This window comes from Lissotriton vulgaris, assembly GCF_964263255.1.
Source record: "Lissotriton vulgaris chromosome 8 unlocalized genomic scaffold, aLisVul1.2 SUPER_8_unloc_1, whole genome shotgun sequence".
NCBI classification, from domain to species: domain Eukaryota; kingdom Metazoa; phylum Chordata; class Amphibia; order Caudata; family Salamandridae; genus Lissotriton; species Lissotriton vulgaris.
In genome coordinates, this window is record NW_028240615.1 from 7,054,619 (window position 1) to 7,126,707 (window position 72,089).

At 42.4% G+C, this 72,089-nt stretch overlaps 1 protein-coding gene across 1 annotated transcript; it reads left to right on the forward strand.

Moving 5' to 3' along the window:
* Nucleotides 1-13,413: 13,413 nt before the first annotated feature.
* SLC10A2 (solute carrier family 10 member 2) lies at nt 13,414-43,487 on the forward strand. The gene is made up of 6 exons (XM_086947883.1): nt 13,414-13,932; nt 19,165-19,283; nt 30,340-30,428; nt 31,564-31,739; nt 37,846-38,003; nt 41,568-43,487. The coding sequence occupies exons 1-6, from the start codon at nt 13,559-13,561 to the stop codon at nt 41,741-41,743; spliced, it is 1,092 nt and encodes a 363-aa protein (XP_086804009.1). The 5' UTR covers nt 13,414-13,558; the 3' UTR covers nt 41,744-43,487.
* The last annotated feature ends 28,602 nt before the right edge of the window (nt 43,488-72,089 follow it).

Consider the following 72,089-nt stretch of genomic DNA (forward strand, 5'->3'; position numbering starts at 1 on the left):
TCATTTTTGATTAAATCAAAGTAACAAGGTGGAGTTCTAATAACATACATATTACAGAACTGTAACTGTCAATAAAATAACATTCTCTGGAAAAGTAATTAATCACACTTCTTTTCAAACTTACTTATAGTAGATTTGGTGCATTTCTTGTAATCAGCTAGAGAGGTCAATTGATCATTAAATAATCCCATGGAGAAAATACGGGCCATTCAGAGTTCGTCCTTGAGGGCCCAGTAAGACATTAAGTATCACACAGAGACTCTGTAATACCAAGTTCAATTCCCCAAGTAATTTCTCAGTTTCACATGAAGATTTTCTGTTTTCAGCACCCGAAATCTCTGTGTGAAAGTAAAAAGATCCACTGTGTTCCCATAGATCTCAAAACACTGATGAGGCCAACAACTTCTGTCAACTGCTCTACTGGAATTAAAAGGTTGCTTGTAACAAGGGTCTCCTCATCATTACCCATAGTTTACAACTAGAGCTCCGACTGATGAGGCTTCCCATGTCTTGTTAGTCATATAATGCTAGATCAGTTATTAGAATGAACTGGGAAGCGACTATTATCAATGGAGTGTAAATTACACACACTCTTCTTTGTTTTGCATCTTGGTTTGCTAGCCACTATAAACCAATGGGAAAATAGAGCACAAAATGGGCAGAATAACATGTGTAAACATTACTTGCTCCTCTTGTTTCCTGTTTGAAGCCAAGGTCGGAGGTGTAGTACTTCAAAGTTAAATGGGATGCCATATGTGTCCCAACTACAGCACAGAAATGGGGTCAATCCTGCAGCAGAAAAATGGGCATGCTTACTTGCAAGATCGCAATATCGGATTGAACACTCCTGTGCAGCCAGAAATCCATGAAATCACCAATTAAGGAGATTAATTGCTTTAACAATACATAGATCCCATTATTAAACACGAGTTCTGCCATTTTTAAATGATCTAGCATAACTACTCTTAAACGTATAAGCCTTCTTGGCATTAATTGTGGTCCACAGTGCCCTGTGGAAACCTCATCTATCGAGACCTACCACTCTTCAATGTAAACACCAGTGATGCCAGGTGAAGAATCCTGTTGGTTTGAAATTCATGCTGGAAGGGGCTTCTCTCCACTGCTGATGGTGGATGGGCAGCAGGCAGACTGGATTTGGATAAAAGCATGTCCAAAGCAAATCCAGGAGTGTCCCAAGTGGTTTAAAATGTTTAATAATTCATGTTGTAGGTTTAAACCTATAACACCCCAATAAAAACCTACTGAAGGAAAAACACTCCTTAACAGTGTAAACAGATAAATACTGACAAAAATATATTTCCTTGTACTACCATGAACCATAATAATATCTTAGATATTATCTAAGGAAAATGAAGTGCACAGGAATGTGCCATACTTGCTAAAAGGACAATCACTTTTTGGCTTTGCTATAGAAGGCAAGAGCAAGGAAGATAGGCAAAGGTTAGACTCCTTGCCTTTTGATGTTCAGTGATTTAATTAAAGGTTTTCCTATTGTTTTCCTTTTTGTTTCTTCCAGGTTGTGTACTTGGTGTTGAGATGCTAGGATTGCCATCACTTTTTAGATTTGTTCTAAATATTTTTTCTACTCTAGAGAATCTTGTAAAATTAATATTGTACTGTATCTTTTGACCTTGGTTTTATTTTGTCACAGATTGGCAAAATGACTGGTTTATAGGCATCCTTGGCACAAGTGATAATCAAAAATAGGAACCCGTGCCATACATGCCATGCTCTAAACATTTACTGCATGGTAAAATGATAGTTACCTGTTGACAGTAGATGGTGAGAGTGCTGCCGGGCGCTGACGTGAGGCAGGGGGGGGGGGGGGGCAGGGTGGAGGGTGGTCAACTACGGATTACAGCCGATTAGAGATAAGTAAACATATAAATAAATAAAACAAATTTTGTTGTGCGTGCTGCATCGTATTTGGCGAGGTAGCGCGCACACCGAAATTCATTTTATTTATTTATAGATTAGTTGTGTCTATGAATTTGATGCTGATCAGCACTATAACCCAGACACCGGGAATTAGGTCATGGCACTGCTCCAGTTGAGGTGAGACTGTAGCCTCTCCAACCTGATAAGACACAGAATGCACCACATCAGCTAGTCTTTTGCAGTAATCAGGAATAATGTCATCTGTAATGTTCACAAGCGCATTTGCAGTCACAGCTGGCAGTCTCATGGGTTTGCCCATGATTATCTCACGAGGGACAATCCTGTCCTCCTATCCGGAGTATTGCATAGGCCTATCAACACAGGAGGCACAGCATCAGGCCATTTCAAGGATGTTGAGGCACACACTTTGGCCCACCTGGATTTCAAAGTCCCATTGACCAGTCTCACAATACCAGAAGCCTCCGGTCGATAACTGCAATCAATCAATCAATCAATCACAGCATTTATATAGCGCGCTACTCACCCGGAGGGTCTCAAGGCGCTTGGGGGGTGGGGGGGGTCCGCAATGTAGCCTCTGTTCAGCTTGCAATGCTGCACACAACATCTTCAGGACCTCATTATTAAAATTATTTCCTTGTTCTGACTCCAGAGAAGTCGGGAACCTGAAACATGGTATTTTCTATCTCAACAACAACTAAGCTACTGTGAGACTATCACTTCCCCTGGCAGGGTAAGGTGCAACCCAATGCAAGAAGATGCACACAATCACCAAGACGTATCTCAGCCCATTACAAATGAGCAGCTCGATAAAGTCCAGTTATATCCTATTGAAGGTACCAGCTGTCCTCCCTATAAGACTCAGTGCTACTGACGTTCTTCTGCCTACATTCTGCTGCTGACACACAACACATCAGTGACACAACCCTTCAGCCATCAGTCTAAACATGGGGTTAAACCTAATCTGATTGAACAAATGCACCATGGCGTGTGCAGGTCCATGATGATGTCTTGCCATTGGAGGCAACAAGCTACCTCGCAACACAGGTCTTTCATCTCTTGAAACCCAGATGTCATCCTCATCCCTTTTGACATGCTCTAACAACAGCCATGCTTTTCTGCTTATGACACTTCCTCCCGCAGTCTATTACATCTTCCATGTATCAACTGTGGTTAACAAAAGGTTATAATTGGTGTCATCTGTTCCTTCATTTTGGTATTCTCCATCAAAAGTACAAGCATTTATGGCACAATATCAGGCATGCTCATCGGCATACCTATTGCCCACTGTTACATATTCAGTTTTGTTGCAGAGTGCAGAACATTTCACGATCCACAATCTCGGCAGGTATCTATAATGCATTCAATACATTTTGCACAATTTCATCATTGCGGATTGATGTCCCTGAAGAGGTCATAAATCCATATTGTGACCACAACTGTCGGAAGTCATGAACAGCACCAAATTCATACTGACTATCAGTAAAAATGGTCACTCTCAGCTGGTCTGAACACACAGCATGCTCTAGTAAAAGTAATAAATTCGGACACTTGTGCAGAAAATACTCCTTTAATCAAGGAGGTTTCGACCACACATAAGACAGTATAGATTGCGTAGGTAGCGCTCAGGCTTCCTGCATGGTCTTGTAAACAAGAGCCATCAACACATATCACATACTCCGATTCAGGCAGTGGCACATCTTGTATGTCAGGTCTCAGCTTGGTGCATAATAGGTCCGAACATCAACACAGTCATACCCAACTTTACCTTCAACAACATCATTTCCAGGTACAGGTAAAAGGGTGGCAGGATTGAGGGTGGTACATCTTCTGAGGGTTATGTTTCTGGCACAAGTATGACCTGCTCATACTTAGTTAGGTGGCTGTTGGTGAGGCACTGCTTCCTGGTGCGAGTTAACAGTACCTCTACAGAATGATGGAACAAAAACAGTTAGAGGATGACCCTTAACAATACTTTCACACTGTTCAATGCTGACTCCTGTGGAAGCCACTGCTTTATGAAAACTGGGCAAAGCAGCAGCGACCGGGTCAAGCATAGCTGAAAAGTAAGTGATGGGGCCGGGTTCCTTTCCTAGATATACTCTGGAAACCCTGGTCGACAGACCATTGGTTCCTGATTAGAAGTGTGGAGGGGAATAACTTTTCTCATCAGTTATTATAGTCCCAGTATATCATGACTCAGAAGAATCACTGACTCCAGGTTCTACGTTTAGTTAGTTTATTACAAAGCCAAGAATAACTGGACATACAAATGTCTCAAAATAAGAGTGTAGAAATACATTGGAACTAATACAAAGCCAAACCTACAGGCATAATTGAGACAGTGAAGCATACAAAGTATGGGCAGTTCTAAGATTAAGTCGCAGGCAATGACCGCTCCTACATGAAGATTATTCTTCATTGGAGGTTCATAAGTAAAAAGCATTAGTCTGTACCTACACTACGGCTAATGTGACATCACTACTTAGCATTCCCCTGGTAAGTTCAGGAAAAGGTGTCAGTGCCTGAAGGCTGCCTAAGAAGTACACTCACGTTGAATGGGTCAAGTAGCATAATGCTACAGAGCTCGTTCTAAGATGCTCCTGCTCTCTCCATCAGATCTCCTCTTCTAACTTAATCCCCAGGGCACTGTCCCTAATTCCAACATCAACATTTTATCATACACCCATCCCGTATCACGCGATCATCCCCACCAGCTAGACACATCTTTGTAGGTAACTTTCCAGGTGGCTTCGATTCTCCCAGCCTCTGGCTCAATTACCTTGATTCCCAGGCCTTCTCCAGTGAGAAAGAATACCGTCCCACATTATCAGCTCTCGTTGTTCAAATGTATCCTCTCCTCCTTATGCCTAACTGCTAAAACAAAAGCGTTATTCTAACTAACAAGATGAATTTCTCCACCTGCAACAGAATTGTGAGAAAGAAAAGATTCTACATGCACATGAACAATATGAATGCTCCAGTTATGAGAGCCAGGGAAAATACACATGAGGCCTACAAAAATCGGCTAACATAAGAATTAATATAAACTTCGTTAATCACGCATATACATTAACCTTAATATTGTGCACGTTTGAATCAATGCCTTCCGTCTCATTGAATTAATTTTAATTTGTCATTAATAAACAAACATTTAGAATTTTAACCATTTAGAGCATGATTACAATGTTGATTTTTCCACGTTACAGGAAATATCTCTATCACTTCACTTTACACGTTGTTACACTTCACATCCTAACACCCAAATGTTAGCACGACAAAAGAATATATGCAGGTGTGAAGTATTTGTGGTTATAATGCACCCCTACAATTTGAAGAGCACAATCTCCTCTGTCATAAGCAACACATCTGCAAGGGTTCCAGAGCATCTGGGTTAGCACTGAGAGAGCACAGTCATCCCTCTCACTGCAGATCAAAGCAAAACATTTACTGCCATCAGGCATTCCCAGTGCTGGAGCACGAAAGACATTCGCTCTCAGCTCTGAAAAGGAACATATGCAGATGTTATCCCATGGTACCGGATCTCACACATCTATGTGTGTCGGCCACTGTAAAGGCTTAGACACTAGAGAAAATTTGAGAATCCACTGTCGTCTGTAGCCCACCATTCCCAAAAACAAACTTTCTGGGTAGTTAGCGGATTAATTTTCAGAATGCTGGGATTCTCTCTTGTGACATCTTCCTCACTCCCTTCTCAATGTGCTGTCATTAGGTACATGCCCTCTGTCTTACAGTACTGCTGTTTTGTCATGAACACTTTAATGTCCATTCTCAGGTAAGTGGTTCAACAAAGCAATTGTATCTCATCTGCAAGCCTCCTGTGTACTTGACTCCACCAATACGTCGTCAATGTACTGGACCATGACTGAACGCTAGGGCATTATTAGAAACTCCAGATGCCTTTTTAGGTATCTGGTTGAAGATGTATGGGCTCTCCGTATACCCTTTTGAGACTCAGAACCATGCCAAAACATGGCTGCTGAGCCTAAATGCAAAGAGGAACTGGCTATCATCATGCAACAGTCTGGAGAAGAAGGCTTGGCACAAATCGATAACAACAATTGATGGACAGAATGCAGAACAATGTCATACTTTCACCCCAGTACAGAGATCTGGGCCTAGATCCATCGTTTTTTTGCACTCCATACCACCCCAGTTCAGACATGGCCATATGCAAATCAGCCTTGACCCTGTGCCTCATGGGAACAGTCCAGCCCGAACTGCCAAGCCATGTCTTTCCTGGACCGGAATCAAGCATCCTAGGACCGGTTTCTGGCTATCAGCCGTCTTCAGCCAGGATAGCTTGACTCCAGTGGTGTGGAGAGCATGGGATTCACGTCTGAGCATACCCATCCCACTCGGGTTGACAAATGCAAAAACAACAATTGATATACAGAATGCAGAACAATGTCATACATTCACCCCAGTACAGAGATCTGGGCCTAAATCCATCGTTTTTTTGCACTCCACACCACCCCAGTTCAGACATGGCCATATGCAAATCAGCCTTGAACCTGTGCCTCATGGGAACACTCCAGCCCAAACTGCCAAGCCATGTCTTTCCTGGACCGGAATCAAGCATCCTAGGACCGGTTTCTGGCTATCAGCCGTCTTCAGCCATGATAGCTTGACTCCAGTGGTGTGGAGAGCATGGGACTCATGTCTGAGCATACCTATCCCACTCGGGTTGACAAATGCAAAAACAACAATTGATAGACAGAATGCAGAACAATGTCATACATTCACCCCAGTACAGAAATCGATGACAGAAAACCACTCAGACTCACATGGAATCTGAATTAAGATCTCAGCTGGATTCGGTACCACAGGACAACAAGGGACAACAATGGTGTTAACCCCGGTATGGGGAGGGAAACAGCCCAAAGTCCGCTGGGACACCTTAACGCTCCCGTACGAAAGTCCCGGATATGCAACTCTATTTCCCAGTAGCACAGTGTAGGTACGCATATCACTGGTATCCCCCGACGCACGCATACCTTATGCCAAGCCAGAGCAAGATCTGGCTGACCCCACTCTACTGAATGCAGTTCTTCCGGTAGGAATCACACGGGACCCACACGACATCCAACCACTGCCTACCACATGCTGGGCAGGGAAAAACTGCTCATGAAAACGGGGGGTCAACATTGTATTCTTTAGCTCTGTCACTTTCCACAAACCCCTGGAGCCCCACCACGATGGAAGCTGGGACCAAAGGCACTCTATCTTGAATGGTACTAGAAACTATTGGGGATTTATTCCCGGCAGGCCACGCCTTTATTCGCACTGAAGACCTGCGCTTCTCAGCAGCCACATTTCTAGATGATTTTGTACTAACCTGATTACGGGGTGCACTTAGAGGCGCAATTCCCACTTACCCATTAGAACCGGCAGATTTCAGCCCACTCACGTTAGTAATAACAGATAACAGTGGAGAACACATTACTTCTAGATTATACAAAGCTTGCCTCGCGTTGCTGCCACAAAGGGACGCCAAGGTCAGAGATGGTTAGGCTGCCGATAGAACAACTGCTCACAAATGATATTTGGAAAAGGTGTTGTAAACAAACCAAACTAGTTTCATGCAACCACAGAAGCAAATTACTACACTTTAAGATGCTTAGAAGGGCTTACGCCACACCACAGCAGATGGTCCGGATAAAGAGCATCACTTTCACACATTGTCCTAAATGCAATTTACGGGCTGCATCCTTCCTCCACATGACCTGGTCCTGTAGCATAATTGATGCTTACAGGCTGGAAATATATGGCCTAATACAGCAGATGGTGGGATACAAATACCTCAGGAAACAATGAGAGAGCAAGGGTATCTAGGGCATGTCCAGATCCCCAGGTATAGTATAAAGATAAACAATGTGGACAAGCCCACTATGTGTTAGTTTTAGTCACTGTTTTCGTGGCCTCAAGTTGGGAGACACGTGGTGTTTTAAAAGGCCCCTCACACACCAACCTGGTTGGTGTCATGCTTCATCATAGGGGCCCCAACCAGGCAACCGAGTGCCACCTGGTTGTGCTACAATGCCTGATTACAGCGGAGCGGGTGTAGGTGCAATGATGTGATGTGGGTGTTAGGTTAAAAAATACCTCTGGGAATCCTTGCCTTTGTATTTTATTATTGGCGGCCCAGGATATTGATAAAATGTGTGTGGTGCAACTCCTGAAGGAGTAGTCGTCCTACGAGTTGTCTATGTGCTGCGGTCTACATGTTTCAGCCCCATCCGTGGTTGTAGGGCTTTCTTCAGGACCAGGGTGGTACCACTCACTTAATACCACCCTGGTCTCTCATTGGAAGCATGTATATAACCTAATTCTCTGGACCCTCTGGGGGTATCTCTAGCCTTACTTTCCTGGGTTCCTTTTTATTTCCCCATCTATCCAGCTTACTCTACTATTTGACATAGGCAATTCATTCCTTGATCTGTAATTTAATTCCTGATGATCTCATGTTAGTGAGATCCCAGTCATTAAAGCTTAAACTGTAACTTCTCTGTAAGGCTTCGGATCTCTGTAAGTCAATTTTGTATTTGTGAGCCAATTCAGACAACCTTTCATGAGCCTGTCCTGCATGTCTAGTAATATCTTTACATATGAACAATAGCTCATCATCCAGATAGGCTTTTAAATGTGACATTGGAAAAAATGATTAGGGGTTCTGCCCACCTCACCCTCCCGTACCTGAGCAGGAGACATCCAAGGATGAAAAAGTAGAGAGAAAAGGTACTGAAGGGATCAATCCATTTTTAATTATCAAACAAGAAATAATTAATTATCTTGTGATAAACAAATTAAATCAAAGAAGAATATATCAAAGTTCGTATACACAAATTTGGACGGACAGCCAAAGAGGCACAACAGGACACAGTTTATATACAACACATCACATGTACATTATATACAAATATACAAAACATATACAATATAAAAGTAACTTATATGTACCCTCAGGACAAAAGAATATATACAAAAATGTATATACAAACCAATTTACATATGTACCTCCTCTAACAGTCTAGTGAAGTATACAACTACAAGGTAGTCCCATACGAAAGAGCACCAAGGGGTTAACACATATACCCAGCTTATATTTGCATAGGTGCATCAATGAGTAAATCTAATCTTTCTTCGATTTAAACAAGGGACTCCGTTTAAAGCCAAAGGTGTCGACGCAGTCGCAGTCGCGTTTCAGCCAGATGATATAGGCTTCATCAGGACATGGGTACTCTAATCTTCAGGGCCCTGGCCCAGTCTAGGGTAAATCTTAATTGGCCAACCCACACTACCACCCACAAAGGGTGGGGTAGTTGCCACCGTCTCGGCACGAATCTCGTGAAATCTTATTTTCTTCACTGTATCCACCCAGCAAGAAATGCAGGAGATGAAACAGGTGTGTGTTTAGGAAGTGGCTCAAGTCACACAGTCTTCCTTAATTCACAAGCGGCTACAGCCACGCGTAGAACCAATGTCAGCCAATGCGTTTCTCAAACTGTAACTTCTCTGTAAGGCTTCGGATCTCTGTAAGTCAATTTTGTATTTGTGAGCCAATTCAGACAACCTTTCATGAGCCTGTCCTGCATGTCTAGTAATATCTTTACATATGAACAATAGCTCATCATCCAGATAGGCTTTTAAATGTGACATGTCAAGATTTCATTTTGCCTAATTCCCGGCCGAGCCAAGTTCATATAAAGGAACTACAGGACAAATTGTAACGGGAACGGTCCGTGAATCTGGGGCATTTAGAGAAGGTGAATTTGGAGGGGTTGTCTTTGCTGAACTTTCTACCATTGAATTAGAACTTACATCTACTAGTGCCATAGCCACATCAGAATTCCCACTGGTATGTGCATTACTCTCTCCTCCAGCGTGGGTCACAATGTATGGGGGTGGATAGTTTAACAATAATTTGCTTATAAATTCTTCACTTGAATCAGTATCCCTCTCTTCAGCTGCACTCTCCTCCTCAACTGGCTCTATCTTCTTTTTCTTATCCTTTAGTTTATCTTTCCCTCCTTCCTCACTCGTTAATGCAGGGTACATTCTAGCTCCCTCGATCAGGTTAGTTCTCTATATTTTCTGTTTTGCATCCCATCTAGCATCTGCACAAGTGCGTATGGCTTTCTTGAACCTTCCTTAAAATCTGTCTCTCTCTGCCTAAAGTGAGCTTTATGTTTCCAGGCATTACGTGCTTCATGTTGTGTAGGTTTAGGAGCTGGTTTCATGTCATACAGCATTGTCCTTAAATGTTCAATGATTCTCAAATTAAATGTGCCCTAACTGGGAAACATCAAAGGACCATGCTTCTCAGTGATCTAATGCCAATGTTCAAGCAGAATACACGTATGAAGACCCACGTTTATTGCATTATAATGACCTGGCATATTTTCGGGTGGTGATTCTTCCCCCTTTCTAACATTTCATTTTCGATCAAAAATATGACAGATTCACAAATTACTTTCCATTTAAACCAGGTAATGGTTCTTCACCCACAATTCTCTGATTGGCAACCAGAACCAATAGCAGTGCGACTCTCTTATGCCGTAGCCAACCAATACCAATGCGGCTCTAAATCAACCAACCAATACCAGTGCAGCACTTTGTAAAGTCATTCTCACTCCTTGCAGCAGCTCGCCCTCCTTTACTATTCTTCATGAACACACACTCAACAATGAGACGGCCGGCCAGACACATATGCACGCTTAGGCAGTGCAGATAGCACTCCTCCTACCGTGCCCCACCCCGCCCTGCAGGAGCTTGTTTTAAAAGAAAAGGAAAATGATGCCAGAACATTGTTCTACTTTTCATTTGCTGGCTCTGAGCCAGGCAGTGGGGGAACGCTCCTCCGCCATTGTGCCAACTGTCGACGACTCTCATGACTAGCAGCACAACACAGTAGACAACTACACCACAGTGTCTTCTACACTGATAACTTATCTATCCCGGGATCTACGGCCACCTGGGACCCGATAACCACTTCAACTTCTCTGCATTAAGTGCCACATTCACTTAACAACTTAAAATATCTTCGCACAACACCACAAAATCACTGAAAAACACTGCAAGCAAAGCATAACCAATTGCAACACGCAACCCTATTATTACTCGCACATCGGCTGCTACAATTCATTCCACATCTGCTGGAACTCCTTCAATCCATCACTCAGGCAGGATTAGCACGAACCATGGACTTTAGGGGTTTGGATTGGGTAGGTTAATTTCTCAATGGGACAACCTAACTCCCTCACTTCAGTGTCGAACCATCCAACAAGCTACCAGTGGATCCAGCACTGGGCCAACTCTCTTACCATTTGTTATCTGATAAACCTTTTTTGCCGACTGATAGGTAAAGGGAGTTAGCATTTAATCCAACACATTTAATTTACAGTGCAGCCCTTTTAGCAACACAATAAGAACCGGGAATTAGTGACTAGAGTTAAGAAGATTTATTACAAGTTAGCAGTCAGGTGAAGGTAAATGAATCTCAATACCGTGCTGTAAAGATACAGAATAACAACTGGATAACCTAACCTCCCAAAGAAGCTCAGACATCCCAGGATAAGACAAACAAGAAGTTCAGTCACAGCAATATTGAAAATACCAAAGTGTGATGCCCAGAGAAGAGTTTTTGATCCTCTCTTCTATACATCAGTATTGTATAAAAGCATCCATTTAAATTCCAAACTAATGTAGATGGTTAAATCCATAGGGATCTCAGAAGTCAAGGAGATGCAGAAAAGTAGGGAAATGTAGGAAGGAGTCAGCATTTCAGATGCTCGCTAAGAGTCTTCTAGGAGTAAAAATGACAGCCTAAGCCACAGTCAACAACAAAAGAATCAAAGGGAGTAAACTTAGAGGTCTACACCTCTCAAAGTTCGAAAGGAAGTGCTCCTGATATCAGACAGTGTGACCACCAGTTTTTACCACAAGAGTCTCCAAAGTAACACCCCTCTGTTCGCATCATCAGGGGTTACATTGCCTTTTCCATTTTCACGTGTGAGCTGCAACATTTACCAAATATCCCAGGCCAAACCAGGGAATTATATTGTCCTTGGATACCTGCGACTCCTCGCAACATTAATAAATGGAAACTCAGTTGACACTCTGACTCTCCATGTTCTTTGTCAAGGTCCTTTTCTCAGGCTGTCTCTCTCTTATCACTAGTACAGTGTTGTATCTATTCTCAAAACTAACAAACCATGTGAATGTAACTGCAAGGAAAAGACATGTAAGCAGAAAATGGAAAACAATATTTTATGCAGAAAGAAAGAAGGGCCTAGTCATGTCAATTTAATATATTAAGTCAATGTTGCACATTCAATATACATGTGCACATTTAACCACAAATGAATGAAAAATGTCAGTAGATTGGATTTATGTTACACATTGCATGCAGATAAAATAAGTGCATGTGAATAAATGTGACTAAGATCTACATAATAAATGCGACTATGAAACATTAGTGCACACATTGAATAAATCCTTTTCATTTCTAAAGTAAATACATTTTAATATTGTGAGAATGGTTTTATTCAATCACCTAAACAATAAATGTATTTTAATAAGGTTAAAGTATACACTATGTATATGAGTCTCTCATCCTACAGTGAATGCACTTCAATAGTGATGTCAAGTGCAACACTGTACATTAATGTCATTTGGACACACAGAGTACGTGCTAAGGGCACATATATATATTGGGCATTTGTGACGTGTAAGGGTGGAGCCAACATTGGGCTGCTTCAATACTTTATGTGGAAAAAAAAAGTTATGGAGCCCTAAGGGCAAAATGCCCCAAAAAGCCAGCCCTGCCAAGTTTCCCTGGCCCGTGCGTAAAGTGCTGCACCAGTGCAGATTTTTTCTTTGAACTCTGGGATTTGTAGTCTTGTTTATTGCATTATAAAACAGGACTACAAGTCCCAGTATTCAAAGGAAAACGTCTGGGCTGGAGCTGTATATCCCCATGAACCTGGGAAACTTGGCAGCTATAAATTCTGGGCTATGGGGAGGGGGGGCAGCAGTTATGGGGTTAAAGCCCCCTGGGCTCAATTGCTAATATTTTATTGGGCGAAAGTTTAGCGCAGGACTTAACTCCAGCTGCCCACGTGAGTTTGGTTACGTGGCGCTAAATGACGTAGTCAAAAGCACTCACTGACGCTCGCGCTCTAGTATTCTCTCTCTGGTGACAGCTTGTTTCGTCTGAGCTGAGAGTACAAGCCCTGCTGTTCGTGTTGACTCATAACAGTCCTACCGCCCCCACCCTCCTCCCCAGGTTCATGAAGGCCGCGCGCTCACCACTGTAATAAACTGTTAGTTTTACAATTCAACTCTCTCTGAAGCCGGAATGCATAACCAAAATCTCCTTCTGACGTCTGGTCTCATAAAAAAACAAAGTTTCACTAATTATTACTTTTTATTGCCTCGGTACGGTTTAAAAGGCGAGATGTGAACACAGGCATTTCTCTGAGAATAAAAACCTTCCTTCGGACTTAAGACTTTTTTCATTTTCCCAAAAGACTCAGAAGGAGCTTTCCACCACATCTTCCAGTAGAAAAAAACGGGGTTATCTTCTACATAGCAAAAAATTAAGAAGTTTGCAGCAATTATGGATTCTCCAAACTGCTCGGCCAACGCTACCATTTGCGAGGGCACCTCCTGCCTGCTGCCACCCAACAATTTTAACCTCATTCTCAACACAGTTCTGAGTGCTGTGCTCACAGTCATGCTGGCACTGGTTATGTTTTCCATGGGCTGCACTGTGGAAGCCAAGAAGTTCTGGGGTCACATCAAACGACCTTGGGGCATCATTGTGGGCTTCCTCTGCCAGTTTGGAATAATGCCCCTGACCGGCTTCGTGCTGTCGCTCATCTTCAACATTCACCCCATCCAAGCGGTTGTCGTGTTGATCATGGGGTGCTGCCCGGGGGGAACCGGGTCTAATATTCTGGCGTACTGGGTGGACGGAGACATGGACCTCAGGTGAGACAATCTACAAACTTATATATTTACTTTAACTTTAATGTATGTATTTACAGCGCATGAGGACTACAGGATACAAAATGCTGTTACTTGACCTAGTCTTGTTACCATAACAGCAACTTAAATTTTAGCGCAACCACAATCCATTGTATTTGTAGTACACTGTACCTAGTACCAGAGTTCAGTGGCATTTTAAACGAATCATAGAATACAAGGGAGGCAGGAAAAACCACCCTACACTTTCTTACCTGCTCAAATGAGACATATTTTTACAACTAATGCATGCCAATATGTCACTCTCTATTGCTTCAGCCTGACCACTGCTTTCTACTGATCTTCACTTTCGCCTGACCACCTGTTCATTACTTCTATCTGACCAAAGTACAAAGTACAAAGTATTTTATTGTGATGATTATTTAAAATCTTACAACATAGCACATATAAAAGAAACTTTTTAAATATATGTTACAGCATAAAATCGCATAAAATTATCATTGCCGGACCTTTACAGACAATTAAGTTTTGCAGTAGTTACGTCTCCGCGTTTCCTTTTAACCAGCAGTAGGAACTTTATGAAGGATGCGTTTAGAGCAATATCGTTTGAGTCCATACACTTAATCACTGCCTGCCTGCATGACCGTTACCACGCTTGACCATTAGTCTACTGACAATTGTTTCCACCTAACCGTTTCTTCAATTTGAATATTAGTTTGTCTGATCTTTACTTGAAGCTGACCATTGCTGCAACTTGTCTATTACGCCGACTGATCATACTTTGACCTGACCATTACTTCATTTGATCACTACTTCGACATGAAAATGACTTTATATTGACCTTTAGTTTAATCTGGGTATTACTTCACTGTGGCCATAATTTCAACCTGACTATTACTTCATCTGAGTATTACTCCAAGGTCAGTACTACAACTTGACCATTACTCCAACCTAACCATTACTGCTACTTGTCCATTACGATGACTGATCATTGCTTTGACCATAACCATTACGTCGACCTAGCCATTATTTCCACCTGACCATTACTTCAAATTATCATCATCTCACAATATATATTTATTAATCTAACTGCAGCCTTTAAATTGTTTCTTTCAGTTAGACGTGGCTTATATACCACTTGGATACTTTCTGCACAGCAAAGGGTTTATTCCATAATGCCTAGAAATCACTTAAAAGAGCATCCCATGTAGAAATATGTGTGAAAACCTATCAAACTCAAATGAGTTTTTATGAGATCGCCTTTACTCTTCGACACAGCATTTGGCAGAGGAAATGAAATACCAGCATTTCTAAAGCGCACAGCTACCTCCAGAGAGGTGTCCCAGCGCGGAGGGCCCTCGAGAAGATTTACACATAGATTCATCATCTGCATGATTTGCGAATCTGTAATAGCGATTATTAAGGAATCGCTATTACAGACTCGCAAAACGGGATTCATGTAGAAATCGCAATATTTATTGCGATTTCTACAGCTTCCTTATTTACCATTAGCTAATTGCTAATCGCTAATAAGGAATAACTCCCCATTCATTCCTATGGGCCTAAAGGCCCATAGGAATTAATGGAAAGACATATCAATGTGCGAATCGCTATTAGCGATTCGCATGTTGAGTTTGCGATTTTAAGGGTGCAGGGGTGTCCAAAGGACACTCTGTTGCACCCCTGAAATGATATTGGATGCTGGTGTTATGCACACACATGTCCCAAGGACATGTGTGTGTGTAACATACAACTTAGAAAAATGCACTTAAGTGCATTTTTCTAAGTTTCCGCTATTTACCACGAGGTTTGACTTCGCGGTAAATAGCGGCCCAAAATTGCAAATTCGCAATTTTTAAATGTTTCATGAATTGCATTTAAGGAATCTCTAATACAGATTCCTTAAATGCCATTCCTTGCAAATTTGCGAATTCTATAATAACGGTTTTTGCATTTGGGATGATGAATCCCAAATGCAAAAATTGCGCTCGCAAAGGGCCAGATTCTCAGAATCTGGCCCTTTGCGAGCCGAATTTCCGTTGATGAATCTGGCCGTAAGTGAGCTATTGCCCAGAGTCACATGGTGCTGGGCTAACCTGCCACCGGTGCCGGGGATCGAACCATGAATCCTGTTGTCCAGAGTCAGGGACCCCGGTGCTGGGGGCCCTTGGGTTGATTAAGTGAGCTATTGCCCAGAGTCACATGGTGCTGGGCTAACCTGCCACCAGTTCCGGGGATCGAACCGTGAACCCTGTTGTCCAGAGTCAGGGACCCCGGTGCTGGGGGCCCTTGGGATGATTAAGTGAGCTATTAACCAGAGTCACATGGGGGCCCTTGGGATGATTAAGTGAGCTATTAACCAGAGTCACATGGTGCTGGGCTAACCTGCCACCGGAACCGGGAATCGAACCGTGAACCCAGTGGTCCGGAGTTAAGCACCTCCCTGGCCACTGCATCACACCTCTTCCTCTTCCAAAGTATGAAATAATTGAGTATAACCAAAAGACAACTCGAGGGGAAAAGTGCCGAACTTTGGTGTAAATTGGAATACATGTGCAATACAGTGCAGAAAACAGGAACCCATGTGCAATTCAGTTTTACCAGAGGAAAGCTCAGAATATGAGGAACTTACCACACCGGGTGCAGTAAATATCTCACCCCCACCAATCCTACCTTTTTATCTGGGCTTTTGTCTAGATATCTAAAATATTTAACTACAATTTAGTTTAAAAAAAACGTTAACGATTAATTTCTGTAGTAAAGGAGGTCATGTAGGGAGTTCAGTGAGTCTTGTAATGCGTAAACAGAAGTCTTCATACACTTAGAGTTGCAGGTTTTTACAAAGTCACAACTTGAAGTGTTTTTTTTCAAGAATTAACATCCACCTACATTTTGGTAATGAAAACTTTAATGCTTCATAACCAAATGACGCGCCTCTTTCTTATCTTTTGTTATTGTTGTAAAATGTTAGCCTAAGTCTGGAAAACAAAATGTATAATTCACAAACTGTTGCACGTAAATGATAAAATAGGCGTTTAAAAATGTAAATATTGTGCTCATGTTCCACATCCTCTTCACTCTTGACTTGTCATCACAGGTCTGTGTAGTCTGGAGTAATCTGGGCCTAATTTGATTTGTAAGTTAAAAAAAAACATTATTTTTTTTCTTAGGAGCCCACTGCCCGCGTTTCCAAGGTAGCCTATTTTTCCACCATTCTATTATTCCTGCCTATTTATCTCATTCTAACAGGTTCCTTTTCAGCCATCTAAACGTAACTTTTTACCCACACAGGGCTTCAAGAATTTTTTTGATGAATCTGGTCTTGCGCCTTTTTTTCCCCTTTTTTAACCATTCACACAAATCAGCGCATCTGAATTTTACACAGCACTGTGCCACATGAATGTTAATAAATCTGGGTTGGAATATTGTGTCATATTTTCATGCTTAAGATGTTTTGCGTGTCATGGAAATGGCTTTTTTTAGCATGAAAGCCGTCAATGTCATCATTGGTGGGTGGCTGTCAAAATCAGGTGCTGCTCAATTTTTTTAAAACTATTTGTACAATGAAGTGCTGCTGATTTTCAGAAAGTGCTGTGTGACTATTAGAAAATGTGAACATTGTCTCTTGTCTTTAAGGAATGATGGGAACCACTTAAAAACTGTGCTTGAGACTAAGACCTCTGATTATGCATGTTTTAGTACTGTTGAATGTTGGATAACATCCAATGTTTTTGTACTCTAATTTGCATTTACTTATGATAAATTAAAACCATGTTGAACTGCACTTGGGGTACCGACCTAAAAACTATTTCCTGTCAAATGTTGAGACTATAATGACAGCCATTAGGTTATCTTTGAAACCTCCGCTTTTAATTGCCACAAACAAATCTAAGTCTTTCCACATAAGAGCTAGTTGAGTTAAATGCACTATGTAATTGGCTAATATTGATATTTGTGAGTTGCTGTGGGTATTATGGCGTTTAATTGTCCTCTCGCTACCACAGTTTTTCATTTATTAGGTTGTTTTTCCATTTGTGTAGCTCAGAATGCATCACGGTTGTCTCTTTCACTGTGAGGCCCCCAGCACTAAATCTGTTATTGGATAGATCACTTTTTAGATGAAGAATCCTTCCAGTTAATGAGAAGCTATGATGTGTTGGGTGGTCTACTTACCTAGAAGCGCAGATGTATGAAAGAGGTCTACTCAAGAATACTACATTATCAATTGTGAAACAGGACTCCTGATTGGCACTGTCTAATTGGAGCTTTAAAATTTTCTTTACTTCCTATCTTCTAGTTAGCACAACTAGTATCATCACAAATCAAGATTAAAGGCATTTAGTGGTAAAATGTGGTGAATGGTCTGCTATGGCATGCCTGCCAGGTGGAAGTGTTATCACATTTAGGTTTCCTGGAGATAAGCTCTAAAAGTGGTGGCCCATTTCCATGGATCACATACCACATGTATCCCATGGAGTTGAAAGGTTTTTTTCCGTGCTCGTGGAAGGCATTAAAGGGGTGTTCTGCATTTTCTGTCTGAGATTGCCAAGGTTTTAATGGTAGATGCGGATAGACAGAATGCCATCAGAAATTGTGTTAAACATACCGGCCTTGATTGAGACCCAGACTCAAGACTGTGCCAGGACTGCCAAAAGTGTACTTGCAATGGCAGTAACAGATCTGCTTTTGGCAACAGTGCAGTATGGCTCACTCTAAATTTTTTCACCAGTTGAGGTGGGGGTGCATTTCTTTTGGTGACAGCTCAGTCACCGCTCACCTATAAAGCCCCCACCCATTTATTATTGAAGTTTTTAAATGCTTTCTTTATTTATATTGATATCTTTTATGATTACAGCACGTTTTAAAGATCACGTGCCTACCTTCAGATAGGAGACACGGTGGGGGCAACAAAGAAAATGACAAAAACGAATGCAACACTATCATCTACCATCTAAACCCCAATCTCATTACCGTAAGACAATGCAAGAACAGTCGCAAGCTAAGAGCAAAAACATCCTGAAGCTAAGCTTATGTACAATAAATGACACACATACACGATTAGGTGTTAAAAAAGATAGCAGCACTTAAACCCACATATAGTGCTTAGTTACGATGAGGAAAAAATGGAGATAAATTTATCATCAATATGGTTAAGTTCTGTTCCTGGACTTTCACTCCATTGTTAAGGCAATCTGGGATTATAAAATCTAACTTGTAAAACTTTCTTTTTTTTTGCAGTATAAGCATGACTACGTGCTCCACGCTGCTTGCGTTGGGAATGATGCCTCTGTGCCTGTTCGTTTACACAAAAATATGGGTAGATTCTAACACTATCGCGATTCCCTATGACAGCATTGGTAAGTTTAGTTACAGCATGTTGAATATTTGTCTTCAGCTGATCTCTTTGTAGCGGTGGTAATCTTAATATTCGTTTTAGTCACCTTTGTAGGTATGACATACAGTTTAGATCCATGTTTTAAGTTTCAAAGATAAAGCAATTGGAATAACACAATAGATACGTATTCAAGCATGTAAGTACAATATGATGAGAAGAGTATGAGAGATCATATTAAGCAATAGATAATAATTACAGTGAAGAACAAAAAATATATAAATAGAGAGAAAAAAGAACATAAACAATATAACTATATCAAGTTAAAAAAGAAATTAGAAAGGTACAATATCATTGTTAAAACATAAACAACAAATGTATATTAATAACAGAAATGTAGATCAATTATCTATACTGGTAATAAAGAGTCATGGAGGTTTGGGTACCTCTTTAATCCGAGGATTACGTGAGCTCGTAGCCTTTGCAGAAAAGTCCAGGAAAGCTGTCACAGATAACCAAAGAAGGTCTCTTTTTATTGCAAGACATATCGAATTGATGAATGCTCTTTCAAGCCTGTGATTATAGCAGACACCATACCACCAGGATTGAAAAGATATATTAGAAAAGTCTTTACATGCTTTGGTGATCCGCGGAAAGGCAACTACAAGACGTAAATCAGGTACATGAACATTGTCTGATTGAGAAGACCAGCCCTCTGAAATATTTCCATGGAAAATATTGGTGAAAGTGAAAGGGATGTGTGTGTGAAAAATATAATTTATCTGCTTCCAGACTTTTAACCAAAATTGATATGTGAAGGGGCATTCGACTAGCATATGTTTAACCTTGGAGGGACTGGTATTGTAGGACCAACAGAAGGAGGAGGTAGGATTTATTCTATGTAGAGGGGCTGAAGTGATCAAGAGTCTATTGTAAATAAAAAAAAAATTTGGATTGTATTCCCTGCTCTCGAGGATTTCCGTAATTTAGGCCAAATTTTGTTCCATATATGAATTGAAAAGGTGGTATGTCTGTCTGATTCCCATTACAGTTCCATATCTGTTTTGTCTTGATCTTCTTGATAAGTGGTTTGTTTATTATAGATTTGAGATGCTGAGGGAGAGGTTAACAATGGGGGCTAGGTGAGGGGCAGGAGAAATAGAAGTGATATTATGCGGGAGATGATCACATATTGATTCAACTATAGATATTAATGACATATATTTTGCATAATATGAGGAGGGAAAGGAAAAGTGTGATTGAGATAGTGTAAAAGGAAGGCATGAATCATTATCAAAGAGTTGATTAATCCATCTTAGACATTTTCATGTCAAGACTTCCAAAAAATAGTTTTTATGTGTATTTTAACATTTTCAACCAAATTTCACACAATGAGGGGACTCGACCGTGTGCACAGTGAGATATGTAAACAAGTGTTTTAGTGCTCAATCAAAGCAAAACATTTTTTTAAATATATATACAAATTGACACTCTACTTGGAGTGGCCCACCGTTAAAGCCACTTAGACATAAATAAACAATATTGGCCAAAGAGCATCAAATTTACAATATAAATTCAAAGCATCATTTTTCTGCTATTAATCAGAAGAAAAAAGTTCAAAGCAGGCTTGCTTCATCACTTTATCAATGTCTTTAATTTTTCATTCGTTGGTCATATCCAATTTATAGATGAACATATTCCTATTCATACATCAAGATTGTCAAAAGTTATACATTTCCACAGCTACAGCCTACGTGTTTCGTCCCAGCCGGGACATCATCAGGGCTTATGAAGAAATCGTCTTTTTCCTCAATCTATCAATTGTATCCCAATATTCTTTCAGGATCCTATTGTTATTAGCGACCAGTATCGGCTCACCCCAAAACTAAACTCAAGAAGTGAGTGTGTTACTCCCTACTCCGACGTCCAACTATTGATTGCAAATAGGTTTATCCTGGCAACCTCAATAGATCTTGATTTCAAATTCCGCCTGATTATCATATAAGCTTCACCTTGTTGGTTTTCATTAATGAACTGTTTCCTAATCACATCCTATCTCCGCGATCTCACGAAATCTCATTCAAATTCCGCCTAATAGTCCTGTTTATTTCACCATGTAAATTTCCTTGCCGCAATACTTCCCAAACACGCCCTGTCTCCGCGATCGGGTCTTAATCCTTGTTCAAAAATCCGTCCTTCCGTTGTGACAGCTGGTGCGATAATTCCCCCCATGTTTATTATGCCAAATTGTGGATTGGAAAAATTGTTAGCTCACTTAATCTCCCCAACGGCCCCCAGTGTTTAGGTATGCTTAGGGGTGATAAGTCGCGCTTTACAAATATGCCATTTAGATTTAGATTAAGATATTCTGATGGGAGATAAAAATAGGGCGGAGAAGTTTACATGAATTTTTTAGAATAGTGAGAGATAAGGAGGTTTCTGATTAGAGATAAAAATTCTCAAAAAGAAAAAGGGTGAAGAAACATTTTTTCTATATCAGCCCAAAGGGGAGGAATAATAGATTCCTCTTTGATAAGTGAAAAATAGGCTTGTTTAAGAAAAAAACTGTGTGGTAAGAATGAAAATCGGGAAAATTAACACCTCACATATGTTTGGGGCATTTACGTTTTTGAAGCCACATGCGAGATTTTTTGTTGTTCCACAAACATGTGGACAATATAGAGTAAATTTTTAAAAATAAATACAGGGGATATTTATAGGGATATTAGAAGAAAAAAAGTATTATAGGTACTTGCATCATCTTTAACGTACCTAAACGTCCACACCAATATAAAAACAGAGAATTCCATCTAGATATAAGAGATGTTAAGAGATGTTAGGGTTGTGAAAACCCCTTTCAGATTTAGAGAAGCTGTCTCTTTTATAAAAGCATTAAACCATATACCAAGGTATTTGACTTTATCTTGATTCCAACAAAAATGAGAAGAAGCAAAATCAGCATGAACACATAGTTTATTTAGAGGGAGAATTTTTCATTTGTCTGCATATAGTTTATATCCTGAAAGAGAAGCAAAGTTTTGACTTCATTCAAGAAGGCTGGTAGAGAAGTTTGTGGAAGTGAGATGAAGAGAAGAATATCGTCTGCATAGACTGAAAATTGTATCTGTTGGTCCACATATTGGAAACCCTAATGTCTGAGTTCATATGGATTTTTTGCAAAGAGAGCTCTAGGGCAAGAACAAATAATTGGGGAGAGAGAGAACATCCTTGCCGAACACCTCAATGAAGTGAAAATGATGGAGAAATAAGACAATTAACAATGATAGATGCCTTGGGAGAAGAATATAGCAAGGAGATGAGATTAATAAAAGTAGGACTAAAGCTGAACCAAGAGAGAGTAGAAAAAATAAAAGGCAACCTAACTCAGTCAAATGCCTTTTCACCATCCAGAGAAATAGTTCCTAAAGAATGTTTATGAGATTTGGATTTGGTTAAAACATTACAAAATAATCTAGTGTCATCAGAAATATGTCCACCTTTAATAAAGCCTGACTGTTCCCTTCCTATTAACTTAGGCGGTAAAGTGTCAAGACAAAGGGCAAGAATTTTAGCAAAAACTTTATAATCAGATCCTGAGGCTTTTCCTTTTTTGATGGAACGCATAGCATTGAGAATATCATTAATAAGAATGTCATCATCTAGTGAGGAAAAATCTATATATTAGGATCGGGATAGGATTTGATAGAGGATAAATATCGAAGTATATCTGCCTGATTAGCATGGATTCTGGAATTCATAAATTCCGGAAGAAGTTAGTAAAGTCAGGTAGTATGGGCCAGATGTACAACCAATTATAGCATACACAAATGGGTTGCGACCAGTTTACGCATGCTAAAGTTGGAATGGCCACGTACTAACACAATTTTGCGAGTCTCAAATTAATTGCGACTCGCAAAAAAGTGCTTAGAGACTCGCTATTTGGAAGGGACGTTCCCTTCCAAATAGTGACTCTCTAACCCATGTACGAATGTTGCGGTAGCAAAACCCTCGCAAATTACCACCTTCTTCAAGAGGGTGGTAATGGAATTGCAAATGGGAAGGGGTCCCCAGGGGACCCCTTCCCCTTTGTGACAGGCTCTGTAAATATTTTTTAAGGACAGGCAGTGGTCCCATGCGTCCTGTTTTCCTATAAGGAAAACAGGCTGCATAAAAAAAGCTGCTTTATTTAAAAGCAGTCCCAGACATGGTGGTCTGCTGAGCCCTTCTTTTTCTGGCCAAAAAAGAAATTATTTTAAGGTATCCTATCCCAGAAAGTCTGGAGCGAAATATCCTGTGTTTATTATCAGTAAAAAAGAAAACTCTCAAAATGTTGTGCCAAATTAGGACCCAGTAGAAGATAATTGTTAAATCTCCATCTTTTAGTGCCAGGAGTATCAGGGATAAGATCTAAATATAGAGTGACAGGTCATGATTTGAAATTAACATGGGACAAATTTCTGATTGTATAATATGTTGTGAAAGGAACTTTGAGACAAACAGATACTCCGTTCTATATTGGGAAAAAGGGACAGGGGAGAAAAAAGTGTATTCTTGGAGGGTACGGTTAAAGAATCACCAAGCATTGATTGAATGATGGGATAAATTTGGATTTGGATTTACGATCAATAAAGGGGTCCTTAACCATGTTGCATTCACACCAAAAATTAAATAATTGTCCTTTAAAAACATCAATTTAGATAAAACATCAGGGCAAAAAGATCTATCTTAATGTTTGGGGGTATAGACATTGAACATAGTTACAGGTATTTTATTGTTAGTTATGGATGCAGTGACCCACCTGCCCATGGAATCTGAGTCCCGGGAAATAACTTGAATATTTAAGGATTTATTATATAGCATAGCCACTCTATTACGTTTCCCTGTACCAGGGGAGGCAAACATGTGACCAACCTATTGATTTTAAAGTTTAAGAATCTCTATTTTGGGTAAATGAGTTTCTTGTAGCATTACAAAATCACCTTTTAGTTTGTAAATGTGTGTTAGCACCCTCTGACATTTTATAGGCAAGCCCAAACCTTTAATATTCCATGAAAAAATTCTTAAAACCATTAAAGAAGTAGCAAGAATCCTATAACATTTGATATATAACGATGACTGTGAAAAAGCAATAACAAAATATAGATAACTAAGTAATGCAAAAAGTAAGCAATGAAACAACAGCATAAAAGGATAAAAAAGGAAAAGCATGATGTGCTCATGAGAAGGGAAAGAATGAAGAATAGAAAAAGAAAAAGGAGAAGTAGGAAAGGATATACTTATATAACAAACAAAACACTCAGGGTGGTGGGGCCAAGCAAGGGGGATGGCACAACCAAACACCAAATGTCCGACAAAGGAGGGGGAGTCCAAGCCACACAAAACTATATTCGTGTAATCTTGAAGAGGCATGGGCCATACCTAAAAGAAGGAATACAAGTATATTAACAACAAAATAGAACATATATCATGTGAGAAGCATTGAGCACAATATATAGCTGCCATTTAAAAGACTCATGGCAAGACTGGTATTAGAAAAATTCAAATTGTATAGAATCAGGTAACAGTAGATTTGGAAGTGTCCTTCACCTCTCCCCTGCAGATAGCAATGATTTTTTGCAGGAGGGAGACATCTTCATAAGTGAAAGTTTTGTTATTTTATCTTACTTTGAATAAACAAGGGTGGAATAAACCAAATCTGGCATTGAGTGAGCGGAGAGCTCATCACATATTGAGAAATGTCTGCCGTCTGTCTGCTGTATATTAGGCAAAGTTAAGCGCAAAAAATAGGTCGGATCCAAGCCATGAAATATGGTCTTTGGCGGCGTTGATAACGTCTAGCAGATCCACGTATTCTAAAAAACAAATGATTACTCCTCTAGGTTTTTGTGAAGTTGAGGCTGAGTGAGGAGAATTTCCAAGTCTGTGTGCCCTTTGTATATTCAAAAGAGGGTGGATAGGCAGGTCTAAGACTTTTGGAAGAAATGATTTTAAGAAAGATGTGGGATTGGAGCCCCCACTCCTTCTGTCAGATCATAAATGTGTAGGTTATTTCTCCTGTTTCGATTTTCTATATCTTCAGCTTGCTTTTTTAAGGACGACACTTTAGAATACAACATCTTTACAGTCAGTGCAGTTACCTCAAGTACCTCAACCCTTCATTCCATCTGATTAATTCTGTCCTCCACATTAGTCCATTTTTCATCCAGTGTTTGAAGTCACTTATTAGTTTCCTCCATATAAGGCTTGACCACCCTGATTTCCTCAAGTAGAAGCTTCACTGAGATTGTATTTGTAGCAGTGGATTTTATGGTTGAGGGAGGGTCCTTTATAACTCTTTTATGGATTGAAATATTAGAGGTTGTAAACAGTTTAGCGGACATTTGGGTCCTAGAGGTGAAGTGAAAGTCCATCAAGCTAGAGGAAGACGAGGAAAAATTGTGACAAGCACCCCCAGTGTCATCCATATTCTCCAGAACAGAGAAAGGATTAAGAGTAGTAACTTTGGTGATATTCTTGGTAGCCAGTGGTTTACTGGTGCTGAGTTGAAGGTTCTTGTATGTGGTTTAAATAGTTAGTTAATCAAAGGGGCACAGTAGCAAAGTAAAAGGTGGCAGGCAGATATCACAGATAAATATTGTCAGAGTCACTCCCAAATTTGAGCAGTCTTATTGAATAAACTAGAAGACTTATAGGGGAAGTATTACTGCAGATGCCCCATTGTATTTAAATGAACAGGGCAGTATTCTGAGGAGGCATCAAAAATAATGCGACGTCGTGAGGCATAAAAAGGAAAAACAAAACGGTGACCAAGACTTTCTCTTCTGCGTGCCCTCCAAATTCTGTTAAGATTAGCCATTAATGTAGCAGAGAAACGTCTCTGAAACAAACCTGCAGCATCTGTGATGTTTCCCCCGGTGTTTCACGGCAAGCCAGCAAAGGAATGTGTTCCGTGAAGATTTTGGTCATCTCCCCGCCGTGGTCATCACAGAGCTCATGGAAAGGCAGCCATCCAATATCGGCACCATGCCACGCCCCGTTTAGATCCATGTTTGATTTAAGTGAGAAGTTCTCGTTAGGTCACATTAATGGGAGGCCCAGCAAAATTGTCATTATTGTAATTTTAGGAATTTTACATTTTACTTCTTACATGAAATTCCCAAAATAAAGCCTGGTCATGTAATTAAAGACAGTTAGAGGAAAAATCCTATCTCTGTAACACAGTAACAATGCAAACAACAACAATGCGAGCCGCATTTGTTCATGGCACTTGTATATTTTTGTGCCATTATCTTAGCACAAAATGTGTCCTCGAATGGAAGCATTTCACCCTAAATATAGCGCAAAATGTCAAACTTCCATTTCACTTAATTTTTGGGCATATATATGCAAAAGGAATTTATGCAAATTTTGCAGATGAATATTGTTATAGTGACATGCTAAGACTAGTGCCCTTCAATATGAGCATTCAACTGCCCACTTATAATCAATATATGCCCTCTACCGATGGGTTGAACTAAGAAGAATGCTCATTGGACTTCTGAATGCCTTTATTTCATACTTCTGCTTCTTTCAATATCTCGAGGACATAATATCACACAGCAGGAAGGGAAGAGAAAAGAACATGTACCTCTGTCTACAAGAAATATACACAAAAGGATTAAACAATAGAGCTTATGGAACAGACAAAGAAAATTTAGCTAAGTGGGATAGGAAATGCATTGAATGCAAGTGCAGTAGAATCACAGATTTAAGTACCAACAGGCTGCAATGATCAATTTAATGACCAGAATTGAAGAATATGTGCTAAAAGGTTTGACATTTCTGAAATCCACAACTATATCTTCCATTCTATTTACTCTCCCTTTCTGCCACTGCTGCAACAGTCTGCTTTCACCTCAGTCATACCTTTGAAGATCAACAATTTGTTGAGCCTGGCAAACAAGATGAAAGCATTGAACACACGGATGAACCCCTGTTTTAAACAACTCCTTCTCTTTATCACATCTGACACAAAAACATAAGCTTCCCCTTCATTCTGGAGTCAATCCAGGTTCTCTAAAACATCATCAGCTTATATGAAGTTACTGATAATCTACAAGCCTATTACTAACCACCACTTATACATATTGGCCAAACCACATCTTATGATGCCGCAGACCACTCAAATGTCTTGGAAACACTGTAGACCGGCTTTCTCATTGATACAGTTGTTTTTATTAACTAACTGCAATCATACAATCTGCATTGAGTCTGCTGAATTGTCCACATACCCAATGTCTGCTCTCAGCTTCTGTTTCATTTATATGTATACCCTATGGCACAGAACTGCTTCATGTGAACCTCCAAATGTGCACAAGTGGCACACAAATCCACTTCTTGCTAGACAACAGATCTTACAACGAAATCAACATCACCTCCTGCCTGGAGCACATGCTCTCTTGAATGAAGGAGAATTTTCTCTGCAAGGATGGAGGCACAGCTCAGGTTATGGCCATGGGAGCATCAGAGCCTGACTCCTTACCTTGCAACTGCCAAACTCAAGACCTCTCAAAAGTCCCTAAAGTTAAGAAGCCAGGGATACGTTTTGAATTTGAACATTTGGTTGTGCCACACATTAATGAAATAGTGAAGAATATCAATTTTCAACTTTCCTCACTCTGAAAAATATTATTATTAATCCTAACTGATCACCAGTTCGTGATATGATTCGACTAGTGCAACCATGCATTTTTCTTTCACTTCTGTGAGGGTCAGTTCCAGAACCTGTGGGATTCCATAGAATTCCTACCATACAGTGTTCCCACACTTTTCTTTTTCTAAAAAATGTTTTCCCTTGTACCTAGGAAGCTTTTTGCCCCCCCCCCCCCCCAAAGAAGAGACGGACAGAAAAACAGTTCCATTTTTATAAATGGGGGAAAGCATATGCCCATGCCCATGCCTGGGGTGGGGCTTCACTCCTCGTTGGTGTGTGGTGGGTGGACCCCTGCTTTGCGATTTTAGTCCCAGGGTGATCCCAAGGCAGGGATCCACTTGGGGGAAGTACTGCTGGAAAGAGGACATTGTCACCTTTGCCCTGGTACCTCTCCCACACAGATCGATGATCGGGGGCAGAGTAATGGACACTGAGCACTGATCAAAGTGAAAGCAGACCGTGCTTAATGGCATTGTCTACTTTCACTTTGCTTACTGTGACATCATCGCAAACAGAAAAAACTCAGGAGGTGAAGTCTTGACTTTGCTTTCAAAGGAGAAAATCCTTCTGATGTAAACACCCGAAGATGTTCAGAAGCACCAAGTTGGTTGGCCTGTAGACAGGTGCAGCCTGCACAGGTAACAGTGGCGGGGCAGTGAGATGGAGTGGGCGGCGGGAGGGGATTCGACTGAGTACGGGATAGGGAAAGTAAAATAAAAAAAATGTAATAAAACCACTCACCTTGCGCTCACCGCATCGCTGAGTCAGCAATGCGGCGAGCGGAAGATAAGTGTTTTTATTTATTTTTTATTTTACTTTCCCTATCCCATTGTCTTTCCACTTATCCCACACCCTCCCTGACCCCAACCCACCGCTGTTTCCTGTGACGGCAGCACCTGCCTTTAGACATCCCCCATACTACAAAAGCATTGCGGTGGACATCATCCAGGCACCGACCACACTCAAAAAGTTAACCTCTACAAAGGCGTTCACATTAAACCCACCTTTAAAACACTTCACTGGTTTCTGTTTGACTCCATGATTAAATGTAAGACCCCTTTGTAGGACTTATAAAGCATACTGGGATGCATGCCCAGAATACCAGAGAAACTGGCATCACAGCTCAACAATAAATTTCTTATTAGCATCTACCAAACTGATCAACAAAGTTCCTTCAAGAGAATGAAACAGAGTTCAGGTGAGGGACGTGCATGGAGCACTTTTCAAGTAGCAGGAAGCCCATCTCCTTAAACAATGGAGTTTGGAAAATGTGGAGGAGGTCATGAGGATAGCAGTTGCTAGCTGGCATGAGAGCACAGATGTTTCAGGTCCCTTATGAAGCAACACCACAGTGTCACCAAGGAAGTGCAAAGTAGACATTGTTAGGCAGTACATGAACTTGATAGAGCTTGGAGTGCACCATTTATAGACACACGGAGCAGGACATTAGGGTTTGAACAACATTCTGTTGCAGCCTGCGTACCTTGAACGCTGATTTCTAAGAACACAGACCTGCCTCTCATTAAAAAGGGACCCTGTAAATGACCCTCCTGGGGAACAGAACCTGACAGAAATTAATTGGAAAGAAATGAAAGTACCACCAAAATAGTTTATTGCATACTGACACACAGGTACACAGAAAGCACACATCAATGCCACGCCCACATGTTTCTCAACTTAAACTTCCACAATTATCTGTTTCTGTTGAGCCTGATGTTACCAATGTGCAGTCAATGTTTGGCTTGTTAGCTCCCATTAAGCCAAACCTCTTGTGTAAAAAGCATTATAATGTGTTATGCTTCAATAACCGACTCATGTCTGATGTCATTTTGTGCTTTGAACTTGTATGATCAGATCTGTGCGATCTTCTTGGGAAAGGATTGCTTATTGTAGGTACTCCGTGGACTTTTTTGCTTTTACGAATCGCTTCTCTCTGATACTAGATAGCGATTATTGCTATTAGGGCACTCATAGGTGCTAATGGTTAGCAAGATTTCACTGATTGAGTTAATCCCCTTTTTCCATGCAGGAATTTTGTTTGAATGTCACTAATCACAACTGAGTTGGTTAAAGTTACTTGTTCTTTCAGACCTTTATGATTCATTTGAAAAAGTGACTTGATTATGCAGCTACAATAGAGCTTACAACAGTCAGTAACTCATCTTTTAAAGGGGAGCATGGATACCTACTTTAAATTCAACTATGAAAATATGTCTTACTCCCTACCATCTCAGATTTTAATTGCAAGTCAGGATACATGGATGTAAAACTAGCTAAGAAACACCTCTAAACCAATATAATGTACAGCATCTCAATTGACTTATGTGTTTGCTTTGTATTTGTTTTATCTGAAATATTTTCAATTACAATCATTATTTTTTTTTAAAAGGGATCTCCTTGGCAACTCTTGTAATCCCTGTTGGATTTGGAATGCTTGTTAATCATAAATGGCCGAAGGCAGCTAAAATAATACTCAAAGTAAGTTTTAAATTGACTTTTTCAATACGTCTTTCCTTTCTCTCGCTTGAGTAACAACACATTAGGTCAAGGGTATACAGCACTATAATAATCAGGTTTGTTATTTTGTGCAAAATCTACTTTTTACTTTTATTTTGGGAAGTGAATCGTATAGAAGCCACATATCATTTGGAGAAAAAAGTTCTCAAAGTTCAATCGATTCTTCAAATGTAGGACAGTCTGAGAACCTCCATGTCTGTGTTTTTGAAGAGCTAGCCACTAATGAACCAACATACAATGTCATAACCATTGAATTATTAAAACTTATTAAAGAATCTCGTCATCTGATCAACATTGTAATTGAAGGGACTGGATCTGATGCCAATCCCGACTCCCACTACCACCACCCAAGCAACAAAAAGCTGCATCCCAGAAGAGCTTACTTTTATTGCAGTTCGATAACATTTGTTTCCACTTACCAGTGTGCACGCCTCAAACTCAGATGTCTGATGCCTCACAACAAAATATCTCCCACCACCACAAGCTATTTCACCAAATGAAAAATCATGATTGCCATCCCCTACCTACAATCAGCATAACTGCCATACCCTTATAAACACTGTAAAACCTTCAATCTCTCAACTGGAGTTCCCTTTCCCTACCACCAATAGTATCCCTACTACCCACATCATTGATGTTTTGCTGGTCCTTGCTCTCTAGAAGAAAGGGCAATAAGTCTTGAGGGGTGGATTATGAGGCCAGGGTCTGGCTTATAAGTTGAAATGGGACACCATTGGCCTATTCTTTTTTCGCTCATTGTCCAGTCACCAAAATACACCACATAGGCTGAAAGCAGAGTGATGAAGCCTACAGGCTAACTCAATGACACCACCACCACCTTAGCAACCATCTTGCATTCACTATTATCATAGACTTGGCATCAATACCTATTTCCTGATTGTCTTCCAATCCTATAACAATGTTTTTTTGATTATACATTTTGTCCAACTTTAAATATATGTATGCATATATATATATTTAATTCCAGTTTGTATGTATCTCCATGCACATTAGAGATTTAGTACTCTAGGTAAAAGTATGGATTTGCAGATAGGGTATGTCTGAACAAATCTTTATTTTTCTTCTTGTCTCATAGGTAGGCTCAATTTCTGGAGCAATACTGATAGTGCTGATTGCCACTGTTGGTGGAATACTGTATCAGGGATCGTGGTTGATTGCCCCCGAGCTTTGGATTATTGGGACAATATTTCCTGCTGCCGGTTACACTTTCGGATTCTTCTTGGCATATGTTGCAGGGCAGTCATGGCGCAGGTAAAGATTTATTGACTCTTGGTTTTCCTCCCCAGTTATCAGAAAATGGCATTGAATCGGTAACATTTAAATACAAAACATCTGCAATGGTTACAAAAGAATTGAACAATTGGTGTAGACACATAGAAATATTTGACAATGGATCTATTGTCCAATCATGCAAGATGTACATTTAGATTAGTGAATATTTTCCTTATAAAATCATTTGAATTGGGGTGTGCATGAACTATGTGTGATCTTAACCAAAGTGAATTTCAAAGTGCAAATGCCAGTCATTGGCAGTTAATTAAAGAAAGCAATAGTGTTTATCTCGCTCACCAAACACAGCATATCAGCAGCATTACAAAAAATCACACACTTTCTGTGAATCCTACATATGATTGTAGATTTCGAGCTTGAAAAATCTTGGGTCTCTGAATACATTGTTGTATATCTACTCATTGTTAGGTGTCCAATGTTCACATGATTCACAAGAGTGACAAGAATGCATTTCTTAAATGTATTATTATCATATCCACAAAAGTGACAAGAAATAGATGTATGAAATGTGTTATTTTCACAACTTGGTACTTATGAAAAAGTTATCTTATGTGGAAATCCTAAAACTCTGTCACAGATCCAGCCCTTAATTCAAGAGTGTCCTGCATAGGTCCAAGAGGACCATATCGATATTAGATTTTCAGGATATTCATATCAGATATATTTTACTGTAAAGCAATAAATGGAACTCATTCTTGTAGTCAGTGGTTATCATGAACGTCTGACATCGATCCAGCACTTGTATAACAGTTTGGGTTTAGGTACTCCATTATATATGAAAAAAGCCAGGGGCATTTGATGGGAAATCAAAAACATCACTCAGATTATGAATTTTAGGTCAGCCTCTGAAAATATTGAAAAAAAGCTGTTCTCAGACTGGCCTCTCAAGCATAAGAGGAGAGAGCACCCACTTATTTTCCAAAGTCTTTCCTGGGTATAGAAGACCCTGTGAAAGAAATACTTCATGGAGATGGTGATCTCCCAGGGGAACATCGATGCATTCATCCACCCCTTTTCGGTTAAGTCCCCTACATCCATTTACCTTGCCTCACGCAGACAGGAAATGTGTTGCAGAAGTTACTGACTAGTGACCTAAAGAGCTGGGTGTTCTCTTTGTCACTTAGGAATCACATGGTAAGTTTGGCCTCCAAAGGATTAAAGTCTGAAATGTTGCCCTAGACTTTCAAGTAAAGGGAGAGATCATGCCACATCCATAGATTTAAAGGGGGATCTATCAAGGTGAACATTTTGTTGTTGGCTCAGAGTTGGGACACGGAAAGGACATTTTTTACCTTCCCGTCCCAATCAGAAAAGCCCCGAAGGGGGGATACTTGAGATAACTGAGTCTCCATCCAGAGAGACATCTATTCCATTAGCCTGTTGTCCCTCTTGATAGCACAAAGAGAAGTCCGCCAGATTTCAAGGAAAATACTGGTGCGGGTGCATCAACCCCCCTCTCCATGTGGGAGTCATCCTCAATAACGGTAATTCAGAAAAAAACAAGTCGCCCAATGCCCATCGTTCAGTTGCATAAACCATTTCCCTTCATGGTCCATAAAACCAGTCCTTTAAAACTTGTAACTAAGAGGCCTGGTAATAAGATGGACTATCCATCAGGCCAAGGCTACTGAAAGGTGAGGACCTGTAGCAGAAATACACTTACTCCAGTGACTGACTTTGGCAGCAAGTACAGCTTAACTACTAGGTTGTCACATGTACTAGGAAGCCACATTGGTCCTGGATATGCACACAATCCAGATCTGATGTGAATTTTCTGGATTTTCTGACTCTTCAGGAATTCTGAAGAACCTTCTTGCTAGAGCAGAACACTCAATAAGGATATCTGGTCTCAATATGCACGATTCTCTGATATCTTCAATACTTTGGGCCTCATTGCAAGGTTCCAGGATATTGACATTTTTATGTAGCTCCCCCCACCCCCCAATTTAACGATGCCCCTTAATTCTGTGGGTGCATAATTAATGGCGTTCCAAGTTGATTTCTTGTAATCTAGTGAGTAATGATAAATTACTAGATGGAATCAGGAAATCTGATCCGATCCTCTCAGGAATTGCTTATTCTCACCTTAAGTTTCCTTTGGAATTTTTCCTGCTTTTAATCTCAGTGGAAATATGAAAAGTGTGTGGTAATTTCACAGACCTCAAATCAAATCAAATCAAAATTTACTTTATTTGGTTTATCACAACCTTAAAAGTGTACATGTAGTAAAATAAACATCGGTATAAAACATGGTAAAAATATGTTCCTTAAAATTTACAAGTAAAAAAAGAAGAACGCCAGGTTTTCATCCGTTTCGCTTTTCAAGAGTAAAGTCTCTACCAGAATTTCACAGACCTCATTATGCCCCATTAGGGGAGGTAATAGAGTCACTGGCCCCATCTGTAATTATGGGCTGTAATATTAAGGGCCTAGGTTGGCAACAATGGCCATCTCCTTTTGTCTAGAATAAAGCAATTCTAGGTTGGAGATGCAGCATTACTCTGAAGCCTCCAGTTATCTACAATTGATCACCACACATTATTAAAGCACTCTCCCATTAAAGTTATTGGGAAAAAAAGATGCAGTAATAACATCAGAATTAGTGGCTCTTCTGATGCAAATGACACAAAAACAAATGTAGCTCCTCTAGAAAACTCATTATTGAGAGACGAAACAGAGAAGTAATTTGAGTTGCACAAGCAAAGCGAGTTGTGGATGACGATTGTGAGAAATTGGCTCTTATGAGGCCTCACCTCACTGCTGGGTGTGGTGGGTGGGAGCCTGTTATGCCCCTGTGGCTCTGAGCAGGAGGCCAGCAGAATAGCCTTTGTAGTCACTCTGGGATTCCAGGTCCAATCCTTCAAATTCAGACAGCAGGGCAGCATTCCAGCATGACAATAGTCAAGCAGGGTAGCAGCCCAGCAGAATAGCAGTCCTTTCAGCACCACAGCAGTCCTTCACAGGTCGAGAAGTGTACTGAAGAGTTGGTGTCTGAGGTCCAATATTTCTACCAGGTGCCTCCTTTGAAGTGGGAGAAGTTTCTTGAGGTTTCCCTTTGAAGTGCGCAGGTTTCCTGCCTTCCCTGTCCTAGCTCCAGACTAACTACAGGGGGTATGCAGCCCTTTGTGTGGTGGCAGGACAAAGCCTATTCAGGTGTAAGTAGGGCTCTGCCAAGCTCCCCCCTCCCATCCTGCCACTTATGGCCCACCCAAGAACACATACGCTCTCCAGTGTGTGTGATTTTCTAAGAGGAATGCACAAAGGCCAAATGTCAGCTAGACCCAATCATTTGACCCAGAGATAGGCTTCAGGTGCTGAATGACTAAGGCTGTAAAATATATGTAATCAATAGGCGAGAGAGGGAGAAGTATACAGAGTCACTCTTAGTCCCCCTACTGATAATTTTAAATAAACAGCAGAAGAGTGCGGCCAAAAAAAAACACAGCGAGAAAGTCACTCTTGTAAGTTAAAAGAACCCTCACTGACCAACCTGGTTGGTGACATGCTTCATCATTGGATTCCCACCAGAGAGGCAGAGTGCCTCCCTGGTGTGCTGCGATGCCTGGTTACAGCAGAGCAGGTGTTGTGCAGTTCAAGTGAGGAAGGGAGAATGCAGGTCCAACACGGGCGACAAATTTTGGTGTAAGTGTGACTACAAGTTTGCGTCCCCCACCTGGACCCATGGGGTAAAATCACTGGATATTTTAAATACACATGGCTTTCATTAATGCTGAAGGCTCTACTAAAAAACATAAGTTACACTGGTTTTAACACCACAGATTAGGGTGCGCCTTAGCATGCGCATTCCGCCGTGGTCCTTTCTCTATTCTTGGTCCTGAACAAAGCCTTGCAAACAGCGAATGGAGGCAAAACATGTTGACCACACTTTTTTCTTGTTTCTACTATTGATGTATCTGGTCCTATGTAGACAGTTTTTGTAACATCCATCACACTGTTTTTAAGTATTGCTTGGTTCACCACGAATAAAGTTTGTTTACAGTTGAACTAGGCACGTTTTAATTCACTTTCACTTAATCACACTTGTACTGCACAACACCTGCTCCACTGTAACCTGGCATTGTAGCACACCAGGGAGGCACTCGCCTCTCTGGTGGGAACCCAATGATGAAGCATGTCACCAACCAGGTTGGTGACTGAGAGTTCTTTTAACTTACAAAAGTGACTTTTTCTCGCCATGTTTTTCTTTGGCCACACTCTTCTGTTGTTTATTTATAAGGCTGTAAAATGCCAACTTTCTAAAACTGGCATTTGAAAAATTGAAATCAAAAACCCAACTTTACCATAAGAGAGGAATTGTTTTTACAATTACAAAGACACCGAACATGAAATGCTTACCTGGTCCCATTTCGGAGTTACAGCTTATTACATGTAATACTGAACACATAGGCTGCAATGGCGGGCCTGCAAGATGTTTAAAGGGCTACTGAAGTAAAGTAAATATGCTAATTGGCTATGAGCCAATTCCTTCAGGTTTTAAGGAGAAGGCACAAGCAGTTTAGCACTCGTTATCAGTGGTAAAATAAACAATGTCCTAAGAGCCAACGAAAATAAGTTAAGAAAACAGGAGGGTGATGGCAAAAAGTTTGTGGATGACCCTCCAGAAAGGGGCCAAGTCCAACAGTGGTTTCTGGCACTCAACGCCTATGGTCCTAGGACTATTGTTTTATCATTGGGTTAGAGCAGGAGAGAAGGACAAAACAAAGGGATAGACAGAAAGGAGAACAGAGACAAGGGGAGACAACAGCATTGGAAAAAAAACAGCAAATGTGAAATAAAGAGACTAGGCCTGGGAAAACTTTTAATGGCGCCGGAGTAATCAGAGTAATTTGAGCAATTACGCATTTAATCTTGTGATGCAAAATAACACAATTACTCCAGCTTGAGTAATGCTGGATTACGATTCTCATTCAATTACGCAAAACTGTGAACTGTGAGGGATTGCTTCTCTTTTGCTGCTGCTGACCTTGGAACTCTGACGCTGGTGGACTTGGTTGGCGTCTCCTGTACTGTCTTGCCGCTGCCTGCACTTTAAGCCGCTGCTCCTTGCCGGACCCGCTTCGCGGGTCCCGCTGCGCGGTGTAGTGCTGCTGGAAAAAGTTGTGCAGAACTAGACAAAACACTTGGAGGGCACTTTAAAAACAGGGCTGCGAGCGCGCCTATAGCAGGACTCCACTTCCCAAGAGTCCCTGCTACTCACCTAACTGGAACCACCTGGTGACGCTCTCCCTGTTGGCCACGCCCCCTATCTCCTGTTGAAAGCCTCTGGATTCAAACCATCGTTGGATTGCTTCTCTTTTGCTGCTGCTGACCTTGGAACTCTGACACTGGTGGACTTGGTTGGCGTCTCCTGTACTGTCTTGCCGCTGCCTGCACTTTAAGCCGCTGGACCCGCTTCACGGGTCCCGCTGCGCGGTGTAGTGCTGCTGGAAAAAGTTGTGCAGAACTAGACAAAACACTTGGAGGGCACTTTAAAAACAGGGCTGCGAGCGCGCCTATAGCAGGACTCCACTTCCCAAGAGTCCCTGCTACTCACCTAACTGGAACCACCTGGTGACGCTCTCCCTGTTGGCCACGCCCCCTTCTTACCTCTCAGCAAAACTGTGAATAATTTTGTGGGAATTACGCTAGAGCGAATTACGTCAGTTACGCCCACTCCTAAAAGAGACAGGACGTGTAGGGTGGGGGAAGAAGGGGCATGGGGAGGGACCTGGATTGCTAGCGTTTGTATGAGACAACCGCAACATTTGGTTCCTTTGAACAAATTTGGGAATCTTGATTTATTTATTTAGTATTTTAATGAGAATCACTCTCAGGGTTTCTGAAGCAATAAAAAAAGAGCCCAAGGTAACAACAAATTCAAAATGCAGTACTCGCAAACGTGTAGCTTGACACCTGTTTTTAGAAATCGGTATTACGTCCAGAATATGCTGCACTGCACGTTAACCTTCGGTCTTGAAAGGTGTATATGTTGTCTGAAATATACCTTAACAAAGAAAATCGAAAGAAAACATAGACAATGTCTCATTTCCCCTTTTATTTCTTCAAGGTGCCGTACAGTGGCTCTGGAAACCGGGCTGCAGAACACTCAGCTGTGCACAACCATAGTCCAGTTGTCGTTCACTCCAGAGCAGCTGAGTCTGATGTTTACATTTCCACTCATCTACAGCATTTTCCAGATCGTATTTGCAGCCATATTTCTATCAGGTAAGCCAAGGCCAGGAGTCGCAGGGCATATAACTGCGGTTTGTCCAGCTACTACCTTCGAAGGCATTGAAACAGTCAAGTTTTGAGGCTATTCAAATGAATATTCATGTGACCATTTAAATATTCATGGGCTCGAACATACACTTAGAATCAGCGCATGTACACATATATCATAAATGTTCTTATGCCATGTCCTTAAAACTTGACCAAACTGCAGCAGAGGAGAAACCGGGTTACAACATGATCAGCACCTGATTGATAAAGATATGTATGGGAACGCCCTGAGTAAAATTAATTGTTGCAAAATATATGATTTTCTTGAATATAGAATTGGAGTTTAAAAAACACCCGAATTATGACACCTATTTAAAAGGAAATGTCACACATACCCATGGCTATATTTGGTTCTTCCCTCCCATGCCATTTACATTGACACAGGGAACATCAACCAGCCCTGGCAGATTGCTGCTCGACTGGCCCGAGGAGCGTAGGGGTGCTAGAGAGAAGCACCGCTCCCGATTTTGTTACAGTGTGCCGATATTGCAGCACGGCTGCGAAACCTGCCTCCAGTAACAAAACCAGCCACCACCCCTCCGGTCCACCGGGGAAACGCCCGGTGTCCGCTACAGCCAGTCCAGCCCTGCCTCTGAACCAACATTCCAATCACCCAGTGGTGCTGGAACAATTTTAAGAGTGGGGGTGCTGCCATCATTAAGTCACTAAAGTCCTGGGGATTGTGAAAAATTCAAGTATCATACAAAGAACAAGCGTAGCAAATGAGTCACGCCCATTCAGTAGGAGAGTGGTAAGAGAGTGGTTTATAGCTGGTGGTGCATTTTACAGCACATTAACGAAAATATATTACTAAAGCATAATGTAGAAGTGCACTGTCATTTACAATTAAATTACCCTTACATTTGCACACACATAGTTTTACTGATAAAACTAGACAGCTCACAAATGAGAGTTTGTGGAAATCAAGTGTCAGGATGCAAGCCAATTTCCACGGGAACGAAGAGGAATCCCCAACACCTCCAGAAAACAGAAACAAGAATGTGACCGTGAACACACTCCTGACTACTGTTCCCTAAAAGTATGGGGGGAAAACAAAAGGAGTGTCCACCACTCTCCCCATACGAGGGGTTGGGTAACAGGGCAGGTGCAGTTCTGGTTGGTGTAGTCCAGGCTGTAAGAAAACAGGACAAGCACTAATACACTAGACAATTATTCTAGAGAGTTACTATATTACATTGATATGCGTTATTATACCACAAGGTCACTTACCCCAGTGAAGTCCACGGGTTGTCTTAATGTGAGTTCTTGCTGACGAAATATGGCTTGAGGAATGTGATACCAAGCCTAAAGGAGCAGAACTCGAGAAAGGACACACCCACACCAGACACACAGGAAATTACATAACCAGAAAGGGTAAGGACTTGAGGTGCACTGACCGTCTCTCTCGGGGACAAAGTGCGGAGCAGCTACACTCTCAAGAGGAGAGACGCCCGGTTAACTATGCCGAGCGGAGCACTCTCTCTCAGCAGGGAAAAATGAAACAATGAGCCCAGACTGTGGTTTGTGAGCAGGTGCTCAGAACGAAGTAAAAGGGTATTCAGGAAACATGGCCTTGAATAGCTTCCTCCAAGCACGGGGAGTGGAGAGAATGGGTTTAAATCCCCGACAAGGGGAAAGAACGCCCTCCGTATGCTTGAGAAATCACAGGGCGGGAAAGGGAATCTGGCCGGCCAAGAGAGAAGCTCTCCGGAATGGAGGACCTCAGCAAAGACGGGGAATACCCGTTCTCAGGAAGGACGGCAGAGCACTACCGGAAAGTGAGACCGTGCAGACACAGCGAGGAGTCAGGAACAAAACAGCGCCGGCTGAGGGAAGGAGCTGCTCGGAACCAGGAAGTAGGAAGGGGGCGTGGATACCGGAACAGTAAGCCAAGCAATGACTACGTTCCGACGCGCCTCTTTACGTGCGCAAGGGAGTGTCTGCAATTCTCTGTCCTGGAATGGTAGTCTCGCCGTAGGGAGCGTGTAAAAAGGACATAGGGGGAACCTGAGGCTAAGAACACATGTCAAGGTTTTCTAATGTGCCCGAGCCTCGGATTCCTAACATCAAGTTTCAGTGAATATTTATCATTTGCACATAACCAAGTGAAGTGTTGTGATTTATTTTGATACTATTAAAATATTTGTTTCCATCACACTTCAGAATTACAAAAGAAAGTGCTTCATTTGTGCTTTACTAACTGCTGATATATTTTTAAATATTTGTACAGTTCAGGTATGGTTGTGTGTTAGAAAAAAAACCTATGTGGGTATCTTCCTTCTATGCATTAATGATTTGATTGGACATTCAAATATTCGTGGGTATATAGTGTTAAACAGGCAGAAGTTATCTAAAAATCGATTTTATTAAAAAGTGGGTAAATAAAAACATAATAGACTGAAAACAAATAGTTTTAAACAAACAATGTACAATACATCAAAATCACAGGAGGGTGAAAGCAAAAAAAATGGAATTATTTTCAACGATTGTATTATACAAAGATTTGCTCCTATCTCAAACTGTGATTTTTATGTATTGTACATTGTCTGTTTAAAATCATAGGTTTTGAATTAATCTCAATCTTGTAACAACACAAATGATTGGATTATACAATGATTTCCCCTCATTTTAAACTGTGATTTTGATGTATTGTACATTGTTTGTTTAAAATTATTTGTTTTCAATCTATTATGTTTTTATGTACCCACTTTTTAATAAATATCGATGTTTTAGATAACTTTTGCCTGCTTGACACTATATAACCACGAATATTTGAATGTCCAATCAAATCATTGATGCATAGAAAAACATTTTTGACTGTCCAGGAAGATACCCACATAGTGCTCTACCCTGTCCTAGAAGTTCATTACTTCACCAGGGGGTCCTTGTTTCCTCCTATATGTTAGAAAAAAACCTACAGCCTTTCCTTTCACACTCCGCGAGATTGTTACATAATTCCCATTATAACCCTTTAACCTCAGGCAATGCCACCCATAAAGCTCCCCCGCCCTATTGGTAAAGTTACTGCCCTTGTCTCTAGGACCCTGAGGAGGTTAACGAAGTGGACACATTTGGTTTGTGGCTTGTATTTGTTATTTATGGAATATTATGGAATATTCACTTGAAGGCTGTGTGGATTATTAAATCTGACCACGTAAAGAGAAATTCAGATTATCATGTGTTTAAATATTTTTTTTGTTGTGATGATTTTTATGTCTGTTTAGAAGCGCAATTTGTGATCATCCAAAAATGACAAGCATTCCTGTGGAAATGGATTTATAGTGAAAACAATCCTAAGAAATAGTTAGTTGCTAATTAAATTGCCAATGTGTTGCTATTTCACGAGTATAAAATATTACTTTCCTACTGATTTTCAGAGGTATTCCTATTTTTATTGGGAAAGGTGCAAACAAAAAAGCTGGTTTTAGTGAACTACTTTTAATTAAAAAAAATAGTTTCAAGTGTTTATCATAATATTTATCTCCCTTATGTACACCTTTTTTCTTTTAGGATATCGACTATATCTGAGACTACCTGGTAAAGGGAAGAAAGACCTAGTACAAGATGAGAGCACAGATTACAGCACTGAAGTACAGCCTGTAGGCTGGCACGAGACAAAAAACCCTGGATTTCAGTTTGAAGAGAAACAGACCAACGGCACAGTGAGCAATGGCATGATACCCTAAGTGCTATCTCCATCTCTGAACCATTGAACAAGAACATCTGGAGAAACATCTACAGAAGGCTAATCTGAGGGATATCTGTTGATGTCCAAGCAAGATGTCTTCTCATGGTGGAGTCCTTGGAAGGAGTCCTTCTTCTTTTTTTTGCAAAAATACATCCACGCATCATCTGAACGTTTGTCACTGGTGTGTTTGTAAAACTGGACTTAGTCTAGATCATGGAATATTTTATTCATCATGAATATTAGTAGCTGCAATCAAACACCCAGGAACTACAAGATAATGTGAAAGAAGTGATGATAAACTTTCCTCTGGCCGATGATTATGTAACTAGGTGTGCATAGGTTACCTGCCATGAATTAATCAATTTCATTCAACGTAGCCTAGAAAACGTAATTCAAGGTCAGAACATGGGGTTTTATTTAAAACAATTAACATCAAGAATGAATCGTCAATTTACAAATACGTACACTCACTTAAGATACGGATGTTTGTCATTCTACGCACAGATCACTCCCTATTGGACACAACAGATTTGGATGCCAGTTTTGCACCTTTGGTCACGGGCCTTATTTACATTTTGTTATCTTTGTCACAGTTTCAGGTTTGGGGCTGTTACTCATTCAAGGTCAGGGAATTCTCTTCCGGTCACAGTTCATGCTCACTTAGGGTAATTCAGTCAGAGACAATCCTGACAAGTGACATCCGTTCTCCATATTGACTCCTCACTCCGTGGTGGGAGGGCTAATTACTTGCACAGCTATCACTTTATTTGTGTGTGTAAACCATGACAAAAATGTAATGCTCATTTACTCTATTTTGTCAAAGGTACAATTGCACAAACTATGTGACATGATTTAATTTGGTCACTCAAGTATTAAAGCCTATGTATTTCTCACTAGTAAGTAGTAGGGCAGGCAGGAAAGGAAAACGAGTGGGAGGGCTAGCCATCATCTGCAAAGAAGACCTACAGGCTAGGGGCTCGGCTACAGGTAGCAGCCCAGGCTGCGAGACCTTATCATTCCAGATTGCCATTACAAAAAACTACACCTTTGAAGGCCTTCTGCTTTATAGACCGCCAACGGCGAAAACCCCCCTGACACAACAACTTGGCCCTTTTCTAGAGTCCAGTATAAAAGGGGCAGATTATATTATACTAGGGGACTTTAATCTACACCTTGGGAAAGACACGGATAAAAGCACGCAATTAATCTCTGAGAGAATGGCCAGCTGCTCCCTGACACAAATGGTCCAGCAGGATACACATATAGCCGGTCATACACTGGATGGGATTTTCTCCTCCAATACTAATATTAAAATTGATGAAATAATTTCGGTCCCATGGTCGGACCACAAAGTCATAAAATTGTCCTTGATGATAGAACAAGTAAAAACAACAAGAGCTACCCAGGCAAAGCACTCTATCTACCAGGGTTGGGCTAAAATTGACATACTTAAATTACAGGAGCAACTCTCTAGGCTCTGATAGTAATACAGCCACCGATCAAGTAAACACCTGGAATAAATCCGTGGTCTTAATTGCTGCCCCCACAAAAAAGACAAACTCGAGGAGGAAAATTATTTCAGAACCTTGGTTCTCGGAGAGGCTGAGGTTACAAAAGCAGACATGTAGGAGGGCCGAAAGGAAATGGAGGGTCAACTCTGAGGTAGAGGCTAAAGAAACCTACTGTAGGACCTTGGCAACTTATAAAAAATTAATAATCAAAGAAAAATCTGCCTATTTTACAAAGAAAATAAATTAGGTTAAAAATTCTAGCAAAGAACTCTTCACCACAGTTAAGAAATTGACAAATATCGCCTCAAACAAACAAATTGAAGGTAGCACTGGACTATGTAACACGCTGGGTCAATTTTTCTTTGACAAAGTGAAATTAGTATATGTATCCGTTATTACCACCAACAAATTTAATTTGTCACAAGCAAAGGTATACCCCAACCCTTGCGAGCACACAGAAACCGGGAACCCAGGGTTTTGGTTTGCTACCCCGTTAGTAGAACAGATACGCCTAATAATATTGACAACTAAGTTAGGAGGCCTTACGGAGCCTTGTCCACCTAAGGTCCTACATCTGTTCCCAGAGCTACTCAGTAAACAATTTCAGTTGCTCTTTGCAAAGATAATACAGACAACCTGTTTCCCAGATGCTTGGAAAACTGCATCTGTTCTGCCGTTGCTGAAAAAGCCCAATCTAGATCCGCTAGACCCGGCGAACTATAGGCCGATCTCAAGAATACCCTTTCCGGCAAAAGTGCTGGAAAAGCTTTTGAACATACAGCTGGCTGGGTTTCTCAGGTCTACCCATGCCTTAGATCAATCGCAGCATGGGTTCAGGGAGGAACACAGGACTGAGACAGCACTGATCATGGCAGCAGAGGAGCTCAGGAGTGTACTGGATGCAGGTGGGAAGGCTGACTTGATTCTGTTAGATCTATCGGCAGCCTTTGACACCGTTAATTATGATATACTCCAGACCCGTCTAGCAGAATTGGGAGTGCCTGACTCAGCACTCGCATTGCTTTCATTGTTCTTGGGGGAGAGAGCCTTTACAGTCAAACTAGGGGACTATATATCTAAATCCTTTAAGTCTCCTTGGGTGTGCCACAGGGATCCTTCCTGAGCCCCACCCTCTTTAATATATATTTTGCTCCATGTTTCCTATGCTGATGACACCCAAATAGTGGTGTCAATCTCTAACAACGCAGACGAAACAGCGGACAGGTTTAGAAACTGCATGGAACAAGTCAACCGCTGGATCCAACTACATTGTCTAAAATTAAACTGTGATAAAACCAAGGTCATGACACTGGGGGTGAAGCCCAGCATTTGGTCGCACAAATGGTGGCCTGACAGCTTGGGCAAATGCCCATCAGCTGTGGACAAAGTTAGGAATTTGGGCTTTGTATTTGATACCAAATTAACATTTCAAGCCCAGATTAACAAACTCTCCTCCTCGGTGTGGTATATGATGAAGTTGATAAAACAGCTCTTGCTGTTTATTCCCGTAGAAATCTGTAAAACTCTGGTAACTATGCTGGCTCTATCCAGGGTGGACTACGGGAATGCTCTGTATGCTGGGCTACAAAATCAACTGTGGTTAAAACTTCAGCGTCTTCAAAATGCTGCAGCTAGGCTAGTCCTGGACATCAATAGGTCCGAGCTGGTTGCTCACAGACTAAGAAGACTCCACTGGCTCACGATGGAGAAAAAGGTACGGTCAAATCAGCTTGCCTGGCATACAAGGTTTTTCAGGGGATAAGTTCCCAATTTCTAAAAACTAACTTGAAACAGTATGAACCATCAAGGAAACTCAGATCAAGCGATGCAAAGCTGATTAAGACTCCCAGATTCAAACAATTGAGATGGGGGGGGGGGTAAGTTTGCTGCTGCATACAGCTAAGACCTGGAACCAGCTACCACTATCATTAAAAAATAGCCCTTCACTGCTACTATTCCAAAAGGCTGTAAAAACCTGGCTCTTCTTAGCATAGTTCGAATTCCATCTTGGGCAGTCCAAGACTCAGTGCATCTGACTCAGCGCCAAGACGCCTTAGGGCATTCGTGCGCTCTATACATTTTAAATCTAATCAAATCACTAGTAAGCAAGCAAGGAGTCAACAAAATCTGCTTTTTTGCAGCTAGTTCACTCCTGAGTAATAATTACACATATTTGGAAACATTCACTTTATAAGTTCATTCAATTTCTTATTGTCCACTCATTCCCTTAGTGAGTATCAGCAGCAAGCAATGGGTCTCTTTTAGGATCATTAAAATAAAGCTTGGGGTATACTATGTAGCATGGAAGGACGCTTATATTTGTTTCGTAACACACATTAGTGCTAACTTTGAACTTTTTGTTTTCCAGTTGCACAGGTAAAACAAAAAACTAAAAACCTTCCCATCATCCACAAAGAAGACACAGAAATGAGCTGAGTTAGCTTTTGCAAACTCAAGAATCAGCATACCTAAAAGTCATTTCCCAGGGCTTTCCAAATAAGCCATTTATCCACTCCAACAAGAGCAGAACATGACTTTGAAGGTGGCCACAAGGCTCTTAGAGGTGGACCATATCTGATGTACACTTATCTCTGTTGGTACTTGACCAAATTAAAGCAAGCTGTCTTTTCTGTTGTCCAGTTGTATGTCGGAAAATGGATTTAATTGTGTAATCATCAAGTATGCAAATACTCTTTACCTGGTACTGCTATCTGGCTCACAGGCGCCTTTCTGTACCTCCATTCAGGTTGGCTAAGCTAGGGAGCACTCTTGGGAGCGATGCACTGTGAGCTATAAACTTTCATCTTTTTCTTTAATTCTGGCTTTTGATTGGATACATTATCTAAGATGTTTCAACTTAAGCCTAGTCTTGGCACTTGTTTACTTTTTCACTTATGATATGCTTTTTCCCTTTTATTCACTAAACCCCCCCTTTACCACCAACAATCCATAGATGGTTCCCTCTATAATTGTACTTGGTCCCCAATTTGTAAATGTTGGTATACTTTTGGACGCTTTGATCAAAAATAACTTAAATTCAAATAAATTTAGTTTACAATTGACTTGAGCATACAATCCCATTTCCGTGAAGTAGACTTGTGGTCAACCACTGTTTCACCATTATATTGTAGACAAATCATGGACAATTTATGTCCTGATTTCACATTTCAAGCACACTAAGGTCACTTAGCTTTTAACTTACGACACGAGATGGGTTGGTTTCTGCTTGTATATCTTGGGAACCAGTCAGAGGAGCAGATCTAGTTGATCCACCTCTGGAGTGAAGGGGACCAGATTGTGTTTTTCATTAATATAGAATGCATTGTTCTATGTTATTTTATTGTTGGAAAATTCAATATCAGGTGCATAAAGTATACTTTTTATTTGTTAATCAACATGCTGTTTCAAAGCATGAACTGAGATATGTAATCATCGCCTATATTTACTTTTGTTAAGTCATCCACCATGTCACACTTAAAATGTGTATAAGCAATATGTACACTGCTTCTACCAATACAGTCCAGATTTAGCAAAGGTAAATAATTAGGAAGACAATTCAATGGTTCTGGTTTTTGGGATATATTGTCTACAGTTAAAGCCAACTACGTCTTTACCAAATTTATGTAAATACTGTAAGAAATATCTACCCTAGAAATCTTTGTATAGTAAATGAAAAATTCCACATTCAGGTACCAATGGCCCCCATGCCTGCCAATGTGCTGGAGTGTATGATATGTAAGGTTCCCTACGTATTTATTCTTGTATTTTATCTGTTGTACTTATGTTTGACTACTTGTGTGCTGGTTGGGATATTGACCCTTCTCGTTAACTTCATTTGCTATCTCCTGTAGTAAATGACATAGCAGTAAGATTGCACAGTTGCTCATTTATATTGATATCAATGAAGAATGCAATCTAATACAACTATTTAAAACTGTTGTAAAAAAGACTGTAAAATAAATACAATATTCATAAACATCTTTTTGCCATATGTTTTGAAAGGTTGGGGATGTAGGAACATTGTGTGTAGCAACTGCATTTATTTAAATTGAATCTAAAAATCACTTGACTGCAGACATTTTAAAATTGCATATTACTGCAGATTGTAGGTATTTTTATTACTGAATGCACTCTCTTGCTCATGAGGGGTAACTTCTTAAGCATTAGACTATTTTCGAGGCCTGTTGTAGAGTGTTTTAATGTATTCGCAATGCTTGAAGGGTGTTCCATGAGTTATTTACATGGGTTTGACTCAAAGGTCTAACAGAAAATCCTGGCAAATGTCCTTTTTTGTTATCTGTCTCAGCATGTCACAACAGAATGCTGCATTTTGATTGGTTACTAAGCTAATGCATCTCATTAAAGTGACACAAGGTGATGCATTTTACACTATAGCTTGGGCAATGGAGGACTCCTCCTCCGACTCCTCCTCCCCCTCCCAACACTGTTCTTGAAGAAAGGTACTTTCTATCAAAGGGGGCAGCCTCCCCCACAGCTTGAAGTAAAAACCTCAGTTTATGTCCAGAGATCTTAAGATGGCCATGTAAGCTGCATGAATATGTGGGGATAGGGCAGTAAACATGGCCTCCCACCAGCATTGGATGAAATATTTATATTTTACTATAAAAAACGATTCACATCCTCATAACATTCTCTCCAAAATTGACTAGATACTTACAAACAACATCCTGATACCGTCCACCTCCACACTGACCATCAAACTTATATTAGTATCAGACCACGCATGTATTACCTTGGAACTACAAACATCCCATAATATCCCCAAAAGGAAACAATGGAGAATGAATAAGGAGATACTACAAGATCAGGCTCTCAAAGACAGAACTGATGTAAATAATTAATTTACTCTCTTAATTTCTATGCAGGTAAGTACTTAATCAATAATAACTCAATCGGAAAGAAGGAAAACAGAGTCCGTGGTGTAAGAGTTTCTAAGGGTTTTATTCCTCATAAAGGAATCAGGATATCATGTTCTGACCACCACACAGGATGTCAGAAGGGATAGATGAGCGCGCCGTCGTTTATTGACAATACATAGCTTATATACTTGATTTACATCATAATGTTCAATGTAAGAGGCGTAACAGCTGAGAGAAGACAAGATAACAGTATACACGTGGTGCTAGTACATCATCAAGAGGCGTAAACTAGGCGTGAACTAGGGTGTGTGCTAGAAAACGTCACTGATAGGTGACGCAAGTGGGTGGCACCAAGGGGTGGTGCTAACAGAATGTTGCAATGTCAGCAGAAACCGGAAGCTTGGATGCGCGCGCAGCTGCATGACGTGTGATAGACGGGGTGCAGGGGACTTGACATTTACACTGGCGGAAAGAGACAGAAGTCTGGCATGTCAGATCAACTTGTGCTTCTATCATATCTGATATCTGATGTTTAGGAACTAAGCTATCTGGGCAGAAAGGTCTCTAGAGCAGAAGCTATTCTATACTTGCTGTGAGTGCGTGTATAAGCGCCTGAGTGTCTGTATGAGAAGCGTGGGGGCATGGGGCCTTTCATGGAAGCATGGCAACAGAGGCTATGAATTACTTGCATAAAGACAGGTCGGCCCTTTAGCCCTGTAGCTGAGGAAGGATGTTTACTGAAGCTAGCAGGCCGGAATGTATCTTCGGGGAGGAAAACAGATAACTCGAAGGTTATAGTCAATCTTGGCAGGCAGCAGGCTGAGCTGAGCACGGAGGGCCGCGCTAGAAGTAAGTCAGAGTTCACGGGTACGGGGGCTGCTTGGGCAGAGGCCCTCGCAGTCAGAAGCCAGAAAAGAGGCTCGGTGGCAGAGATTCAGGGCCTACTTTCAGCCATGCTGAAAAACGTAGGAGTACACTTCAAAAAGACGTTGGCATAGCATACTTAGGAACGGACCATCAAACCCATTCATGGTGGGTCTGAAAGAGGACAAGTTAACGTTGGACGCAAATGTATTTGCGTCTTCATAGCTGGTACAGGAGGGAAGTTACATGCACTTTTAACTCGTACATGGAGTCGGTGGGGTACTCGCTAGGGAACACAACATGACCATAAAATTTATATTACCTCATTCCCTCCTTGTTCCCTACGGACCCTTCATGATATATCGATCCTCATAAATCGATCAGTTTGTTCTTGTAACATTATATGTTCGTCTTTCTTTCTTTGACTGTTTGAGAGGCAACTGGAATGCTCAATGCAGGATGTGGCACACAGTCCACATATCGCTGGCCCACACTGCAGGCACAGGCAACAACTGAATACTATAACAAGGCCAATGCCTAGGAACGATAAGATCTTCCATCCCCAAGCTGTCAACGTAGTCCAGAACCAACCGGACCAAGTCCAGGTGCCTGGATTCTGATGTATCTGATTTGCAATTTTATGTAAACGGGTGATAGCTTGATAGACAGATGGTGCGTTTTGTGGAATGAAAACACAGCAACTTGACCCGATGACCTTACAAGCTCCACCTCTATCTGCCAAGATGACGTCAATCACAAGACGATTTTGAAGGACAACAGTCCGTATAGCAGACTGCTCCTCTGTTAAGTTACCTAGAGCGGAGGCAGTTTCGTTCACTACTGCTTCAAGTGTTCTCGTTAATCTGCGTATTAATTTACTGTTTTGGACAGGTCCTAGGAAGAAAAAGAATCCTTTATTGAAATCAGTGTACTGTTCCCATGCCGTTTCTGTGTAGTCGACAAGGGGAATATCTCTTTTGGGTCTATTCGGTGCTAGATTCGTATTTCTATGGTAATCAGGAGGAGCTAGGAAAACAGGTGGCAGAAGGAAGGCAATGTAACAGGTACCATCCCAATCTGGAGGCAAACGTATGTATGCGGTATGACCACAAACAAAGTAGGAATGACTGATAGCTTTAAAGGACGATTTACCATGGTCACTGAACTCGACCACAGTAGTGCATTTACTATGACCTACGTGTACTGAACCTTTCTTGCTAACACATAATTCACCTGTGACTGGTAGTACTAACATATGGGGCAGAACTGGAGCAGTTTCAGATTCAACAGTGAGGATCATAAGGCTAATTGTGTAATTACCTAATCCATATACTTCATTTTCTAGATCAGTTCCTATTCGAGTGGGAAGTCCTTCTTGATCAGGATAACAGACGTTGAGCAGGACTAAGTTCAAGTTTCCCCAAACCCAGCCCCCATCGAAAACAGCAATATCAGGATCTAAAGAATTAATTATTTTAAACCATGCTCCACAGGAGCCATTGTGAGTGAATGGGTACGGAAAGAGAGGCAGAGCTCCCTTGTAATTCTGGTAGGGAGGGAGTCGGCCACATATCCAACAGTCTGTAGCATTATTTGTCTGATGGGAATGGTGTAACATACTAATAAATGTATTGTTGCGCAGCGCAAGTCTGTAAGATAGTTCATGTGCGGGAAGTTCACTAAAAGTGTGTTCAGCAGAGACATTGTAAGCAGATTGTTCACGCCTGAAAATAGGCCAGTACATAGGAAGCAGAATGCTGGCAATAATAATTAGAATACTCAGAATAAACATGATTATTAGTGTCACTATGCAGTGACTACGAAGTGATTTGCAATATGTTCTTCTCTTTTCCTCTCTCTCTCTAACTCGATCTAGGGGATACATGTCAGAAACTATTTAACCGATTCACCTAAGGGAGGACTTAAACAATTAAACTGTCTGACTTGCTAGATCGAAGCTTCATTCGGTAAAGTTCTTGAGGAGTCTTTTCTCTTTTAGGCACAGTAACGTCTTGTGCTTCGACACAGTCTTTGGTGGGGGTGGACGAGTCAGAGTCCTGTTTCAGTCCGTTTTTTAGTTCATTGCATAGTTTGATGTGACTCGTGTGGACCCACCCCTTTCTCCCCTCGATTTTCACGGCGGTCCTAGTGGTAAGCAGAACGGTCTTTGGAGACTTCCAGCGGGGCTCCAGCGGACTTTTCCGGTCGAAATTCCGGACGACTACCAGGTCACCTGGGCGGACCTCATGCGCCTTTACATCGGTGTTGTCAGGGAAGGCTGCGGCAACCTGTGAACGACATGATTGGAGTGCAGACATCAAGGAGGCAAGGTAATCTGTCAACATGTTACAATCAATATCAGTTATCTTTTTCGGAACGGGCGTCCCCCACATATTTGGCGGTCTTCCAAAGACCACTTCGTACGGGGATAGCCCTGATCTCGAGTGGGCAACCATTCTCATGTAGAATAGTGCCACGGGCAGGGCGACTATCCAGTCGACCCCTTTTTCCTGACAGATCTTGGCAAGACGGATTTTTAGTGTCTGATTATGCCTTTCTACAAGGCCAGCTGCTTCGGGATGTCGGACACAGTGGAACCTCCACTGATATCCTAGCAAGAGGGAAACTTGTCTCATCAGCTCGGACGAGAACGGCTGTCCGTTGTCTGAATACACGACACGGGGCAAACCGTACCGTGGGAAGAATTCACGAACCAACTGTCTGGCAGTGGTCGGAGCAGTGTAGTCTGGGACTGGGTATGCTTCGGTCCAGCGGGACAGAGCACAAACAATTACAAGGACATACTTAAATCCTCTACAGCTATTCATCTGGATATAATCCATCTGGAGGACTTCAAAAGGGTGATCGGGAGGATGAAATCCACCTTGCTCAACAGGGACGCTTTTACCTGGATTGAACTGACAACAGATCATGCAAGTACGCACTTTCTGTTTTGCTGCTGCTCGTAAGTGTTTGTTGTACCAGAGATTCTGTAAACTGTCTAACATGGCTTTCTCTCCAAGATGGGCAGGACTATGTGCTGTATTTATCATGACTTGAACCATTGAGTCGGGGAGAAACCATATAGATTTTCCCTTCGTCACCCAACCTTGATCTGTCTGAATCCCTCCTAGTTCAGTCCATTTCTTTATCTCCTCTGGAGTAGCATGTGTCTGGATATCAATTACATCTAGGGCGGGATCTCTAACTGCCATACACTGGGTCTGGACTATTGTCTTTGTCACATCAGTAGTCTGGGTGTAAGTCAATGCTGTATGTTTTGCTGTCTGGTCTGCCAGGTCGTTACCCTGGGAAACAGAATCTGTGACTTTAGTATGTGCCTTACACTTCATGACTGATATGCCCGAGGGCAAATGTATTGCTTCTAACAGTGCTTGAATGAGGGGGCCATGTTGTATCTTGGCCCCATGGGAAGTCAGAAAACCTCGTTCTTGCCAGAGGACTCCGAAGTCGTGTACAACTCCGAAGGCATAGCGGGAATCTGTGTATATGTTAACATTTCTGTTCTTGGCTAGAATACAGGCTCGAGTCAGAGCGATGAGCTCTGCTGCTTGAGCAGACAGGGTGTCAATACGATGTGTTTCTTTAATTTCAGTTTCAGTGGTCACGGCGTACGCGGCCACTAATTCTCCTGTACTTGTTCTCATGCATGAACCGTCCACATAAAGTGTCAGGTCTGGATTTGTCAATGGGACATCTGTTAAGTCTCGTCTAGGCTTAGTTACTGCATTAATTATTTCTATACAATCATGCGGAGCTGGATCTGTCATAACTGTAGGTAACAGTGTTGCGGGGTTCAGGATGCTGCAACGTCTGATTTCTATGTGTGGCTGGAATAGTGTTAATTCATAACCTGTCAGTCGTGCTATAGTTAAGTGTTGAGTCTGGGTTCTGTTTAACAAAACCTCTACAGAATGTGGTACTTGAACTGTTAACTGATGACCTAAAACAATTGAATCGCTTTGTCTTATTGCTAACGCTGTTGCTGCTACTGACTTTAAGCACGCAGGGAGTGCTTGAGCTACTGAATCCAATGTACTAGAAAAATAAGCACAAGGCTTATGTGAACCTGCTTGGTCTTGAGTGAGGACAGACAACGCTGTGCCATCACGTTCTGTAACAAAAAGTGTAAACGGTTTGCTGTAACATGGTGTCGCTAAAACTGGTGCTTGGCATAAAACTTTCTTTAATTCTTCAAAAGCTTGTGTGTGTTCCTGAGTCCAAGGGAGGACAGTCGAAGTCGCTGCCTCCTGTGTCGTTAACTGGATGAGTGGTTTAGCTAGAAATGCATACTGGGGAATCCATTGTCTGCAGTACGAGGTGAGGCCTATGAAGGCCCGCACTTCCTTTTGTGTCTTGGGTTGCGGCATGTTCACAATTAACTGAATGCGATCGGGAGTGAGCTGTCTCCCCACTTTGGACAGCAAGTGACCCAAGTACACAACTTGCTGAACACAGAATTGTAGCTTCGAAGGAGACACCTTGTGTCCCTTGTCGGCCAGGAAATGTAAAACTGTCAGTGATGCTTTTTCACATTCGGGCTCACTTCGTGCGGTGATCAGCAGATCATCGACGTATTGTAGTAAAGCGGTGTTAACTGGCATTTGAATACAATCTAGTTGTCTTTTCAGTGCTTGACTATAGATGCTGGGGCTTTCTGTGAATCCTTGAGGTGCGCGTGAAAATTTGAAACTGCGTCCATTTAAACAGAATCCGAAGAGATATTGGCTCTCTGGATCAATAGGCACGCTGAAGAAGGCGTTCTTGAGATCAATTACAGTAAAGAACGTTGCTTCTGAATCAATAGCAGTCAAGAGAGATGATATATCGGGGACCACAGGATACTGTGGGATAATGCATTTATTCAATTCTCGAAGATCAATCACCAGCCGATATACTGGCGGTGCATTGGGATCAGTACGTTTAAGAATCGGAATGATGGGTGAGTTACAGATATTGGAGTCGGTCTCGACGACCACTCCTTGGGCAATGAGCTCTTCAATGATTTTCAGTAAAGCCGCTACAGCATCGGGTGGTAACTTGTATTGTCTGATTCTGGGTAATACAACACCTGCCTTGAGGGTAACGCGGTATGGTGTAATGTGCATACATCCTACATCAGTTGGGCCTTTTGCCCACAAGTAATCAGGTACATTTTTCAATCTGACGTCAAACTCACGAAGGACGTAATGACCCTTGAAATCCCGCAGAAAGAGTCTAACTCCCTCCGGGGAGCAGCATATTATAGCCCCTAGAGCCTTCAGTGTTTTAATTCCTAACAGATTTTCCGGACATGATTTTGTTAGTAACAGGTCTGTAACGCGTGATAATGGACCCACAGCCAGGGGAACTGGTTCTGAGACTTCATTTACAATAGGTTGTCCTGAAAAACCAAGGGAAACATTTTGTGAGCCTGAGAGGGGTGCCCCTGGAACTTCGTCATGACTTATTGTAGTGCGACTTGCCCCTGTGTCAATTAAAAACTTTCTATCTTTCCCCAATACTTGACTGTGTACATAAGGACCTTCTTGATCTACAGGAATCTCGATAAGAGGCAAGCCACCTTCCCTCTCTAGGCTGTTTCATGTATATCGGGAATATTCGGGGTAAGCAGACTGGGCATACTGGTACATCTGTTGTGAGACTTGCTGAGTTGCAGCAATGGGCTGTGGCTGTGGTACTGCTACGGTCTGTGCTGTCTGTGCGGATGCATGCATGGGCTGTGTATTCTGTGTAGACTGATGCTGGTTATGGTCTTGTCTAGGCGGATGCGGTCTCTCTTTAGTTTTACCTGTCGCTATGTTATGTTTCAGAACTGCACATTCGTGTACGTAGTGACCTGGCTGCTTGCAATAATTGCATGTCCCTTTAACAGGAGCTGCGGCGTGACTTGTCTGGGTCGTACCTTTCCTGTGACTGTCGGATGGGACCGTCTGGGCTACTAACATTTTCATTTTCGTGTCTTTCATGCGCTTCTGTTCCTGATCTTGTTCTTCCCTAATTCTATTCTGGTGATATTGTAACATTTGTAACATCTGGGATGGCGTATTTGCTTGCCATGTACTCTCGACTTTATACACTCTATTTTTAACTAACGGTAGGGAATTCTCGACTAACTTTGATACAAAAAGATGTGGGTACGACTCGCTACTTGGCTGGAGGCCACTATTGATAATAAAACATTTCTCGAATCTTGAATAAAAGTCGCTAGTATCTTCATCATGTTTCTGTTTACAGGACGAGATTGCATCCCAATCCTCCTTTCTAGTTGTCAATAATCTGGGCAGGACCTGTACTATTAAACCTGGTAATGCTTTAGTTTTGTCCCCAAGGCCTAACCCTGGAACCCGTTTCTTTTCTTCATCCTCTATTTCTGCCCAGGCAATCTTTGCGTCTCCCACCTCCCAGTCCTTTTCCTTTAATTTCTCGAATATACCCGTAGGCAATAATACTTTCAACATTTTCATGATATCATCATATGTGTAGTCCCCCATCAGTAACATGTCTTTGAGCTCTCTATGAAAACCTGCAGGGTCTTTATCATGGCACGGTACTAATTTCTTCATTTCTAACAGTTCTAATTTAGTCAGAGGCGTGTGTACATACACGCGTTTCAAAATTTTATCCTCACCCATAACAGGGTGCACTTCTCGCAAGGGGTTCTGACTTTCAATACCACCCCCGCACTGCATATGGTACATTTTCCTTTCTGGAGGTGGGGCGGGAACATATTCAGGACTTACAAAGGTGTCATATCTGCGTCGTTGTTCTAGAATTATTTGAACTAATTTAGTGCTTAGGCCTCTCCATCTATCCATCAGTAGTGCTTCTAGTGTCTCATGTAAGGGACCTGGATCGGAATAATGTTTTCTGTACTTAATGAGAAGGTGCTGAATCATATATATACCTGCTAATTTCTGTTCGTCGGGGGAGAGGTTCAGAAATGTCTGTGCTACGGTGTCATCATTATATATGTCTGCATTTTCGGCCCATGATACCGCTGATCGGGCTAATTCTTGTTCATCCATAGAATTGAGTACATGGTACCCAACTCGATCTCGAAGCCGTTTATCAGTTTCCTGGAACTGATGTTCAGCAGAATTCGGATTCGTTAAGGCAGAGAAGAAAACTCTCTTGCTTTCTGGACGGATACCCTTCCTAAGATAAGTTCCCTTACCTACATATGCTATAGTGCTTGTAGTCGGTTCTAGTTCTTCAGATTCTTCTTCCTCCTCGGAGGGAGCCTTTTCTTTCTCTTTCTCGTGTACTGCTATCACTGCTTTCCTAATCTTTTTATACATGGCCTCTATGCAATTTTGTCTGTCATGTTTTCCATCGGCTATATTTTGACCCCACTTGTTCAATGCATCTAATTCACTCTGATCTGTTCCGGGCCTGTCTCGTTCTCTTATTAGACAATTTATGAAAAATCGTAGTATCAGTGCTTGCATGGTAACTTTCTGTTTCTCCAGGGCATCCTTAATACTGTCGGGGTCCTTTCCCGTTTGAACGAACTCATATATTCTATCTAGGTGCTCCTTCATTCCTGCATAACATAACAAACTATCAGTAGCAGATCTTAACCGTAAAGACGCTAATACCATTAAGTCGTCCTGTCCAGGTTCTGGATCATATCTACAAACTGACATATTTTCTTTTAGTGCATCAAGACGGGATGAATTAGAAGAACGGGGGGATCTGTGCGTAAAAGGACTCTGCATACCTCTGAGATTTAATCTGTGAGTCGGTGGCGGGGTCTGGAGACCCGCGGTCGCACCTCCTGAAGCGGAAACTTGGGCATTATCTCTGTGTGTAGTCAGTATCTGAATTTGTCTTTTAGTAGGATCTGATTGAAGTGGTTTCGGCAGATCAGTTTTAGGTGAGGGAAGTGGCGGAGCTGGCGGAACGGGACTAGTCTTTTTCGGTGTCGGCTGAGAGTGATCTTGGGGGGCAGTACCACCCCCGGCCCTGTCAGTAGGCAGGGCACGAACAGGCAGATTGGTGTAAGCTGGCGCTACATCTTCGAGATATGAATTTAGGAATATGTCTTTAGTAGTCTTATGCATTACTTTAGTTGGAACTAATGGTGACGGCAAATTTTTCGGTATTTCTGAAATGGCGTCAGGGGTACCATCGGCCAAAAGATACATGTTGTTCACTTTGCCATTTAGGATACGGTCTATTTGTTCTACTTTTACTCGAATTCCCTCAGTAACTAATTCGTTTTCTTGGGCCTTTTCTGATTCTTTAAGCCTGTCTTCTCTACGGAGTGCTCTATCAGCACGCTTACGTGATTCCTTACGCCAAAATTCTATGGCGTCTTTCTGAGATTGTCTAGCTTTCTTTTTCCGTAATATTTCTTCTACCTTTATGATGCACTCGGCATCCCATGTTCCGTTAACTGGCCATCGGTATCTTTCCTCTAGGTGCTTGGTATAATCTGTCCATAACTCTAGATACAAGATGGCGTCTATGCCATGCTTATTATACATGAAATTACCTGGAGTGTCCCTAGGGGGGATTGGAATCTCTTCCTCTAACATCCCTTTCCTAGTTCCTATCTGCTTTAATTTGTTAAAAAACGGCATTGTGCCTACTTGATACTGAAAATGCTTGATCCTTAATACTTAATTTCGCCTGTAACTATTTAAACAAAAAAACACAATAATACACAAGAACAATCACATTCATACCACGACATTAATCACATGAAACATTTAAAGACATAGCTAACTTCCCCCTACTCTGAATGTACCGCTCAACGATACAGATACACTGCTGTAACAGTGCAGAAATTCGGAATACTTTATATACTGCTAAACAGTACAGATACACTGCCTAAAAACAGTGCAGACCGGACTTGCGTACCCAAACCCGTCTAGATACGACCCAGCAATGGTACTCACCGGGAAGCACGGAAAACAGAAGGCCTCGGAAACTCGACTGGACTCGACTCGGAACTTCGGAAAACTTCGGAAAACTTCGGAAAACTTCGGAAAACTTCGGAAAACTGGTGGGCCTCTTCACACCTCGGACCTTGCTTCCTTCGGCTGGGCTCTGGTCGGGATCCTCCGCACTCCTCACCGCCTCGTCTGGGCACTGATCGCAGTCTTCGTCACCTCCGTGTGTCAGAGGGGGATGCAGGAAATCCTGCCAGTACACGTGTTGTCCGTCTAACTGATGGCAGGGGACACGGATTGCAACGCACCTTCCGGCGCGTGAGGTGGGGGAGGGGTCCCTATTCGGGCGCCAAAATGATGTAAATAATTAATTTACTCTCTTAATTTCTATGCAGGTAAGTACTTAATCAATAATAACTCAATCGGAAAGAAGGAAAACAGAGTCCGTGGTGTAAGAGTTTCTAAGGGTTTTATTCCTCATAAAGGAATCAGGATATCATGTTCTGACCACCACACAGGATGTCAGAAGGGATAGATGAGCGCGCCGTCGTTTATTGACAATACATAGCTTATATACTTGATTTACATCATAATGTTCAATGTAAGAGGCGTAACAGCTGAGAGAAGACAAGATAACAGTATACACGTGGTGCTAGTACATCATCAAGAGGCGTAAACTAGGCGTGAACTAGGGTGTGTGCTAGAAAACGTCACTGATAGGTGACGCAAGTGGGTGGCACCAAGGGGTGGTGCTAACAGAATGTTGCAATGTCAGCAGAAACCGGAAGCTTGGATGCGCGCGCAGCTGCATGACGTGTGATAGACGGGGTGCAGGGGACTTGACATTTACACTGGCGGAAAGAGACAGAAGTCTGGCATGTCAGATCAACTTGTGCTTCTATCATATCTGATATCTGATGTTTAGGAACTAAGCTATCTGGGCAGAAAGGTCTCTAGAGCAGAAGCTATTCTATACTTGCTGTGAGTGCGTGTATAAGCGCCTGAGTGTCTGTATGAGAAGCGTGGGGGCATGGGGCCTTTCATGGAAGCATGGCAACAGAGGCTATGAATTACTTGCATAAAGACAGGTCGGCCCTTTAGCCCTGTAGCTGAGGAAGGATGTTTACTGAAGCTAGCAGGCCGGAATGTATCTTCGGGGAGGAAAACAGATAACTCGAAGGTTATAGTCAATCTTGGCAGGCAGCAGGCTGAGCTGAGCACGGAGGGCCGCGCTAGAAGTAAGTCAGAGTTCACGGGTACGGGGGCTGCTTGGGCAGAGGCCCTCGCAGTCAGAAGCCAGAAAAGAGGCTCGGTGGCAGAGATTCAGGGCCTACTTTCAGCCATGCTGAAAAACGTAGGAGTACACTTCAAAAAGACGTTGGCATAGCATACTTAGGAACGGACCATCAAACCCATTCATGGTGGGTCTGAAAGAGGACAAGTTAACGTTGGACGCAAATGTATTTGCGTCTTCATAGCTGGTACAGGAGGGAAGTTACATGCACTTTTAACTCGTACATGGAGTCGGTGGGGTACTCGCTAGGGAACACAACATGACCATAAAATTTATATTACCTCAGAACAGAGATAGCTATCAATTCCTTCTTTGGTGAAATTAACACTGACGAAATCCCCCAAGAAACCCAACGAGATGCTATGAAATCTACAATTAGAGAAGAATTCATTCATATTATGTCCAACATAAACAAACATACAAATAAAAGATTAAATGAACTAGAAATCTCCATTAAGCAACTGGAAAACAATTTCTTTAAATCATAAAACCAGGTTCTCCTATCCCAGCTGAAAACATTAAAATACGAATACAACAAATTAATAAGTACCCACGCTCACACCTGGGTCCGGAATAGTAAAATGAAAAAAATCTAAGAGTCCAATAATGCAGCCAAAACACTTGCAGGCTATTTAAAAACAACAATAACCTTATCACCGCAATCAAAAATAAATCAGGAGTAACTACCGTCAACCTACTAAATATAGTCAGGAGCTTCCTGGAGTACTACTAAGAACTACAAAACCCAGAGAGAACATCTTCTCCTGACAAATGCCTAAGGAACCTAGACAAAATCAAACTACCAACTCTAACTGAGCCTAATAAAATAACACTGAACCAACCCATTTACCCTTTTGAAATTAAAAGAGTGATTGTATCCCTAAAACCTGGGAAAATACCTGGGCCTGAAAGCTTCCCAGTCAACTTTTATAAACTTTCCTGGACAACCTATTACCTCACAGGTAATCCCTATTCCAACACTTCAGAACCACTGGGGTAATATTAGGTACAGCCTCCGAAGCCACAATTACAGTGGTACATAATGAAGATAAAGACACTATAGAGGTTAAAAATTAGAGGCCCATATCCCTAATAAATGTTGATTCTAAAGTCCATGCACAAATCCTAGCGATGAGACTGGAAAATATCCTCCCATCCCTCATACACCAAACCCAAACAGGTTTTGTGTAAGGCAGACTAGGGTCTGACAACGTTAGCCTGTTCTGTCACAACATTGAAAGAACAAAATCACTACTATCCCCCCACGATTGCCATGACTTTAAATGCCGAGAAGGCTTTTGACAAGGTCTCCTGGCCCTTCCTTCATGCAGTAATGCAAAAACTAAATTTAGGTGAAAAATGTATTCGCCAAGTCTTTGCACAATACCCGCACAACCTTCAGCCTGCATCTGAGTCAACGGGTATCTCTCAGACAAAATAAACCTCGCACAGCAGACAAGACAAGGCTGAACCCTATCCACTTTACTGTATCTCCTAGCTATCGTACCCCTTCTAGCACCAATCAGATCTAACTTAAATATAAAAGGACTACCAATCGGGAGTGACACATACAAAATCACTGCATATCAGACGATGTTCTAATCCTCTCACAAAATGCTGAGACTGCCATTCATGCCAATCTAGATGAAATTACTTTATACACAACAGTTTCCGGTTACTCTATAAACTCTGAGATATCAAAAGTCTTCCCATTGAAAAGCCTAACTATGCCCTCCATAATGTACAATACCAAACTGCGATGGCAATCTTCTCAAATTAAGTACCTAGGGATTCAATTCAAAAACAGCCTAGAGAACACAAGAAAACTAGCTGAAGAAAACCTTCAAAAAAAAGTTGAAGACCTAATCTCAACATGGTATATGACATGGTGGGGAAGAGATGAATGCATCAAGATGATGATAGCCCCACAAATCAATTCTATCACTTCTATGCTTCCCCTACAACTGTCAATTACCTTTTTCAACAACATAGAGTTCTTATTATCCGTTTTTCTATGGAAGAGAAAAAGAGGCAGAATCTCCTTTAAAAAAACAAAAATTGACAAGTGCAATGGTGGACTAAATATCCATAACTTTTACAAATACCAACTTGCCTTTCTAATAAAAAACCTGCTCTCTCGCCGATGACAAACCTCTATGACTACACATCGAAGAATACCTCACAAAACCCTTCATCCTATTATTAACACTAACAATCAAATAGCTCAATATACAACACTCCAAGACCATAATCAGTTATACTATCTCAGCCCTTAAAACAGGGCTGATATCACACACCATACACAGGTGGGCAAGGGTATGCTTCGTAAGAAGTGTAGACAACTCATTACTAAATAAGAAATTCCATTCCCATACATTTTGAGGCAGCGAGCACAAGGTAAGTGGTTTTATGTATTTTTTTATTTCATTTTACCTATCCCTTCATCTGTTGACTCAGACTTCCCACACCACCGCTCTTTCCTGTGCTGGCCGCACCTGAAGTGGAATTATTTCAAACAATAGGATTTACACTTCTCCCCCAGTTTAGATTTAACCTTGTGACTTTGGAAGGAGAATTAAAGTCTTTGGATATCTATTTAGGCATAGAGGGTCATGAGAGAGTACACACAGGTTCTATCACTGAAAATTCACGATCAATCATTTTAAAGAATGCTATTAATCATATAATGAAATATGAGCAAAGTAGCTTAAAGTAATACCTTATGTTAGTCATAGTGTGTGTGTACATGTATATATATATTCAAACAGAATACATAGAAAACTCAATATTTTTATACACGCATTCTATCCTTTAACAATCTGTCAGTAATACTTGCATTAAATTACTTAGTAGCATGTGCTGCAACGTATGTACCTATTAGCTATGTGCTTGCTTGTAGAATTATCAGCGTGCCTAGAGACACGTTCTTAGCTGACTGGTACCATGTGTTCTCGATTCCTTCTCTTCTCTCTACCAATAATCAGTCCCCAAGTTAGAGGAGTTATGTAGCAATCAAACAGCATGTTGAGTAACTACTGCATAACACAAGTCATTGTGCACACTAAAAAAGTATCAATTGTAGAGTTGATTTACTCAACTTTTTTATTCAAATATTCTATGCTGTGTTGCGCAAGGAGGAAAACGGCATGAGTCGTATCTATCTATGAAGCTTGGCCAGCTGCTGTCTTACCCTATGCTGGTGCTCTTAAAGGCTGCCTTGCCCGATGCATAGACTTACAGAGGTGAGCTTGCACTGTCTACAATAGGATTTCTACTGGAAGAATCCCCTTTCAATATAACTTTTATCATGTGATCATTTGTACCAAGTGGAATCCAAAATAGAGTCCATTGTCCTCTGCAGTCACACATGTATCTATAACATGGAGTACATTTGCACCTCACACATTTACACAAAATGGCAATGTAGGTCTGGGTTCTACATTAAAACATGGGGCATGCAGGGGTTACTGGGCACAACCGTGGTGGTTGAGGCCTTTTACTCCTGATGTCCTGGGGCTTGACATATTATGGATCCCGCTCAAATGGGTCAAGTACCCGTTCTGCACTTGACTCTCAGTGGTAGCTATGGTTGAGCAGTCAAGGCTAAAGGCTCCCTTGGGGGGATGTAGATACAGGTGAGTGAACACGACTCATAACTCCAAATGCAAGCACTGCAAACAATAAATCAATGTCCAGGCAAATACTTGCTTTTGTAAGAAAAAGTAGCACTTTATTTTTAACTCTACACATGCAAAGAGATGTGACAATCAAATGCAACAGCACAATCCCCCTTGAGGCCGGGGCTCTAGTAGTTGTCAGGTAACTCCTTGTGCCACCCTCTTTCATGTAGAGTGTTCAGGGTTATTCCTCATTTACTGATGACTGCATCAGGGAATGCAAACTATTGGGCAGTTCTCAAGAGTTCTCCCTTTTGACCTTTTACAGACTTAGTCAAAAGTGTATATGGTGCCACAACACCGTTAACAGTGTGTTCCCCTAGGGCCCTATTGGCCCAGTTCATGTCTTACCCGCTCTCAAAGCACAGGAGAATTCAATGATGCAGTGGGCGGCTTCAAATGCACACTCACAAGTTCTGCTCAATTCAGAGAGATCGGGAAACTTGCAGTCCAAGTAGCAGCACTGGGCAACACAGGCTCTCTCTCCTGAGCGGCGCTACCAGAGGTTTCTGCTTTCGGAGCTACTTGCGAAGACGCAGTAAGTTGACTTTGCTCAATGGAGAGAAGGAATGCTTTCTTTAGCACCCAGCAGGATCCATTGTGGGTAGGATGTTATCCACAGCATGTCCAGCAGTCCTCAGTGGTGTCATGGGCAGTTCCCTCAGAATTCCAGCCACAGTCGATCCTTCGGATGGCGGCCTGAATCCTTTGGAAGCATTGGTAACGGCAGCCCCTGCCGGCATATGGGGTTGCTACAGTATGTTCGAGCCTAAGCGCCCAGGCGGTCACAAGTCTTGGCCCTGCTTGAAACGGTTGTATGTTTGGCCCCCTTTGAAATGTGGGGTCCCCGCAGTGCAACGGTACGGACGTAGCAAGACCTGCACAACGCTCAACACCTGGTTCAGTCTACGGCAGCCGTTTGGCTTATGGGGGTCACCAAACAAATCTTGTACACGAGTGATGGCCCACTCAGTTCTCAGCCAAATCCTCACAGCTCACACAGGGAGTCCTCGCGGTAGGGTTACCCACTGGACCTTGCTCCCTCCAACAATCAGGTCTTGGCAAGCAGGCAGGCTCTGGTGCTCCAGGCCAGAGGGATGGTTTACCAGGGTGATGACCCCTCACCCAGCAGGGGGACTAGCAGGATCTTAGTCCACAGCCCTGGTCACAGACAGACGTTTTGCAGAGCTTACCCTTCTTACACAGTTTGTCCGGCTGCTTGGCAGATGACACATATTTGGGGACTCGACCTCCTCTTCTTATAGTCCTTTTCCAGACACCAAATGTGATTTAGGATCTGGGTTTTTGAAGTTTTATGGTGGGGTTCAGCTTTTCTTGAAGTGGACACTTATCCTTTTCATGTTCCTTTGTGAAAGAGGACTGGAACAGCAGGAACGACTCTGAAGCTGATTGTCCACCACACAATTCATGGGAGTGACGAGAGTTCATAACTGGATGTCAGCCGCAGTGGTATGTGCATCAAAAGGTTAAGTCCAAACCCCTAATCCTACTCTTTATGATTCTCCTATGAACCCCATCTACTTTCCTAAGATGTGTCCAGGACCCTTCCTTGTCATCTATCACTAAATCAAAGAGCAGTCTTTTGAAAGGTTAAGGGAGACTCTTCTTTTTGCCTCCAGTATGTTCTCACCCAGCTCACAGGATGTAGCAATACACAAATCCGTCTGGGGGGGATTCTTCTTCGTCTCATGTCTTTACCAGGCATTCCTGATTTTTCTCAAAATGGAACCCAGGGTCCTCCATACAAAGAACCATTGCAGGTACACTCACTCAGTGTACTTTCACAGTAAACTTTCAGTCGCACACTGTTCATCCATGCATTGTAGCTTTACATGTGCCCATGCATTCAGCACACACAGTAAGTCTGTGCACACACATACTCACTATGTACGCTTTGCATTACACTTTGTTGCCGAATGAATAAAAAGACTACACTACTTCTGCTGGCAATATAGTGCAGACTTTAATGTAAAAAATGTTTTAATTGTTTTTATTCAGTTTTATACCAATATTCAGTACAAACAAAAGGAACAGAAGTTGCAACAGGGAAGAAGAAAAACCCAGCCAGCATGTCAGTTCAGTCATATGTCAATCTCCTGGTTACAGTACACTGGAATTACATATCGTAAAGGAGTTAAACTATGCACTTCGCACAGCTCAGATAGCAATGTTGTCATACATAGCACATTCTGTAATGCATCTCATTACTTACAAGAAATGGGGCAGTTCACATGAAAACATCTTGGAGGCAAGTAGTAGTCATAGTACAGCCATATCTAATAATGCAAAGTCATGCATGATATAGGGTGTATAGCAACAGTGCATATCAATCCAATACAAATAGATAAACTGTAATTTAGGTATTCGCATTAAGTTCAGGCTCAGAGGCATTGGCACTGGCGCGCGCCCAACACAAGAATGGCTCCCATATATCACGTGGTTTGGAACATGGGGGCATCAACTCCCAATATACACCTAGCTGTGTGTGGCCATATGTCACATCAGATAGCCAATCTTTAAATCTAGGAACCCTTTTCCTTCCCCATCAAATAGCCACCTGCCGTCTAGCATATAGCAAAAGAAGAGCATGCAGTTTCCGTTGCTTCGGCTGAGTGTCCCTGACATAACCTAGAAGGCCCAATTCCGGGGAGGGGGCATCTTTTCTGCCAACAATTTGGTTCACCGCAGAGAAAATTTCCTGCCAGAACCCATGAATTCTAGGGCACTCCCAAGCAATATGTAAAAAGGACGTTGAGACGTAGCCGCAGCGCCAGCATCTATCGTCCTCCCTTAATTTCATGCGATGGAGAGCAACTGGCGTTCTGTAGTATCTATGCAAACATTTAAAATGTATAAAGCGGAGTCTGTAGTTAGGGGATAGTTCAGTAAACTGCCTACAAAAGAATTCCCACTGCTCCTCCGACAATTGAGGGTCGAGTTCCGTGTTCCACTGCTGTAGGGATTTGGGCTTGACTATCGGGCCATATTTTGCATGCTAGTATATAAGCGTGTAACTAATTTGCGCAGGGACGGTGACTTAAGGACAAGCTCCAGAGCTAGCAGTGTTGGGGGGACCTCAGGAAACCCCGTCCAGAGCACGTGGCATGCAGTTCTCAATTGATGATATAGAAACAGCTCTGCAAATGAAACAGCGCAATCGTCAGTCCCTACTGGGGGAGGCCTAAACTCACCATTCGGATACAAATCAGCAAACGTGTGCAAAGACAAGTCTCGAATCAGCGTCTTACTCACCCCTCCCTCAATGCATGGTAGCATAGGGTTTTGCACTAAAGGTATGGTGGGCGCGTATAAGACTGGGATATTAGCTCTCTTCTGTAGTGCCCTCCACGCCCAACGTAAGGTGTCTGACGTGTCCACATCCTCTCTGGGTCGCTTCTGTTTCTGGCACAGTGCCACCCCCAGTGGCACCGGAGCCACCTCGTCCGCCTCTACAGCCACATGAGGCTGAAATGGCATTTGGTGCACCCAAAAATGGAGAAATTAAGCCTGCACGTACAAAGCATATAACTGCATGTCAGGGGCACCGAAGCCGCCCTGTCGTAGTGGAAGCGTCAACAGATCCCACAAAACCCTTGCCTGCCCTCCCGCCCACACCAGTGACAACAACTGTGATCTTAACCACGAAAACAAATGTTGTGTGAGTGGGATCATCACATTGACAAACAAGTATAAACATTTCGGCAATATCACCATTTTTGTCAGCGCTATTTTCCCAGCAATGGACAGGGGCAATTTGGACCAGATTTCCACTTTCCCCTCCAGCCACGTGTATGCTCTACCAAAATTTAAATTCCAAATCTCCTGAGTGCTCCGGCTCAACCACACCCCAAGTATTTTACTGCCTCCTCCTCCCATCTAAGTGGGAATTCAGATGTCACCTTCGGTGTGTTGTCTGTCAATGGAAACACCACCAACTTTTTCCAGTTGATAAAAATACCTGCCCACCCTCCAAATTTGATGAACTCTCTAAGGACCGGGTCTAGGTTCTCTTCAGGTTGTAGCATACCCTTCCCAGTGCCAACTTTAAACCGCTGCAAACTCAATATAGGGAAACTTCCTATGGGGGCAAGGAGTAGCCGGCGAACTACCCTGTCTGCACAGGGTGGCCAGGAATAATGCGGACAGGCAGCCCACGCAATCAGGACATAAACAGTAGAAAAAACATGCACCCGATGGCCCCTGGGACCCGGCACCCCCCAGTGCAGGAATGTAGTACAGGAGATAATTGCAGGAGTCAAATTTGCATATCGGCAACAAATAAACAATAAAAAACACAGGAGCAACATGTAAGAAGTGCAGCAGTCAAATCAAGCAGAACTCAAGACATAGGTCAATCATTGTCACTTAGCCGGTCTCCCGGACTTCCCTCCACTTCTCCGGCATTTCTTGACCTCTTGCCGCCAACGTGTTAGGCAAATTTCAGTGCTGACTTGGCATCCATAAAATAGTGAGCAGTACCATCATGTGAGACCTTTAGCTTAGCTGGGTAGAGCAGGAAATAAGGTATTTGAGCTTGCAACAGGATACGTTAAGCCGGGAGAAACTCTCTGCGTGCCACTTGCACCGCCGGTGTGAAGTCCGGGTAGAAGGAGATGTTGTTTCCTTTGTGAGTTATTTGCCCCTTCTCCCTTGCCAGACGTAGAATGAGGTCTCTGTCCTGATAGTTTAATAATTTGGCCAGGATAGGTCTCGGAGTCCCACTGACCGGGGGTTTTGGGCCCAGGGACCTGTGTGCCCGCTCAACCACGAACACTGTGGATAGGTGTGGGTCAAACAGCTCATGTAACAAGTTCGACAAAAAATACCTCAATTTTTGAGATGGCTGTGGTCTCCGGAATTCCAGTTATTCGGAGGTTATTCCTTCGAGACCTCACCTCCAAATCCTCATTCTTTGCCCTAATAACACACAGTAGTTTGTCCATTAGAAGCAGTTGTTCCTTAGTTTCGGTCTGAAACTCATGGAATTCAGTGTGCTGGTTCTCCAAACCATCCAATCTGGTCTCGTGCGTGGTCACCTGTTGCTTCACCGAGTCTAACTGCGCAGTAAAAATATCAAGCTTTGTGTCAATATTTCGCAGGCTGGTTCGCATTTCCAACATCAATGAACGCAGGTCTTCTCCCTGGTACTCCGCCTGTGAGCACAAGCTGGACGCACCCTGCATGTCAGGTTCAGGTTCCGTTTGCCTAGTTGAACGCTTATTCTCAAAATTCAGCTTGGGCTGTTTCGTATTGGGCTTGCCCATGATTCCTCCGTAACAGCGGACACCCAGTGTACACACCACCTTGTCTATGGCGCTATCCAACTGTCAACTGGTCACCAAGCAGCCAGTCGAGCTCAGTCTGATTAGTCAGGGCAAGTCCCCAACCAGTGCCCACTCTACAGCACCTGTTGTCACCTCTCTTATGGGCAGGCTTCAATATCCCAGCAGTTGGAAACAGGTCTCCCCACAGATAGCACCAACGACCACGGATGAGATCTTCCCCGCTTGCGTGGAAGGGGCGCCACACAGGGACCTCAGCCAATATTCATTATCAGCGGCTCATGCACTTCTTCGCTCGCATTCAGGGGTACAGAGTACTTACCAAGGTTTCCCAGTGTCCACTCAGTGTCACAGTCCTAAGATCAATGTCAGGAGATTGTACTAGCAATAATGAGCTGCTAGTCAGCCCGCTCCTACGTGTCACAGCGCAGCTGCCTCGCGGGAAAACATCCAGCAGGCCACAAGTCCACATATAGTCCGGCTCAATTGTGCATGGCATGCGCCCACAAGCACTCTGCTAGCTGACCTGAATATCCCAGTGTTGTACGTCCTTCGTTCAATAGCGACTGCCTCAGGGGTATTTCACAGCCAGCCCAAGCGACCAGGTATCCAACCCGCTGTGTGTTCATATACAAAGCAAAGCTGCCCAAGCTGCACTGTGCTGTCTGCTTCTTTCCCGGGAGCTGCTCAGGACGCCTCCCTTCATGTGGCCCGCTCTCTCCTCCATACATCTCCCGCGTAATCTCAGTATACCAACTGTTCGCTGCCTCGAGCCCCCTCCACTTATCACTGGTCTGTACCCAAATCAGGGCACGGCGATTCCGCCTCCGCCCCACAGAGTCTTCTGTCACACACAGCACTTGCCGGCCTGGATCGCCACAACTCAACGGACCTCTGTCGTCCTCTCCACAGGGGGGGGAACAGCGCTGTGCATGATCTCCCTGGGCCTCGTAGCTCCAGTGGCCGCTCACTCGGTGTCGAGTCCGGCTCACAAAATGGCGGCAGTGGATCTCCTCACCTCCTACTGCCGCATCACGTCTCGGGCAGGGCTCCGATTTTTGAAGCGATCCCCAGCTACTCGGCACTTGCAGGTACAGCCGTGTAGATGATCGCCGCCAGCAGCACACAGCCTCAGTAATTACCGCCTTGTGTATTATGCGAACGCCAGGCCTCCAAAGCCACGGCCTAAAGTTTCGGGATTGCCCGGCCTCCGATACCACACCTCCGGAAGGGTGCGCCCGTCGCCGCTCCCAGTTGCCTGTTTTTGCAGCAATCGAAGCAAGATTGCTCGCCAAACCCGCACCGCCTTAGGCGCCGTGTCCCCACAGCCCGGGGATGCCTTTCTGTGCCGCTGATGCCTCTCCGTGTTCAGGATATTGTAAGGATTATTCCCGGCCGGCGGAGCTCGCTTACGAAGCGGCCATTCTGCGGCTCGGCTAGTCACGCCCCCCGACTTTAATGTAAAATTGGTAGCTGCTCAAGCGGAGGGTTAGTCAGCTCTGAAAAACTGAAATCTGAGCCTCAACCTACAGTACAACAGACAGCTTCTTTTAAGTATGTCTTTATCACAAATACGTCATACATTTGCATGGTAATGGGAACCAGCTAAAGCACAACATTTTATCAAAGTTATACTTTCTACAAAAACAGCTAGTCACATGTCTGCGAAAATGCGTCTCAGATGCACATGTTATCGTTACTAACGATTCTACACTTAGGGGCCCATAGCCACCGCCGGCCTGGCGGGGGCAATCCGCCCGACATCCTCTCCTGAATTCCCCCGCCATATTAGAATGGCGGGGGGACCGCGGTGGACGGAAAGACCGTCCGCCACTTTTCCGCCCTGGTCGCCAGCCATATTATGATGGGCCAAATCGCTGCCACGGAAAGGCATACGGTCTTCACTCTGGGGGCCCCCTGCGGGCCTCCAGAGTAAAGGAGGGGTGGGGAGGTGCACACGGGGGTACCTGTGGTACCCCCAGCATTTGCATAAACAAAGTGGCAGGCACCGCGGGTTGTCTGATGCTTTGTTTATGCAAATGCACGCATACATTTTTAACAATGTGGCGGGTGGTGCCACAATGTTAAAAATGGGGGCGGGCGCATCCTAATGCACACATCGGGACCCCCACCCTTGAGGCGGGTGGTCCCGTTTTCTGCAAGGGTGGCGGGCGGGCAAAGCCATCCTAATGGGGGCCTAAGTCTTCATTACTGGTGTCCTTAGTTTGTTAGTAATTGGAAACTAGCAATGCTCTAATCCATTCACATCTGCTGCCTGGCAAAGTCTAACCTCCCACCTATTCTATGCCTCTGAGCTGCCTTATCTACATATATTCTAAGATACGTATTCCTGTAGTGTGGGCATTTGTTCTTCCATTTGTACTATGCCCAATTATATTTCTCTATTCTACTGAAGCTCATATATACTTCCCTGTCATGGGGACATACACCACCATATATGACGCTTGTCGCAATGTACGTCCCTGGACAGGCGCTGTGCGATCTTGGAGGATGCGCTCTGCATAAACCTACATTTATAACCCATGTGCATCTGTGTGGAGTATCTGTGTGCTTTCCACATGTGCATTTTATTGTGAGTGTGCTCTCAGCCCATATAGTTTGTGTGTAGTTTTTTTGTTGACACCATTACACTATGGTCTAGGCCGGATGATTATCCAATCAGGAAATAAGTCACCATCATGGTATGAGCCTGGTATTTATACAGTCAGGAAATTAGTCACCTAGACTGGGCCTGATGATTGTTCAATCAGGAGCTAGGTCACCAGTCATGGTATGAGCCTGGTAATTATACTATCAGGAAATTAGTCAAACAGACTGGGCCTTATGATTATACAATCAGGATATGAGTTACCCAGAACACTCATGGTATGAGCCTGGTGATTATATATTCACAGAATGAGTCACCCACTCAGCACCCATCTTAATTTGAATGAGACTATAAAGGCACTCCCTTCCTGCTCCCGTTTACTAGGCAATCAGAAATCGGTGTGACCTTGGTCGTATTTTCTGAGCAACTTCAATCCCTGTTGGACTTCATGGTAACGGCATCTAGTGGAGTCACGAGCCTGCGGAGGACATTGGCACATCATTCTATGTCATGAGTCTGCAGTGGACATCGCCATCCTGTGTCATGAGTCTACAGTGGACATCATCATCCTGTGTCACAGAACTGCAATAGGCATCAGCGCATTTGAAACTACAGTGAGTCACGCTGCCAGTCACGCACCCCCAAGGGGGCATCTTTAACGCCTTACAATAGAATCTCGCCACAGCAGCTCTCTGCAAAGGTAACAAGTCAGTACATACAGAACTACAACTGCACGTGCCTATGACACTGCCCTCAGCATCTCATGCCCAGCTTGCAGCAGTGTTCAGGGATAGCGGCTAGGGATATTTGGAGGGTGAAGGAACCCGAAGGTTTACCTTGTTCAGGCATGATCAGTTCATTATTGTGGGGCACTTTTGTAAGGTACCTTACTCCACTTTCGGATTGGAGAAGGCTCTATTCCTTCAAGCGATTATTCACTGAATTAATTGAAGGCAACAGCGGCCATCCTCCTGAGCCAAGATCCTAGGTTACCTCTGATCTGGTTGAGTGAAAAGGTTATACAGATACTAAAATGAGTGTAGTGAGGTGCACAAGGGAGTGCTTGCATTAGGTGTGGTGATTTGTGATTCATTCTGTTTATGTTGATATCACAGTGTGCACCACATCCTCAACACCCGCCTAGTACTATAGCAAGGGCAACGCCTTCCCGGCAACCACAGATGAGAGTGTCCAGTGAACCAATGGACCAGATCTTGTTTCTTTATTATTTAGTCCTATTCCCTCATTCCCTTCATTTTGACATGGGCTAGCAGAAATGTGGTCCG

Bases quoted from the DNA above. Each gene is read 5' to 3' on its own strand.
- SLC10A2 (XM_086947883.1), top strand. From the start codon at position 13,559: ATGGATTCTCCAAACTGCTCGGCCAACGCTACCATTTGCGAGGGCACC. The intron at 19,284-30,339 runs GTAAGTTTAGTT...TTTTTTTAAAAG, and splicing joins GATTCCCTATGACAGCATTG to GGATCTCCTTGGCAACTCTT. The intron at 30,429-31,563 runs GTAAGTTTTAAA...CTTGTCTCATAG, and splicing joins CAGCTAAAATAATACTCAAA to GTAGGCTCAATTTCTGGAGC.